The 72,089-nt window shown below is 47.9% G+C and overlaps 1 protein-coding gene, 2 long non-coding RNA genes and 1 pseudogene across 3 annotated transcripts; 3 read left to right on the top strand and 1 right to left on the bottom strand.

Annotated features, from left to right (window-relative positions):
* Positions 1-12,615: 12,615 nt before the first annotated feature.
* On the bottom strand, positions 12,616-17,238 carry LOC119967853. The gene is made up of 2 exons (XR_005461088.1): positions 17,154-17,238; positions 12,616-13,949 (listed from the first exon to the last, which is right to left on the bottom strand). It is a non-coding gene; the product is annotated as an uncharacterized LOC119967853 (long non-coding RNA).
* A 108-nt stretch (positions 17,239-17,346) lies between these two features.
* Positions 17,347-26,778, top strand: LOC119967852. Its single transcript, XR_005461087.1, has 3 exons — positions 17,347-17,544; positions 23,477-23,572; positions 26,246-26,778. It is a non-coding gene; the product is annotated as an uncharacterized LOC119967852 (long non-coding RNA).
* On the top strand, positions 24,907-25,113 carry LOC119968107 (annotated as a pseudogene).
* Positions 26,779-41,065: 14,287 nt separating the features above from the next.
* Positions 41,066-71,864, top strand: LOC119967999 (NACHT, LRR and PYD domains-containing protein 3-like). The gene is made up of 7 exons (XM_038801100.1): positions 41,066-41,132; positions 42,362-42,596; positions 42,731-42,901; positions 48,898-49,068; positions 63,589-63,759; positions 69,330-69,497; positions 69,658-71,864. The coding sequence occupies exons 1-7, from the start codon at positions 41,066-41,068 to the stop codon at positions 69,752-69,754; spliced, it is 1,080 nt and encodes a 359-aa protein (XP_038657028.1). The 3' UTR covers positions 69,755-71,864.
* The last annotated feature ends 225 nt before the right edge of the window (positions 71,865-72,089 follow it).

Here is a 72,089-nt window from a genome sequence, read left to right as displayed (position 1 = left end):
AAGCCTGTACCGGTCATAATACCATCCTTGGCGAGGCAGCAGGGTGGCGCAGTGGGTTAGCCCTGTTGCCTCACGGAGCCGAGGTCCCAGGTTCGATCCCAGCTCTGGGTCACTGCCCGTGTGAAGTTTGCACATTCTCCCCGTGTTTGCATGGGTTTCACCCCCACAAACTATTTAAAAAATAATAATACCATCCTTGGCCAAAACCCTCAGCACATCCTCGTGCCGTATCCCTCTATACCCATCCTGACCGTGTATTTGTCGAGATGCTTTTTGAACGCCATCAATGTATCTGCTGCCACAGCCTCCCCTGGCAACGCGTTCCAGGCACTCGCTACCCTCTGTGTAAAAAAAACCTGCCTCGCACATTCCTCTAAACTTTGCCTTACTGATGGTAATAACAGACCTAACTGAAAGCATTGGGAACTTAATATTTCTGGAACAAGATATTCAAAAAAGATAGTCAAAGAGAATGTGAGCGGCACTATTGATTTAAAAAAAAAAATATTTTATTGAGGTATTTTTTGAAACTATAAACATAGTGCAAAAGCCGTCTCCTTTCCTTACAGGTCCCATCTTTATTAATCCCCTACTCTAAGCTAAACTAACCCCCCCCCCCCCCCCCCCCCCCCCGCCTTCTACTGACTGGGGCTATATTTGCCACCCAGTAATAGTGACTAAAATGTGGCAGCGCCAGCCCGCCCTCGCCCCGACTCTGCTCAAGCATTTTTGGCTGGCTTAGCACACTGGGCTAAATCGCTGGCTTTTAAAGCAGACCAAGGCAGGCCAGCAGCACTGTTCAATTCCCGTACCAGCCTCCCCGAACAGGCGCCGAAATGTGGTGACTAGGGGCTTTTCACAGTAACTTCATTGAAGCTTACTGGTGACAATAAGCAATTTTCATTTCATTTCACCTTCCTTACTCGCGGGGTCTTGCCCGCCCAAACGAAGCCAGTGATCACTTTGTTAACCCGTTTAAAAAAGGACCACGGAATAAAGAAGGGGAGACACTGAAATACAAACAGGAATCTCGGGAGGACTGTCATCTTCACCGTCTGCACCCTCCCAGCCAGTGACAACAGAAACGCGTCCCATCTCTGAAAATCGTCCTTCATTTGGTCTACTAGTCGGGCCCAATTTAATTTATGCAGCCGGTCCCATTCCCGCGCCATTTGAATGCCGAGGTACCTAAAGCTTCCCCCTACTAATCTAAACGGCAGCTCCCCCAATCGCCTCTCCTGTCCCCTCGCCTGGACCGCAAACATCTCGCTTTTCCCCATATTTAGCTTATACCCCGAAAACCGGCCAAATTCCCCTAGAATCCTCATGATTTCATCCATCCCTGCCCTTCCCCCTGGACCAGCCCCTTGAGGCTCTCAGAGCACCAGACTGTCACCAGACTCCTAAATGACCCTCTTATGGACTGACCTCATTAACACTACACTACACCCATGTATGCTTCATCCAATGCCAATGCTTATGTAGTTACATTGTATATATTGTGTTGCCCTATTATGTATTCTCATGTATTTTCTTGAATTCTGTTTAATTCCCTTTTCTTCCATGTACTGAATGATCTGTTGAGCTGCTTGCAGAAAAATACTTTTCACTGTATCTCGGTACACGTGACAATAAACAAATCCAATCCAATCCAATCCAATTGCCAGCGGCTCTATAGCTAGTGCGATCAGCAGTGGGGAGAGTGGGCATCCCTGTCTCGTCCCCCAGTGCAGTCTAAAATAGTCCAATATTGTCCTATTCGTCCGTACGAATGCCACAGGAGCCTGACACAGCAACCTGACCCAGTCAATAAAGCCCCGCCCAAATCCGAACCGTCCCAGTACCTCCCATATATAATCCCATTCTACCTGATCAAAAGCCTTTTCTGCATCCATTGCAATCACTACCTCCACCTCCCTACCTTCCGGGGGCATCATGATCATGTTTAACAACCTTCTTACATTGGCCACCAACTGCCTACCCTTAACAAATCCCGTCTGGTCCTCCCTAATAACGTTAAGAACACAATCCTCAAGCCAGGAGGACAACATTTTGGCCAGCAATTTGGCATCCACATTCAACAGGGATATCAGCCTGTAGGACCCACACAGCTCCGGGTTCTTATCCCGCTTCAGAATCAGCAAAATCATGGCCTGTGACATCGTCGGGGGCAGCACCCCTCTTCCCCTTGCCTCATTGAACATCCTCATCAACATCACCCCAATATCTCAGAGAACGTTTTATAAAACTCCACTGGGTACCCGTCCGGCCCCCGGACTTTATCCGACTGCATGGCCTTCAGATCCTCCACTATCTCTTCCAACCCGATCGGGTCTCCCAGCCCTTCTACCAGCTCCCGTCCCCTTTGGGAAATTCAGCCCCTCCAAAAAGTGCCTCATCCCCTCCGGCCCCATAGTGGGTTCCGACCTGGACAGCCTACTGTAGAAATCCTGAAACGCCTTATTCACCCCTGCTGAATCTCCAACCAGGTTCCCATCGCCATCATTTACTTTCCCTATCTCCCTGGCTGCCTCCCTCTTTCTAAGCTGCTGTGTAAGAATTCTTCTATCCTTCTCTCCATGCTCATAGATCACCCCCCTCGCCTTTCTCAACTGCTCTACCACCCTCCCTGTGGTTAACAAGCCGAACTCCGCCTGTAGCCTCCGCCGTTCCCTCAGAAGCCCTGCCTCTGGTGTCTCCGCATATCTCCTATCGATCTGTAGTATCTCCTTTACCAGTCAGTCCGTCTCTGCCTTGCCCACCTTCTACCTATGGGCCCGTATCAAGATCAGCTCCCCTCTGACCACCGCCTTCAGTGCTTCCCAGACACCGCTGCTGAACTTTCCACCGTGTCGTTGCCCTGCAGGTAGTTCTGAATGCATTTTCTCAGCTGCTCGCACACCCCTTCGTCAGCCAAAAGTCCCACATCTAACCTCCATCGTGGGCGCTGGTTACTAGTAAAGATACTAACCTGCAGGTCAACCCAGTGCAGAGCATGGTCTGAGACTGTGATCGCTGAGTACCCCGTGTCCACCACCCCTACCAGTAAGGCCCTGCTCAAAATAAATCAATCCGGGAGTACACTTTATGCATGTGTGAGTAGAAGGAGTACTCCTTCACCCTCGGCTGCCCAAATCTCCATGGATCCACCTCCCCCTCCCCATCTGCTCCATGAACACTTATGGTTCCTTTGCCATTGCTGACACCCTGCCTGTTTTCGAGCTTGGTCGGTCCAAGCCAGGGTCAATAGCTGTGTTGCAGTCCCCTCCCATGACCAACCTGTGTTAGTCCAGGTCCGGTATCTTCCCCAGCATCCTCTTAGTAAACTCCACATCATCCCAATTTGGCACTTACACATTTACTAATACCATCTGCACCCCCTCCAGTTTCCCACTGACCATAATGTACCGACCTCCCACATCCAAAACTATTCTACCCGCCTCAAACACCACCCGCTTATTGATCAGGATCGCGGCCCCTCTAGTCTTTGAGTCTAGTCCCGAGTAAAAGACCTGACTGACCCAGCCTTTCCTCAATCTAATCTGGTCAGTTACTCTAAGGTGCATCTCCTGCAACATTACCACGTCCCCTTCAGTCCCCTAAGATGTGCCTTGACTGGCCCATTTAACCCTCGAACATTCCAGGTGGTCAGCCTAGTTGGTGGGCTCATTGCCCCCCCCCCACCCTTCGCCGATCAGCCATCCCCTTTTTTGGGCCCGCCTCCAGCCCATGTTCCACGCCTCAACCGGTACGCTCCCAGGCAGCCTCCGCCCCCAACCTCCTCCCTGTCCCTTCGCCCAAGTCCCTCCCTCGTCAGCAGAACATTTACCCCCCCCCCGCCTCCCCCCCTAGTAACAACACTCTGTAACCCAACCCCTCTAACAAACCGAACATATGCACACACCCCACTGCGCTTCCGTGAGCTAGCCCGTCCAGCTAGCTTGGTGGCCCCTATCCCCGACGACGGATAGACTCTCACTTATTGTTCCCTTCCCACCCTCCACCCCACTCATACAAATATACTCTAACATCAACACTCTCCACACAATTGCCCGACAGAAAAACACCAAGACCTAAACAAGCACACCTCCATCCCCCAACAGTGCAAATGAAACCCTTAACTCACTTAGCTCTACCGCTGGTCCCAAATCAATGCAAAAGGCTTTACAAACAGCTTCCACAAAATGAAAAACGAGACGCTTTTTTTAAGAAAAGAACAGAAAAACAAAAAAAAACAAGAATGTTGCAGCAAAGTTCAAAAGTTCTCAGTCCACCACCAGTCCTTTCCTTTTCGTGAAGTCCGGCGCGTCCTCAGGCGACTGGAAATAAAAGTGCTGTTCCTTGTGTGTGACCCAGAGACGGGCCGGATACAACAGTCCAAACTTCACCTTTTCTTAAAAAGGATCAACTTAATCTGGTTGAAGCCTGATCTTCTCCTGGCCACCTCCACACTCAGGACTTGGTAAACCCGCAGGATATTGTTGTCCCACGTACAGCTCCGTGTATGCTTGGCCCACTGTAGAATGCGCTCCGTGTCCAAGTACCTGTGGAATCTCACCACCATTGCCCTCGGGGGGGGGAGGGGGGGGGGGGCGTCTCCCATTTGCGGCTTCCTCGCGAGCGCTCTGTGAGCCCTGTCCACTTCCAAGGGTCGGGAGAATGCCCCATCCCCCAGCAGCTTCTCAAACATATCTGCAATGTGTGCCCCAGTGTCCAATCATTCAGACCCCTACGGGAGCCCAACGCTTCTCAAGTTCTGCCGGCGGGACCTATTCTCTAGGTCCTCCACCTTCTCCAGGAGCCTTTTCTGCTAGTCTCTCAGCATCCCCACCTCCAACTCCACCGCAATTTGATGTTCCTCCTGCCCAGCCAGTGCCTTCTCTCCTTTCTGTATCGCCCGATCTTGGGCGTCCAATCTGAGCTCCAGCCGCTCAATTGATTCTTTTATCGGGTCCAAGCAGTCCCGTTTCTACTTAGCAAAGCCTCCCTGAATAACTTGCATCAGCTACTCCGTTGACTGCTCGGTCCTCAAACCAGAGGTCCGGTCCTCCGCCATGCTGTCTCCTACTGTAGCTTCAGCCCAAGCCTTCTCTGTCTTTCTGTTTCTACCTTTATGAGCACTTCTAATCCTTCTCTCCATGCACCAATGTGGGAATTCAGTACACAATTTCCTCTGTCATCAGTTTTACAATTCAAAATTGGGGGAAAAGATCCAAAAGTCCGACCAGAGTGGGAGCCACCAAATGTGCGACTTACTCCTTCATAGCCGCCACCGGAAGTCGCGGCACTATTGATTAAATAACTATTTACAGCTACTAAGAGGGCTGATGTCATTGAGATGTAAAAGATTAAAGATGACTTGGTTAGAATTAAGGAACAATATGGAGCTGCTACACTAGACAGTGGGTATAATAGGTCACCAAATTGTGGGGAGGAGCAAAGTCAGTAAATATAAGCAGACACATAAACAGCAGAGTAGTGATCATGGTGGACTTCAATTATCCTAATGTGGAATGGAATAGCAACAATATAAAAGGCCAAAGAGCAAGAGGAATTCCTGATGAGCAAGAGAACCTTTTTGGTCAGTGTATTTCTGACCCAATGGTGAAGGAAGCTGTACTGGAACATGTTCTGGGCGTTGAAATAGCAGATGTTTCAGTGAGAACATTTGGGAAGAGTGATCAGAATATCATTAGGTTTGAATAGTTGTACTCAGTTTTGAATCTCACCAACACCTTTAAATTGAAACTCTAGTCAGATTTAAATCTTTTCTGAATACCATTCCTCCCGGTCTGAGTAATCGCTAGATTAACAATTTCCCAACTCCAAGCTATCTTTGTTCCACCAACACTGGCCTGATGTGCATTTCACTCTCCTTACCATTCTGGGTGCCCCTAATCCCTGCTCTGCAGTTCCCCAACCAATCCACCCCACACTCCCTCTTCCTTTCAGAACCTCCAAAGACATAGTTCTTTGACCTGCTTTTGGATCACCCTTCCTTCTTCCTGATCCTTTATTCAACACCAATCTTTACCTGATTCGGCTTCTCTGAAGCCCATTTGGCATCAAAGTGCTGTGGAAGTGCAAGTTGGATTATTTATTAAACCAGTGTCAGAGAGTTGAAACAGCAGGTAACCTAATTTTATATGTCTCAGATGTAGTTACAAATTAATGGAGGGGAAATACTTTAACCATGTCTTGCTGAAAAAAGAGATGCCGTTGAAGCTTTTCATCTTGCACTCATCAGGACAGATACAAGAGTGCCAAATTTCAATGGGAAGAACAATTTATACTGCATGAGGTTGGCAAATTGGCTCTGATTTGTTGAGGTGTTGCCAAGGAGAATGCACCAGGGAGCAATTGACCCGATGCTTTTGTTTATTTCAAAAAAGGCACAATGCCTGGACATTTTTCAGTTTCTTGACAGGGACATGTCCCTGCATATGAAAATATGTAGTTTATAGCAAGCTGAAGTGAGCCTCGCTGCAAGTTATTAAAGTAATTCTTAGGATATACAGAATTGTTCAGCAAGTGCTGCCCAGTCGTGGAATCACGTCTAATCTTGGACATTAAGCAAGGGCTAGTTGAGGGCAGTCAGTACTCTGTCGACTGTGAACAACTAGAGGGTTGTGCTCTTTGATGTGTGGTCTACTTGTCTGACATTGCACCGGCACTGAAATTTATGTACCATAATACTCATTTGTGTGTGAGGCAGAATGTCTTTTTTGCTTTGATGACAGCATCCCACAGTAAGTTGCAGCATGTAATGGCTAGCTTCAACCTTTCTCAAATGTTTGAGATGCCTCACTCGCGAGGTAGACTGTGCACTTCTCTGGTCTGAAACTGCTGGAACTCACCCGGCAGGGGCAGATTAATGGAGCCAGAAAATTTGTTCTGACCCACCTCAAAGTTTATCAGTTGAACAAGAACATTGTGGAATGAGAAAGATATAATTACCAGTCTAGTATCGTGAGGAGGCAGCTGGTCAGGATATTGTTTGGAATCATTGCTTTATTCATTGTGAGACATTGTGATTGAAAGGATTTCCTTCCGCCATTGAGGTGGTAGTGAAAGGAACTGCGAAAGTTGTGAATTTCATTGAATACTGCGCACTCAACACCAGGCTTTTTGAGGCTTTGTGTTCCGATATAGGAGCCGATACAATTATGTATTGTTCCATATAGAGGTACGTTGGCTGTCAAGAGGTTGAGTACTTGGCAGAATTTACAAACTGAGGTATGAAATTCACGCTTTCCCCCTTGAGAAATCGTTCCATCTGGCTGATTCGTTTGGTGATGTAATTTGGATGCTAACTATGTCTTACCTTGCAAGGATCTTTTCAATTCTAAACTAACTGAACCTCAAATTGCAAGAGAAGGATGATGATTGTTTTCGGCACTGTGATGAAATAGGTGCTTTTTGAAAGTCATTGAAAGTGAAATCAAATGAATGAAAATTGCTTATTGTCACGAGTAGACTTCAATGAAGTTACTGTGAAAAGCCCCTAGTCGCCACATTCCGGTGCCTGTTCGGGGAGGCTGTTACGGAAAGTTTGGCAAGTGCGAGTATAAAGCCAAACTATTACATGTTCTCCACACTGCTACGACATATCGAAAAAATATAAGGGAACTATCAATAGACTGGCAAGCCTTATTCATTCAAAACTGGATGCACTGATCAATAGTTTTTGTCACAAATTTCCAAGGAGAAGTTTCAGATTTTGAGGTGGGTAAAAATTAAGACTCCAAAGTCAATTATTAACTTACATCTGACTCCAAGTGAGGAGGCTGAACATCTGCGCCTGACCTGTGACAGCACATTAAAACCTGCCACAAGTCCATGAGGTTGTCAGCACTTTGGAGTAGCACCTCCAAGGAGTATCTAGTGCTGACTAAAACAAGCATTTTGTTGCTATTGCTGTTCACGTTCACGCCAACCTACATGTGCGAGGTTGGTTTTCCGTTCTCACAAAGATGAAGCACGCACAAAGGAACTGGCTGAACTCTGCACCTGATATGCACTTTGCCGTCTTCTGCTGTGAACCTGATTGACATAAGATCATGAGGATCAAGCAGGCTCACCTTTCATATTAAAAGATCAGCAAACATGGCATGTTTTGTGAAGGTTGGCCTTCGTGGGTAGCGAAGTCAGCTGGCGTGGGTTCTGAAGGTCAACTGGTTGGCAAAAGTGGGTCCCAGAGAAACGGTTGAAAAATATTGACTTAAAGGGATCGGCAATGGCAAACATTCAAAGAGACCATGGGTGAACTACAGAAATTGTTCATTCCTGACTGACGCAAAAGTAAAACGGAAAAAGTGGCCAAATCATGGCTCACAAGAGAAATTAGAAATAGTGTTACGACCAAGAAATAGGCATAAAAATTGGCCAGGAAAAACAACAGAGCTGAGGATTGGGAGCAGTTTAGAATTCAGCAAAGGAGTACCAAGGGATTAATTAAGAAAGGCAAAATAGAGTACAAGAGTAAACTTGTGGGGAACATGAAAACTGACTAAACGTTTCTATAGGTGAAGAGAAAAAGATTGGTGAAGACAAATGCTGGTTCCTTACAGTCAGAAACAGGGGAATGTATAATGGGGAACAAAGAAATAGCTGTGCACAGTTTACACATAAATTCACAGGGGCTGGTTTAGCTCAGTGGGCTACACAGCTGGTTTGTGATGCAGAGCAAGGCCAGCAGCGCGGGTTCAATTCCTGTACCAGCTGAGAATTCTCAATTCTCACTCCGTGGACAGGCACCGGAATGTGGCGACTAGGGGCTTTTCACAGTAACTTCATTGCAGTGTTAATGTAAGTCTACTTGTAACAATAAAAAGATTATTATCATTATACTTTGGTTCTGTCTTCAACAAATAAGAGACTAGAAATGTTGCAGAACACAAGATTTAGTGAAAGGGAGAAACTGAAGGAAATCAGTATTAGTAGAGAAATGGTGTTGGGGGAATAGATGGAATTGAAGGCCGATAAATACCAGCATTGATAATCTATATCCCAGAATACTTAAGTGACCCTTGAAATAGTGGATGAATTGGTGGTCAGTTTCCAAGACTGCTCAGCCTAATGTCGGTAGTGGGAAAAATTCTAGAGCCCATTATCAAATATTTTATCGCAGAGCACTTTGAAAACAATCGTAGAATTGGACAGGGTCGGGCAGCATACTGGCATAGTGGTTAGCACTGCTGTCTCATGGCACTGAGGACCCAGGTTGGATCCTGGCCCCGGGTCACTGTCCATGAGGAGTTTGCACATTGTCCCCGTGTCTGTGTGGGTCTCACCCCCACAACCCAAAGATGTGCAGTATATGTGGATTGGCCACACTAAAGTGCCCCTTAATTAGAAAAAAATAATTCGGCACTCTAAATTTATTCATTTTTTTAAATTCATTTTTTAAAAATGAAAGAATCGAACAGGGTCAGCATGGATTTATGAAAGGAAAATCAAGCATGAAAAATTGACTGGAATTCTTTGAGGATGTAACTGATAGAATTTATGAGAGGGAGCCAGTGGATATGGTATATTTGGACTTTCAGAAGCCTTTTGACAAAGTGCCACATAAGAGACTAGTGTGTAAAATTAAAGCACATGGAATTTGAGATGGATAGACAACTGGTTGGCAGACAAGAAGCAAAGAGTAGGAATAAATTGTCTTTTTCCGATTGGCAGGCAATGAATCTTGGAGTGCCACAGAGGTAGGTGCTGGGACCCCAGCTATTCACAAATATATATTCATGATTACAATGAGTGACGAAATGTAATATCTGCAATTTACAGATGACACAAAGCTGGGTGGGACGGTCAGCTGTGAGGGCGCTGCAGAGATCCTTCAGCGTGATATAGACAAGCTGAGTGTGTGGACAAATAAATGCAGTATAATGTGCATATATTTGAAGTTATCCACTTTGGGACCAAAACAGGAAGGCAGATTATTATCTAAATGGTTATAAAGTAGGAGAGGGGAATTTGCAACAAGACCTGGGTATCCTCGGACACTCGTCGCTGGAAGTAAGCATGCAGCTGCAGCATTTGGTAAAGAAGGCAAATGGTATGTTGGCCTTCATAGAGGAGAGGATTCGAGTACAAGAGCAGGATGTCTTGCTGCAATTATGCAGGACCTTGATGAGACCACTCCAGGAATACTGTGTGCAGTTTTGGTCTCTGTAGAAATGTAGATTTCTGGCTAACTATAACCCAGGCATGATGGGATACTTGGCAACAATTGTGGTGCACTGAAAATACTGCTGAGAGGGCAAGAATAGGTTGGAGGGTCCTCTTTCCTATTTGTAGTGTTACTTCCTTATCTATAGCTATCTGTTTCCACACATTGTCACACACACCCATAGGCATATATTGATACATTATCGAAACAGCTTGAGTGCATCCTGGCATTGTAGGGAGTCACGATTTGAAGTTAAACAAGGTCTTTTAGGATTTTAAGCTGAGTAAGGTTCTTTTTAAGGTGTCAAGATTCAAAGTCATGTGTTACTTGTTTATTCCAGGATAAAAATATGCCAGGAAGGACTGTTGTACTTTAGATTCTCGCCTTAACCCTTGCTTAGGCAGTCTTCTCTTGTGGCAAGTAAAATTAATTAACTGTTGATGTTAACCTGTATTTTGTTGTCTGAGTCTTACTCGAAGTCGAGTTTTCGACATCTCCTTATCTGAGGTAGGATTTTCTTGCTATAGAGGGAGTGCAGAGAAGGTTTACCAGACTGATTCCTGCAACGGCAGGACTGACGTATGAGGAGCGATTAAGTCGGTTAGGATTATATTCGCTGGAGTTCAGAAGAATGAGGAGGGATCTCATAGAAACCAATGAGACAGGGTAAATGCAGGAAGAATGTTCCCAATGGTGGGGGTGTCCAGAACGAGGGGTCTCTGAGGATTCTGGATAAATCTTTCAGGACTGAGCTGAGGAGAAATTTCTTCACCCAGAGAGTGATGATCCTGTGGAATTTGTTACTACAGAAAGCAGTTGAGGCCAAAACATTGTATGTTTTCAAGGAGGAGCTGGATGTCACTCTTGGGAGAAGGGGATTAATGGATATGGGGGAAAGGTGGCATCAGGCTATTGAGCTGGATGATCAGCCATGATCATAATGAGTGGCGGAACAGGAACGAATGGCCCCTCCCACTCCTATTTTCTATGTTTCTATTATTGTAAAAACTCCAGGGGACAGGTCAGGCTGAGGTATTTCCATTTTAGTGTCCTGGATACAAGCTATGAGATAAATCTGGGAGATTGCAGTTTCACAGATATTGCTGTTAAGATTTATTACCAGAGAACAGCTTGTACCCAACTTTAACCATCCCTGCAACCAAACCCCAATAAGGTTTGGGGCTCCATAACTTAATGTTGGATGGACACATGGTGAATGAATGGCTGTGTTTCCTGGTCTCCCGCACCAATTAATTGAACATTATTCCTCTCAAAGTTTATGACATTCACAACAACATCAATTAAAAATAGCCAATCAACTCCAATTAGAGGGGTCTTTCAAACCATCCAATATTGAAGTCTTGTCCAGATACTCTGGTTTAAATTTATTTGCCCCACTCTAAAATTGGTCATTCAGCAGATGATTAATGTCAGAAGACAGTGTTAAGAACCCTGCTGGTGTTACCTGCGAGTGTCTCAAACCCCGAAGGATAATTGAAATATTGGTCCAGAAAAAGTACACCACTAAGAAATGAAATGAAAATCGCTTATTGTCACGAGTAGGCTTCAATGAAGTTACTGTGAAAAGCCCCTAGTCGCCACATTCCGGCACCTCTCCGGGGAGGCTGTTACAGGAATCGAACCGTGCTGCTGGTCTGCTTTCAAAGCCAGCGATTTAGCCCTGTGCTAAACAGAACCAATGTGAGGAACAATGGGCGGGATTCGCAGCCCAGGCCAGGCCGGAGAATCACCGGGACGGGTGCGAAGTGCACGACGCCGGTCCACCGATTCTCTGGAGAGCGGAGAATCATCGCCATTGGCACCGGTCGGGGGCTGCTCTATGCGGGCCCCCCCCCCAGCGATTCTCTGCCCAGGAAGGGCCGAGCGGCCATGCAAAAAATCCGAGTCCCGCCGGCGCCGTTCACATCTGGTCTTACCCGGCGGGACCTCGGCGTGCATGCATCTGGAGGCGGCCTGGTGGGGAGGGGAGTCCGACCCTGGGGGGGCTTCTGCTGTGGCCTCGCCCGCAATCGGGGCCTATCGATCAGCGGGCCGGCCTCTCAGGCTCGGGGCCTATTTTTTCCACGCCGGCCCCTGTAGCCCTACGCCATTTTGCGTTTGGGGCAGGCGCGGAGAAGGGAGCCACTGCGCATGCGTGCATTGGCGCTGGTCCCACTGCACATGCACACATTGGCGGTAGTCCCACTGCGCATGTGCAGACCTGCACCGCCCATCTGACACTGGGATTAGCAGCTGAAGCAGCATGGGTCGCTCCAGTGCCATGCTGGCCCCCTGTAGAGATCAGAATCGGTGCTCCTGAGGCCATATTGACACCATTGAGAAACACGATGGCGTTTACGATGGAGTCAACACTTAGCCTCAGGATCAGAGAATCCTGCCCAATGTATAGCCCATTGAAGAACCAGTCCAGTCGTTGTGTCAACAATTGGTAAAGAATATTTATTAAAGTAGAAGAAAATTAAATAGCATGACATAAGACGAATATACACTATGACACTTAAGTATTTGAATAACTAAAGGCCATGTTATCTAAAGTTACCACTTGTTCCCAAAACATATCCAGGTTCCCTGAACTTACTGGGACACCCTTTTCCACAGCAACATCAATTTTAGTAACGACAGGTCAAATCCAGTCAATAGTTGTGACACAATACAATTTAGGTGACCAAGTTTGGGAAAACATCTCTTACGGGTTTAGCGAAGGTGCAGAACTGCGTCTTTTAGGAGGAAAATATCTGTAATCTGCCATGGCTTTAAATGTTAGCTGGAACAGGAATCTATGCTCAGATCGTAGATGGATTTTGCCTGTCAGGATGTTGGGTGGAGAACTATCCCCAATAAGAGCATTAGTAGTTATACTGTTCAGTCTCTTTGATATTCCATTCTATGGATTATGCTGGCTACTTCTCTCAAATTCCTTGCCATTAGAAGTTATTATGTGTATGGAACCACTGATCTCTGGTAAACAACGTTTCTGATATGGACATACACGCCTCAATGTCTCTAGATCCCTGCTAATCTTGATACTGGGTAAATTGCATCTGATTAATCTTCTAGGTGCTTGCTGGTTTTGTACCCTCAAACCTTCAGTTACAGGTTGAGCATCTCTTATCTGAAATGCTTGGAGCTGAGTGTACATCGGATTTTGGAATTTTTAGGATTTCAGAATATTATGTCCGAGTGGGCAAAATATGTTTTGTAGTTACCAAAAACATTTTCAATGCAATAATCACAGTGAGCAATATAATGTAATGCACTAAAGTCTAGCTATGATGAGGTTTTGGTGCCAAAACAGTTGACCTCGGGCTTATAACTGTCTGCGGCACATTAGGTTCTGCACAAAGCCCGCCAACTTTCCCAGAACCTTGTGGGATTTCCCATCATTACATCATGTCGGCGCTCAAAAAAAGTGCGGATTTCAGAGCTTTTTGAATTTCAGTAAGGGATGCTCAAACTGTATTTTATTTTCACTGTTAACAGTTCACCCTAAAAATGAGATAAACCTAACCATAATCACAACTAACACTCAGAAATTACCTTTTTAATATCTAACAATGCAACGAGTATATCTGAAGACACACCCTGTAAAATGTAACTTCACAAAAATATCAGAATTATTCTCCAAATTCCTGTACCTCGCAATAGCTGAAATGACTGCAGCTCAGTAATCGTTATTTACTGGTTAACGATTCATGTCCTCACACACAGAAACAGAAAACCCCTATGCTCAGCTTACTGACAAGATTTTAGGGCCCTGGAAAGTGCAAACATCAATTTGCCTGAATTACAGAACATATTTGGAATAAGAAGCAAAGAAGCTTTAAAGAATTACAGCAGAGGACAAGGGCATTCATCCTGCCTTGGGCATTCTTTTTTAATTTGTAAACTTGATTTTACCTTATACCTTTCTGTACAGGATGCAATTTCAAAATTTGCAGATCATAGATCATAGAATTTACAGTGTAGAAGGAGGCCACTCGGCCCATCGAGTCTGCACCGGCTCTTGGAAAGAGCACCCTACCCAAGGTCAACACCTCCCCCTATCCCAATAGCCCAGTAACCCCACCCAACACTAAGGGCAATTTTGCACACTAAGGGCAATTTATCATGGCCAATCCACCTAACCTGCACATCTTTGGACTGTGGGAGGAAACCGGAGCACCCGGAGGAAACCCACGCACATACGGGGAGGATGTGCAGACTCCGCACAGACAGTGACCCAAGCCGGAATCGAACCTGGGACCCTGGAGCTGTGAAGCCATTGTGCTATCCACAATGCTACCGTGCTGCCCTTTGATATAAAAAAGATGATATAAAACTTGGAAGTATTGTGACTTTTTGAGGAGGAAAGTGTAGAAAACTTGAAAAGAGCATAGATTGGCTGCAGAACAAATTTAATGCAGGGACGTTTGAAGTGATTCAGCTTGGTAGAGCAATGCACAAAGACATGGAAAATGAACGGAGGTGTAGGAGCAGAGGGATCTGGGTATATTTGTGCATAAATTATTAAAAGTGGAGAACAGGTTGAGAGAATGGTTAATAAAGCTCACAGTTTCTTCGACTTTATTAATAGGGACATTGAGAACAAGAGCAAAGATGTTATGTTAATATTTTTAGAACATTGGTTCAGCCTCAACTGGACTATTGTGTCCAATTCTAGGTGCCACACTAGGAAGGATGTGAAGGCATTAGAGAGAGAGTGCAGAATTGTTCCAAGAATGAGGAGCTTCAGTTACACAGATTGGAGAAGCTGGGACTGTTTTTCTTGGTGAAAAGAAGTTTGGAAGACGATTTGATGGAGGTATTCAAAATAATAAGGGATCTGTACAGAAAGGAGAGGGAAACTCTGTTCAATTGCCGGATGGATCAATGTAAGATCAATGTAATTGGCAAAAGAAGCATGGTGGTGTGAGGTAATACTCTTCATGCAGCGATTGGTTGGGATCTGAAATGCACTGCCGGAGGATGTAGTGCAGGCAGATTCAATTGATGCACACAAAAGGGAATTTGATTGTTATCAGAAAATGTGCAGGGTTGGGGGGGGGGGGGGAGAGGAAGGTGGATCTCTCCTTGAAAGATCCAACAGAGATAAGATGGCCCAAATGTTCTCCTTGCATGCTGTACCATTTTGGGATTTTGTCACACACAACAGGATTTTCCTGTACTGCCAATAGGAATCCCAGACCAGATCCAAACATGATGGTCCTGCCCATAGTGAGCATCAGCGATGAATTGCAATGTAATTATGGGACCCTGGTGGTCCTGCAAACTAGCTGCCAACAATCTGCTTCAGGGACGCATGCCTCCCATTAGTGAAGGTGAGACATGCTAATCTCCAAACAGATAACAGGTCACAGCTTGAACTAGTATTCTTGCCATACTCACACGGCACTCGTCATCACCCAGTTCCGACCTAAAATAACAACAAAGATTAGAAATACTCTAGGAAACTGCAGGTCAGGCAGCATCTGTGGAGTAAGAAACAGTTAATGTTTCATAGATCATAGAAAATCATAGGATCCCAATAGTTCAGAAGGAGGCCATTTGGCTCATTGAGTTTGCACCAACCCTCTGAAAGAGCACTCCACCTAAGCCACATCCCCGTCCTATTTGTACATCCTTAACATAACCTACACATCCCTGGAGACTTGAGGGACAATTTAGCATGGCTAATCCACTGAAGCTGCACATCTTTGGAGTGTGGGAGGAAAACGGGACACCCGAAGAAACTCACACAGACACGGGGGAATATGCAAAATCCACAGACAGAAAGTCACCCGAGGCCGGAATTGAACCCAGGTCCCTGGTGCTGTGAGGCAGCAGTGATCACCACTTTGCCAGGTCTGATCTTTCATCCGAACCCAGCAACATGTAGCCCTCAGAGAGGATCCATGTCTGAATTTTGTCATTGAAAGGTGTGGCACACAGCGTGCTATCTTCCAGGAACATTTTGTCCCAAAAATATAGTTTGTGCAATTAGAATTTCAATACATTGTAAAACATTGACTTGAGAATTACAGAAAATGCAACAGAATTCAACTTCATACAACATGTCCCACTATGAGGTGCCTCAATATTATTCTGATATTGATATTTGCAATATATATTCCTTGTCAGACATGCAGCCCAAGGAGTTCTATCCAGTTTCTAGCTTCTCGGTGTACTATGACTTAAAGGCCATTGCCCACGTTCATGCCACTGTGGCTGCAAGTTTAATAATGTCCCTCAGCACATATTCCTGGACCTTGGGAAATGCCAGTTTGCAACATTCAGTCAAGGGGAATTAGTTGCACTGGAAGACCAGGAGGTTTTGGACAGATCAAAGAGCATCTTTCACCAAGTTGAAGGTCCTCCAGCTTCAGTTAATGAATTTTTTTAAGCGAAGTGGGAATCAGACAAGGCCAGCATTTGCCAACCTTGAGCTAGGCCATTTCAGAGGGTCGTTAAGTGTGAACCATGTTTGCAGTGGTCTGGAATCACTTGAACCAGACGAAGGACAGCAGCTTTCCTTCCCGAAATAACATTCATGAACCAGATAGTTTTATGTCAGTATTACCGAGACTAGCTTTATAATTCCAGATTTTTTTAATTGAATTTAAATTCCATCGTGCAGGATTTGAACCCATGTCCCCATGGGCATTAGCCTGGGTCTCCAGATCATTAGTCCAGTGCCATTGCCACTACACCATCATCTCAGTGTCTCTCCCTGGAAACATCCTGGTGAGTGGAGTCCCCACCACCACCCTCTGACAACATGTGAGAGATTCACACAAAGTGGAGGAGGGATAAAATAAAAACAAAGTTCTGGAAAAACTCAGCAGGTTGGCTGCATCTGCGAAGAGACAAACAGTTAACGCCACAAACCCAAATTGACTCTTCTTTGGAAGAGAGATAAAATAACAACCAGCTTTGTTCACACAAAGGCGAGGAATGGTCAAATGGTTTGATTTCGTATTACCAGCCAGTTCCCTTTTCTAAGCAGATGAGGAGTGTCTGCGGTGGAATTCCTCCGAAGGAATGACAGCAGCTTTCACACCGACGGCAGGACTGAGTCTCAGAACAAGAAGCAGCTCAAGTTGCGATTTGCTGAGATCAAACCAGGAACTGTTTTCTAATTGGCTGCAGCGTAAACTACGGAAGTAAATGGAAAAAGTTTGCGGGGTCAAAGTAGCGGTTAAGATTCGTTTCTGGGGTTTTTCCGTTTCGTTTTCCATTGCTCTGATATCTTTCCCCGCACCGAGAATGCAATAAAATCAAAATGCTGGAAAAATCCAACGTCGGCTCCAACCGGGATTGAGAACCGGGAATTTGATCCATTCCTGGTCTGCAGCAGTCTCTCCACAGACACGGTAAGTGGTTCTGGGATAAACACCAGGAACGGCTGCTCCTGTCTTTGAGAATTCACACTTCAGACATTATCAATGCGCCATTTTAATGCGGTGTCAGTTTTTAATTCCAGCTCTCACTAAACTGTTTGTTACCCAGTACAGTTTAAACTGTTCAGTGTGGGCTCAGCAATTCAGACCTCACACAGTGCTGGCTACCGGAGGTTTACCTAACCCAAAATCCAGTCAAAACGAAAAGCAGAAAATTACCACATTCAAAAATATCTTGCACATAAATTAGCTACTCAAATGAACAACAGGAAGGTGGCGCCATTGCAAATCTTGTACAAAAAGTAATTACGTAATTGAGGAAGTGAATGAATGTGTGTTTTACTCAACTTCCCGGAATCAGAGAAAATAAAATGGTACAACTGGCTTTGTTCAGTTGATGTGATAGGAAAGATCAAACCGGTCGGCTTGGGTTTCAGCAGAAAGGCCGCTTCCCTGTTCTGATGCAATTGAATGTTTGAGACCCACCCGGAGCCCTGGGGCAACTTTTACACAGAATCCAGCTCTGACTCAGAACACATTCCCCGTTTCTAACTTGCAAACAATCAAACATCTTTTACCTGCTTGGTCCCAATGAACTAACAGTGAAGGTAAAGTAGTCGTTTCGTTTATCATTACCATTTTTTCCTTCCCCTTCCTGTTTCCCGGCCATGTTCTCAGATATGTTCCGCAGTGCCAGGTGCTCTCTGTTTCTTGTTTACTGTAACAAGAAAATGAAAGACTTGCCTTCCTGTACTGATTTTCGTGACAACCGACCTCGAAGCGCTTAAAGCTAATGTAGCCACTGTTGTGATGTGGGAAACACACCGAGCTAACTTAGACACGGCAAAGCCCCCAAAAAACAGCAGTGTGACAATGACCAGCTGATGTGTTTTTGTGAGGCTGGTGAAGGGACAATTTGACATGAAATTACTTTTTCAAAAATTCAATAAGCACATAGCTTTTGGCACGTGAAGAAAAACTGAGCACAAAGTGTCAATTTACACATTCACTTCTTCACGGATAAGAAATTTCTTCCTGACACAATCAAAAGAACAATAATAATATTTTATTAGTGTCACAAGTAGGCTTACATTAACACTGCAATTAAGTTACTGTGGAAAGCCCCTAGTTGCCACACTCTGGCGTCTGTTCGGGTTCACAAAGCAAGAATTCAGGATATCCAATTCACCTAACAGCATCTCTTTCTGGACTTAGAACATAGAAAAATACAGCACAGAACAGGCCCTTTGGCCCACGATATTGTGCCGAACTTTTGTCCCAGATTAAAAACACATTAATCTACACCCCATCATTGTACCGTAATCCATGTACCTATCCAATAGCCGCTTGAAGGTCCCTAATGTTTCCGACTCAACTACTTCCACAGGCAGTGCATTCCATGCCCCCATTACTCTCTAGGTAATGAACCTACCTCTGACATTCCCCGCTATATCTTCCACCATTCACCTCAAATTTATGTCCCCTTGTAATGGTTTGTTCCACCCGGGGAAAAAGTCTCTGAGTGTCTACTCTATCTATTCCCTGGGAGGAAACCGGAGCAGCTGGAGGAAACCAATGCAGACACTGGGAGGACATGTAGAGTCTGCTCGGACAGTGACCCAAGCCGGGAATCAAACCTTGGTACCTGACGCTGTGAAGCAACAGTGCTAACCATTGTGCTACCAAGACAAATATATTCTAGGAAAGAGCTGTGGAATGGATGGCTCGTCCAAAATACATTATCTACCTCCGGGATTACAGAGCTGAACCTATTCTTCCACCAATATCCCATTGCCACTTTTTATATGGTTGCAGAACAGAAAGTAGGAACAAGAACGTTGGAATTTATTCTGGTGAAATGGCATCAATTTTCCATTTGAGAAATTACTATTCAGTAAACCAGGTGAAAACCTGGTCCTTTCTCACTCCATATACTTATATTTTAACTGAATGTTTTAACTTATTGAACCATTTGGTGTCCAAATATTCTTTTACCAAATTTAGTTCAGATTAAACATAGTTTTACTCAGTAAATGAAAACATATTCACACTGTCTGATTATCGTTCTTTGCCGAGAATCTGGAAATCAGCATTTTGTCATAGACAAAACTCAAACCTAGTCATAGGATTAGAGCAACGTCTGAGGTAAATATGACCCGGAAGGAATTATTATTCTGGAACATGATACTGTAAATTTAACCAAAACAGATGTGAATTAGTTGGGTGAATGGAACAGGAACGGCTCTTTTTGCTATTTTAAACTCGTGACAATGAAAGATCTTGATCACTCCATTTTCTATCCTTACTTATTCAAAATACCAACATGTAGGAGGGCACCGCAATAAATGTTAATATAAAAAGCAACTGCTAAAATAGATGTCCAGAAGCATGGTACATTGGTGAGATCAGACAGATGCTCCGACAATGGATGAACGGACATCACGCGACAATCGGCAGGCAGGAATGTTCCCTTCCAGTCGGGGAACACTTCAGCAGTCAAGGACATTCAGCCTCTGATCTTCGGCTAAGCGTTCTCCAAGGCCGCCTTCAGGACACGCGACAACGCAGAATCGGCAAGCAGAAACTTATATCCATGTTCCGCACACCTGAGTGTGGCCTCAACCGGGACATTAGATTCATGTCGCATTACATTCACCTCCCACTATCTGGCCTGGGCTTGCAAAACCCTACCAACTGTCCTGGTTTGAGACAATTCACACCTCTAACCTGTGATTATCCCTCTCTCCAGTTGCTCCGTCTGGACCTGTAAAGACTTACTTTGAATGCGAGTCTTTACAGGTAATTATCGTCTTGCATCATTGACTTTGTCTATATATATTTCTGGAACCCACCTCTTCATTCATCTGAGGAAGGAGCCGAAAGCTAGTGATTCAAAACAAACCTGTTGGACTTTAACCTGATGTTGTCTGACTTCTTACTGTGCCCACCCCAGTCCAACGCCGGCATCTTCACATCATGGCTAAAATGGTTAACACAGATTATCGACTCAGAGAATGCTTACAGCACAGCTTACTGCCCTTCCAAACTGACTGTCTTTGGTAAATACAGATTTAAAACTCTCCATGTCGTATTAAATTTGGTGAAAAGTTAACACGTTGTGCTGCCATATAAGAGCAAGTAGCTCCCGCCAGGGTTCAGGGTTTTCAATCTTTTTGCCTGATATTCAGGGGATTTATGTGGTCAAACCCAGCCTGCCAAACTGTAAAGAACTGCTGACGGAATTATGATGAAAATTTTGTTGAAACTTGCTGGAAAGAAGCATCAGGTAATAGTCCGGTGAGGGCGGCTAATGCAGAGAAGCTTTGGAATGGTGTGGGGACCCGGGGTTTACCTGGGTGCAGATGGAGTCTGGGTCTTGCAGGTTGTTGAGTCTGGGTGCACTGGTGATGGCTTCTCTTCCTTTGTACCGGCAAAGTACTCATCAAACCCGGTGAGTGTCTCCACTTTAAAAATATGGAGACAACTCCATCAACATTTTAAACTGGGATCAGTATCGAGGCTGGCTCCATTTGTGCTAACCACCTGTTTGAACAAGCGAGACTGGATGCCACATTTGGGGTCTAGAAAGGGAAGGGGCTGGAGAGATTGTGAGATCTATTCCTGGAGAGGGGGAGGTGATGGGGGGGTTGCCAGCCTGGAGGAATTGAAAGAGAAGTTTGGGCTCGGATTCGTTTAGATTCTTTCAGCGATTAAATTTTGTTGATGAACGCTCCCGGCATTCCCACTTCCTTGGTCAGACGATCCTTTCATGGGTGGAGTCGGAAGAGGGTAGTACATCCGGTGTCTATATGGGCAGATTCTGGTGGAAGACTCCGTCTCGATGGAGGGGGTGAAAGCCAAGTGGGAAGAGGACCTGGGGGCCGTGTTGGAGGATGAGGTATGGAGTGATCGCCATGCCCATGTGTGCGAGGCTGAGCTTGATCGAGCTTAAGGTAGTGTTTAGGGTGCACCTGACCAGAGGTAGAATGAGTCGCTTCTTTGTGGGGTTGAGGACTGGTGTGAGCGCTGTTCGAGTGGGCCACAGGTTTTGGTTCTGTCCTGTCCCAAGCTTGTGGGCTTTTGGGTTTCCTTTTTCAACACCATTTTGCCGATCCTCAGCATCGAGTTGGATCCCTGTCCCTTACTAGTTATATTCGGGTATCGGACTGCTGTGGCTGGAGCTGCAGGGGCAGATGACTTGGTCTTCACCTTGCAGATTGCTCAGAGGCGTGTCCTGCTGGGATCAAGGTTGGCAACTCCACCCAATCTCTCGGCTTGGCTCATTGGAGTTTCTACCCCTGGAAAAGGGGGTCAGTTTAAAAAAAAAAACATTTGTGGGATGTGGGCGTCGCTGGTTAGGCCAGCATTTATTGACCATCCCAAGTTGCCCTTCAGAAGTTGGTGTGGAGTTGCCTTCTTGAACCGCTGCCGTCCTTGATGTGTTGATACACCCACTGTGCTGTTAGGGAGGGAGTTCCAAGATTTTGCCCCAGCGACAGTGAAGGAGCGGCCATATATTTCCAAGTCAGGGTGGTGAGTGACTTGGAAGGGCTGCCAGGTATCTGCTGCTCTTGTCCTTCCAGATGGTAGTGGTCGTGGGTTTGGAAGGTGCTGACTAAGGACCCTTGGTGAGTTACTGCAATGCATCTTGTCGATGGTATACATGGCTTCCACTGTTTGTCAGTGGTGGAGGGTTTGAACGTTTGTGAAGGGGGAGCAATCAGGCAGGTCTGCTTTGTCTTTGATGGTGTCAAGTTTCTTGAATATTGTTGGAGCTGCACTCATCCAGGTAAGTGGAGAGTATTCTATTTACACTCCTGACAGGTGCCTTGTAGATGGTGGACAGGCTGGAGGGGGGAGGGTGGGGGGGGGGGCGGTCAGGAGGTGAGTTACTCGCCGTAGGATTCCTAGCCTTTGACCTGCTATGGTAGCCATAGTATTAATCAGTTCATTTTCTGATCAATGGTAACCCCCAGGATGTTGATGGGGGATTCAGCGATGGTAATGCCATTGAATGTCAAGGGGCGATGGTTAGACCCTCTCTTGTAGAATGGTCATTGATTAGCACTTGTGTGGCACAAATGTAATTTGCCACTTGCCAGCCCAAACCTGGATATTGTCCAGGTCTTGATGCATTTGGACATGGACTGCTTCATTATCTGAGGAGTCGTGAACGGTGCGGAATATTGCGCAGTCATCCGCAAACATCCCCACTCATGACCATATGATGGAAGGGAGGTTATTGATGAAGAAGCTGAAGATGGTTGGGCTCAGGACACTACCCTGAGGAACTCCTGCAGTGATGACCTGGAGTTGATATTACTGACCTCCAACCACTACAAGGCTGTGGGGGCAGAGAATCTCGCCAATAATCTGAATGTAGATAGATGTGTTAATTAAGTACCAGAATTTAATGTATAATCAACAAATCAAAAATATTAAAACACAAATTTGCAACTAGACAACATAATACTGTCAGACTATAAAATGGAGTGAAGGATCCCTAAATGATGGGCAGGATTCTCCAGTCCCCCAGCCCCGTGAAACCACCCCATGCCGCCGTGAAACCCTGCTGGCGGGGGTGCGCTTCGAGCAGGAAAAGTGAATCATGTCGATCGGATAATTCCGGCTGATTACCCCGCTCTATAAGTCTGGTTGCACCCTGCCCTCTGTCAGTAAATCTGATCAATTATTATTCTCAATGCACAGTCTCAGCTAATGTGGAGATCAGTGGGTTTCACTGTGTCACACCTGATGGTGAGGGGTGAGAGTAACACTTTAGGAATGCTCGATCTCAGAGCTAACAGCTGTTGTACTGATGGGTGAGGACTGATAATCATGTTTAACATAGCAACATTCTCCTTTTGTTATGTCTAATCCTCCCATTAATGTTCCATTATAACAGAGCATCAGAATCTGGGATATCCTGTCACCACCATGGCTGAAGGTTTAAACATGGGAGAAAATCCAACAACTCCAACAAGAATGAGAATGAACACGGGTAGGTTCACAAAGTCAAATAATCTGCAGCTCACACAGGAAGAGGGGAGAGGTCAGAGGGTCAGTAGAAAGTGAGTGACTATCTAGAGGGACATAACAGTTACAGGTGAAGGAAGTCCCTCAGTTTGGAACTGTCCAAACTGCTATTGGGGACTGCAAGGTATATAGAGATTGTGATTCAGAGTGGTGTCTTTCTGAACAACCGTGTGTCATCAGAGAGCAGACCACAAATAGGTAAAAAAAAAAAAACAGGTAAGGAATATGTATCTGGAAAGATGGAAAAACTTCCTGGAATTGATGTTTATTTATTTATTTTTTAATAAATTTAGAGTACCCAATTATTTTTTCCACGTAAGGGGCAATTTAGCGTGGCCAATCCACCTATCCTACACATCTTTGGGTTGTGGGGGTGAAACCCACGCAGACACGGGGAGAATGTGCAAACTCCACACGGACAGTGACCCAGGGCCGGGATTCGAACCCGGGTCCTCAGTGCCGTAGGCAGCGATGCTAACGACTGTGCCACCGTGCTGCCCTGAATTGATGTTTATTAAGGGAATATTATGAATTAAGCATGTAACTAATAACCAAGGCTTCAAGGTGGTGATCTCTGCGTGGAACACTTGAGGTTTAGCGCATGAGTCAAGTCAGTATATAGCTACAGCGCTGGAGCAGGAGGGAAGGGTTCATGTTTTTGTGATGCTACGGAGATAGGGACACCAGGTTAACAGTTAATATTCATGTATGCCTGGTGCTGGTCCTTGCCATGTCATCTGAATGTCTGAATTGAACCAGGTTTGATCCCCTGGCTTGATGGCAATGTTAGAGTGGGCAATATGCCAGGCCATCTGCTGGAGATGACAGTTCTATATGATTCTGCTGCTGCTGATGGCCCACAGTGCCTGTAGGAGGCCCAGTTCTGCCTCTGCCCCACTGTGCGATGTTTCTCGGTGATGGGCGTTCACCCGCCGTTGGCCATTCACCCCACCTGGCCTGAATTACTATACTGGCAAGAGTGAGGGGTGTGAGTGGTACTAAAGTACCACTTCTGACCACTGCAGGGCTCTGCCTGGCCCGGTTGAAGAGATTGTTGAGGCAGAGAAATGGCTAACATTGTGCCGTGAGGCATGATGGTGAAATAGGCTGACAGACTTGTGTATGAAAAGCCCCAGCTCAGCAAAATGGGTTTTGTGGGAAAATTAGGAAGGACAATTGTACATCTGAACTCTTCACTGATAAAAGGGAAAATTAGACTATCCAAGAACAATGATGACAATGAGGTAAAGGATTGTTTATAGGGGGAAAAAAACTAAAACCAACTAAAAAGAAGAAGCTGTCGCTTCTCGGCCTTTTGGCTAAGATCAAGTGCAGTATCTGCTCGGCCTTTTGGCTCGGATCTGGTATGTCTCTCTTGTGGGGACCATCAATTGGGTTCAATTTGAATTCAAATTGGTTTTTGGAGCAGGCAAGGAGCTGGATTATGGGTTCGCCCCAGTCCACGCTCTGAGCTCTGGCTTCGTAACTCAGAAAAAGTCATTTTTTAAAAAAGAAGCTTCGGAGATTTCAGCAGCAATAACCCTGAGGATAAATATTCACGGAGTAGGGATCCTGAGTTTGAAACTCGGAGAAGAAGAATGAATCTTCCAGACCGAGCCTGACCAGTCCTCTCTATCGGGTAGTATTTTGAGTTCAAGTCGTGAGTCTTGAAACTTATGTAACTGTTCAAATAAGTGCATAACTAACGTCTTATTCAGTTAAATAAAGTTGTATTAAATAAAGTTTGTTTTGAGTGGGATCCAAATTATGACTGATTTTTCTGTTTTGTCAGTTGATGCCAGTAGAGGGCGACAATAAGCTGTTGAGAAATCTGATTGGCCGACAGCTCTCAAAGCGGGACTTCCTTCCAATGCTGGGTGAAAGTTCCACCCACTGCCAATCGGAGCTCAATTGAGCATGAAATGGCAGTCGGAGTGTGAGAGTCGGCGGCTGCATGTTAGGCATTGTCTCTTGGTCTGGTGAGCTATCCTGAAAATTCTAGGATTCTGCAGTACTTGTACCAAACTGAACCTGGGCATAACATTTTAAGGAGAATAAAATGAATTGCTCGTTTCCAGTATTAAGTGATTTCTAAGAACACAAAGATGTTTCCGGAAGCTGTTATGATATAAACTTTATGCCCAGAATTAAGGAGCAGGAAGGGAAACTGACCATTTTTTGCTGCATTTTGGAGATGTGTGTTGCAGACAAACTTTTATATCTATATTTTGTGGTCAAATTATTACTCAACATTTTAGATACAAATGATGGTCAGGTGAGCTTGGAGCAGATAAGCTGTGTTGAGTATTTTTGGCCATATTTTAACAATAATGAGAAGTGGTTTGTCGGGGCTGGGTTTTCCAGTCCCCCAGCCTTGTGTTTCTCAGTGGCGCCCATTTACTGACAGCGGAATTCTCTTTTCCTGTCGCTTGTCAATGGGATTTTCCATTGAAACCGCCCCACACTACTGGAAAAGCCGAGGACTGGAGTGCGCTGCCAGCAGGAAAAGAGAATCCCAATAGCCCAGGTTTTCTTGATAATGTGGTTCACAGGGGGATTCAGTTGCTCAATCTAAGAGGAAACATAGAGTTCTGAGATTAAATTGGACAATGTGTTTCATCTTCATTTGTGTTCACAGATCCAAACTCCTCAGTCACTGAGTTTTTGACAAAGTGTGATGATTATCAGCTATTCCAGCTGACAAAATTCTTCAGGGACAGACTAGAACAGGCGATTGAAGAAGGGGTGGATGGAGTCAGCTCATTGTTAACCTACGAGAGGATTTTCAGTGGACAAGAACATGGGGTAAGTGAGAGGGACATGGAGTGAGTTTGGATTATTTACATATCACAATATTGTCAGAATGACAAATTATTTAAAATATGTTGTGACGGATGGGGAGAGACAGCTTTACTGTACTTATTTCCACTTACCAACTATCTGGATTCAGAAGATATTTTGAATACTTTAAAAACTTGCAGCGGGATTTTTTTCCCAATCCTTCAGTTTGCTTTGTGATTGAATTTACTAATAATCTACTGCAAACCCCCATAATAATGAGCTCAGACGGTTGGTTTATTTTATATTCAATAAATGCAGAGAAGCAATGTCTGCATCTTCCCACACTCTGCTGCAATCACACACACGGAAGAAGGGAGTAGCAAAAAAAAAGGAGTTTGACATTATAAGAACTGCAGAAAACACGGAATCATACAAAGGCGGCCATTCGGCCCATTGAGTCTGCACCGACCCTGTGAAAGAACACCCTTCCTAAGCCCACTCCCCTGCCCTATCCCCATAAACCCACCTAACCTGCACATCTTTGGACACAAATGGTGCAGTGTTATTAGCACAGCCAATCCACCTAACCTTGCACATCCTTAGACACAAATGGTGCAGTGTTATTAGCATGGCCAATCCACCTAACCTTGCACATCCTTAGACACAAATGGTGCAGTGTTATTAGCACAGCCAATCCACTTAACCTTGCACATCTTTGGACACAAATGGTGCAGTGTTATTAGCACAGCCAATCCACCTAACCTTGCACATCCTTAGACACAAATGGTGCAGTGTTATTAGCATGGCCAATCCACCTAACCTTGCACATCTTTAGATGAATAATATTTCATTTGATTTCCAGATCCTGACATGTCAAAGTCCAAAGTCTGGTTTGTTAAATAATCCAAAAATCTTTGAAATGAGTGATGCTGCAGCTTTCTCAGATTACCTGACAGACGTTTTCAGACACTTAAAATCAGGTAGATTTTGCAGATTTGAGAGGTGGTAACCAATTGCATATCCAGCCCGGCTGCTGGAATTCTGTGCAGTTAGTGTTAAAAACATCAGTCTGGCAGTTCAGCTCTTTTTTTCCGTGTTTGGATCTAGACTGGAATGAGGTCAAGTGCTGAGTGGCCCTTGTGGAACCCAAACTGACCATCAGTGAGCAGATTACTGCTGAGCACCGTCAACATCTCCATCCATCACTTTGCTGATGATCAAGCGGAGATTGATGTGGTGGTTATTGGCCAGGTTAGATTTGTCCTGCTTTTGATGGACAGACATACCTGGATAATTTTCCACATTGCAGGGTAGATACCAATGTTGTAGCTGCACAGCATTGCTCAGGCACAGCAAGTTCGAGAGCACAAGGTTTCAGTACTATTGTTGGAATATTTTCAGGCTATAGCCTTTGCAGTATCCAGTGCCTTCATCCGTTTCTTGGCATCATGTGGAGTCGTGGAATTGTATTGGATAAAGACTGGCATCTGTGATGGTGGGGACCTCAAAAGGAGGCCAAAATGGATCAAACACTCGGCGACAGATTCTTGCAAGTGCTTCAGGCTTGTCATTTGCACTGATGTAAAGGAATTTTCCATCACTTGAGGATAATATTTGTGGAACATAGAACATAGAACGATACAGCTCAGTACAGGCCCTTCGGCCCTCGATGTTGCACCGACATGGAAAAAAAAAAACTAAAGCCCATCTAACCTACACTATGCCCTTATCATCCATATGCTTATCCAATAAACTTTTAAATGCCCTCAATGTTGGCGAGTTCACTACTGTTGCAGGTAGGGCATTCCACGGCCTCACCACTCTTTGCGTAAAAAACCCACCTCTGACCTCTGTCCTATATCTATTACCCCTCAATTTAAGGCTATGTCCCCTCATGCTAGCCACCCCCATCCGCGGGAGAAGGCTCTCGCTGTCCACCCTATCTAACCCTCTGATCATTTTGTATGCCTCTATTAAGTCACCTCTTAACCTTCTTCTCTCTAACGAAAACAACCTCAAGTCCATCAGCCTTTCCTCATAAGATTTTCCCTCCATACCAGGCAGCATCCTGGTAAATCTCCTCTGCACCCGTTCCAAAGCTTCCACGTCCTTCCTATAATGAGGCGACCAGAACTGTACGCAATACTCCAAATGCGGCCGTACTAGAGTTTTGTACAACTGCAACATAACCTCATGGCTCCGGAACTCAATCCCTCTACCAATAAAGGCCAACACACCATAGGCCTTCTTCACAACCCTATCAACCTGGGTGGAAACTTTCAGGGATCTATGTACATGGACACCGAGATCCCTCTGCTCATCCACACTACCAAGAATTTTACCATTAGCCAAATATTCCGCATTCCTGTTATTCTTTCCAAAGTGAATCCCTCACACTTCTCCACATTAAACTCCATTTGCCACCTCTCAGCCCAGCTCTGCAGCTTATCTATGTCCCTCTGTAACCTGCAACAACGGCCGCAGAACAGATCCTTGTGGTACGCCACTCGTAACTGAACTCCATTCTGAACATTTCCCATCAACTACCACTCTGTCTTCTTTCAACTAGCCAATTTCTGATCCACATCTCTAAATCACCCTCAATCCCCAGCCTCCGTATTTTCTGCAATAGCCGACCGTGGGAAACCTTATCAAACGCTTTACTGAAATCCATATACACCACATCAACTGCACTACCCTCGTCTACCTGTTCAGTCACCTTCTCAAAGAACTCGATAAGGCTTGTGAGGCATGACCTATCTTCTTCTAGTTAGTTTTCTGTCCAGCACCCATATCGTTCGACTGAATGTAGCATGTCTGCACAATGGGGAGGTGGTGGCAATCCAGAGGCTCAGGGTAATGCTCTGGAGAACCGGGCTTGAATCCTCCCATGGCAGATGGTGAAATTTGAATTTGAGTTTTAAGAAATTTGGAATTAAAAGTATAAAGATGACCATGAAAACAAAGTTCACTGTCGTGAAACCCATCTGGTTCACTGATAGACTAATGTCCTTCAGGGAAGGAAATCTGCTGTCCTTGCCTGGTCTGGCCTACATGTTACTCGAGATGCACAGCAATGTGATTGGCTCTTATATCCTGTCTGGAATGATCAGGCAGTTGGAATGGGCACTAAAAATGGCCCAGCCAGCGATGCCCACATCTCATGAAAAGAAAATCTGATCCAGTCGTTGTCAGGTCGCTGAGCTCTGTATATCACAGACTTCGGCTCCACCAGCAGTGTGATGGTCACTCTTACCTGTACTGTCATGGATGAATACATTTGTGACCGTTAAATTGGTGAGGATAAGGTCAAGTGGGTTGTTGATTCATTCACTACCTGTCGTAGACCCAGATGAATCTGTGATAGCCACTGTGCGTCTTGAATGTACAGATGTGGACCTAGTGCCAGGGAACAGAGTATCTTGGGGCTAGTGAATAAAGAGTCAGAATATGCCACAGGAACAAAGAAGTGAACCAGAAGTTGTGGTAAATGTTACTACCCATGACCTTGGAAGCATTTGTATTGAAGACCTGTGATCAGTGTCATGTGCGAGTACCTTTACGAAATGAGTATTTATCGAATAGCTGTAGTGGGTGTACCTTTAGGAAATGGGTGTTTATCGAATAGCTGCAGTGATGCCAGAGTGTGGGTGGAGTTGGGCTGTCTGTCTTTCATTTTCGTATTTGAGCAGGCAGCTACAGGGTGTTTTTAGTTTTGTTTTGAGAGCTGGGTAGCTGCAGAAAAAACAAGCAGCTGAATAAGGATCTCTGCAATCTAAAGACTGTCCCCAGATCATTTGGGTGATTTCAAAGTTTTAACTGCTCTCAGTAGAGAATTTAAACCTGATCTCTGTGTTAAAAAGGGTCTTTTGTCTTGTGGATGTTGCAGGGAAAGATTCAGGTTACTTATAGAATATTGTATCTGTGAGGATGATTGGTGTTGATACTTGTTAAGATATTTACTGTGGATTTATAAAGTGTGAACTGGTTTCATAAATAAAAATTGTTTTAATTCAAAAGTACTTTAGCTCTCTGTTTGCATCACACCATAAAGTAGGCCCGTGTGTTCCCCATAACCACAATCTATTAAAAGTTGTGGGTCAGGTGGACTCCATGATACACTTTGGGGTTCTCTAAATCCTGGCCCATAACATTAGCCACCGCCCTTGACAGTCAATGGCATTACCATGACTGAATCCCCCATAATCAACAACCTGGGAGTTACCATTGATCAGAAACTGAACTGCCAAGCCATATTAGTACTATGGTTACCAGGGCAGGTCAAAGGCTAGGAATCCTACGGTGAGTAACTCGCATCCTGACGCCCCCCCAAAGCCTGTCCACCATCTACACGTCAGGAGTGTCATAATGCTCTTCATTTGCCTGGATGAATGCAGCTCCAACAACACTCAGGACAAAGCAGTCCATTTGATTCTTCCCCCTTCCCACAAACATTCAAACCGTCCACCATCAACGAACAGTGGCAGCCGTGTGTACCATCTACAAGATGCTCTGCAGTAACTTAGCAAGGTTCCTCAGACAGCACCTTCCAAACCCACGGCCACAACCATTTAGAAGGACAAAAGCAACAGATACCCGTGAACCCCACCACCTGGAGGTTACTCTCCAAGTCACTCACTACCCTGACTTGGAAATATGTTGCTGGGGCGATATCATGGAACTCCCTCCCTAACAGCACAGTCGGTGTACCTGCACCTCAAGGACTGCAATAGTTCATGAAGGCAATTCACGACCACCTTCTGAAGGGCAACTAGGCCTGGGCAATAAATGCTGGCCTGACCAGCAATGCCCACATCCCTTAAATTAATTTTTTAAATTATAACTTTCAGAAGTACCCTGAGCCTCCAATGCTGAGTAAGCCGTTTGATTGATTTGTTTTAATTTTTCTGAACAGGATATTGGCAGCACCGTCATCTTCAGTATCTGCACTGTCCTGCCAACGACAGTGGCAGCATGTCCCACCTTTAAAAATGCCCTGTCATCTGCTCCACCAACCGAGTCAAATTTAACATATGCAACTGCGCCCAACGTCGCGTCACCTGGATTCTCAAATACCTGAAACGCACCCCCTCCATCTTAAATAGCAGCTCCCCCAACCTCTCCTCCTGGCCTCTGGTCTCAATGGGGAACATCTCGCTCTATCCCACGTTCAGCTTGTAACCGGAGAATTGACCAAATTCCTCCAAAATCCCTATAATGTCAATGTCCCCCCCAGTGGGTCCGAGAATGCTCGACTTCACCCCCCCCCCCGGCAAAATCCCTTTCCATTCTCTCGATGTGCTAATCGCCATGGCCAATGGCTCTATAGCCTACCCAAACCATCCTAGAACCTCCCACAGGTATTCCCACTCCACCCAGTCAAAAGCCTTCTCCGCATCTGTTGCCACTTCCTGCCCCTCCAGGGCAGCCTCCTCACATTTGCCAACAACTGTTTCCCATTCAAAAACCCCATTTGGCCCTCGCCTGTCACCCCCGGGACACATTTCTCGATTCGTGAAGCCAACCCCTTCGCCAACAACTTCGCATCCACATTCAGCAACAATGTTGGACGGTACGATCCACACTGCTCCAGATGCTGCTTTTTTCAGTATCAGGGAGATGGATGCCAGCGATTGGTGTTGAGGGGGAAGTTTCCTCCTCTCCGTAGCCTCATTATGTGCCCTCACTAGATGTGTGCCTTCCCTGCCTGCAGCGCTCTCCCCCCCCCCCCCCCCCCCCCTTTCCATCACGCCCTTCAGCACAGTAGGGGTCCCCAAACCTTGCACCAACTCCTCATCCACCCTGAGAAACCCCAACCCTTCCAGGAACCATCATATTCTCCCCCCCACCATCCCCCTCCTCCCCTGCTGCATGTGGCTCCGGCTCCCATAACCTCCTATAAATCCCTCACCGCCTCCTGTTTCCTAAGCTGGTGGGCCAACATTCTGCTTACCTTAAGGGCAGCACGGTAGCACAGTGGTTAACACAATTTCTTCACAGCTCCAGGGTCCCAGGTTCGACTCCTGGCTTGGCTCGCTGTCTGTGCGGAGTCTGCACGTTCTCCCCGTGTGTGCATGGGTTTCCTCCGGGTGCTCCGGTTTCCTCCCACAGTCCAAAGATGTGCACATTAGGTGGATCGGCCATGATAAATTGCCCTTAGTGTCCAAAACTTCCCTTTAGTGTTGGGTGGGGTTACTGGGTTATGGGGATAAGAACAAAGAAAATGACAGCACTGGAACAGACCCTTCGGCCCTCCCAGCCTGCGCGGATCCAGATCCTTTATCTAAACCTGTCCCCTATTTTCCAAGGATCTACTTCCCTCTGTTCCCCGTCCGTTCATATATCTGTCCAGATGCCTCTTAAATGATGCTATCGTGCCCGCCTCTTACCACCTCCGCTGGCAAAGCGTTTCAGTCACCCACCACCCTCTGTGTAAAAAAACTTTCCACGCACATCTCCCTTAAACTTTCCCCCTCTCACCTTGAAATCGCGACCCTTGTAATCATGACCCCTTGTAATTGACACCCCCACTCTTGGAAAAAGCTTGTTGCTATCCACCCTGTCCATACCTCTCATGATTTTGTAGACCTCAATCAGGTCCCCCCCTCAAACTCCGTCTTTCCAACGAAACAATCCTAATCTACTCAACCTTTCTTCATAGCTAGCACTCTCCATACCAGGCAACATCCTGGTGAACCTCCTCTGCACCCTCTCCAAAGCATCCACATCCTTCTGGTAATGTGGCGACCAGAACTGCACGCAGTATTCCAAATGTGGCCGAACCAAAGTCCTATACAACTGTAACATGAACTGTTGACTCTTGTACTCAATACCCCGTCCGATGAAGGCAATCATGCTGTATGCCTTCTTGACCACTCTATCGACCTACATTGCCACCTTCAGGGTACAATGGACCTGAACTCCCAGATCTCTCTGTACATCAATTTTCCCCAGGATTCTTCCATTGACCGTATAGTCCGCTCTTGAATTGGATCTTCCAAAATGCATCACCTCGCATTTGACTGGATTGATCTCCATCTGCCATTTCTCTGCCGAACTCTCCAATCTATCTATATTTTGCTGTATTCTCTGACAGTCCTCCTCGCTATCTGCAACTCCACCAATCTTAGTATCATCTGCAAACTTGCTCATCAGACCACCTATACCTTCGTCCAGATCATTTCACAAACAACAGTGGTCCGATCACGGACCCCTGTGGAACACCACTAGTCACCTTTCTCCATTTTGAGACACTCCCTTCTACCACTACTCTCTGTCTCCTGTTGCCAAGCCAGTTCTTTATCCATCTAGCTAGTACACCCTGAACCCCATGCGACTTCACTTTTTCCATCAACGTGCCATGGGAAACTTTATCAAACGCCTTACTGAAGTCCATGTATATGACATATTCAGCCCTTCCCTCATCAATGAACTGTCACTTCCTCAAAGAATTCTATTCGGTTTGTAAGACATGACCTTACCTGCACAAAACCATGCTGCCTATCACTGATAAGTCTATTTTCTTCCAAATGTGAATAGATCCTATCCCTCAGTATCTTCTCCAACAGTTTGCCTACCACTGACGTCAAGCTCACAGGTCTATAATTCCCTAGATTATCCCTGCTACCCTTCTTAAACAAAGGGACAACATTAGCAATTCTCCAGTTTTCTGGGACCTCACCCGTGCTCAAGGATGCTGCAAAGGTATCTGTTAAGGCCCCAGCTATTTCGTCCCTCGCTTCCCTCAGTAACCTGGGATAGATCCCATCCGGACCTGGGGACTTGTCCACCTTAATGCCTTTTAGTATACCCAAGACCTCCCCCTTCCTTATGCTGACTTGACCTAGAGTATTTAAACATCCCTAACCTCAACATCCGTCATGTCCCTCTCCTTGGTGAATACCGATGCAAAGTACTCATTAAGAATCTCACCCATTTCCTCTGACTCCACGCATAAATTCCCTCTTTTGTCTTTGAGTGGGCCAATCCTTTCCCTAGTTACTCGCTTGCTCCTTATATACAAATGGAAGGCTTTGGGGTTTTCCTTAACCCTGTTAGCCAAAGATATTTCATGATCCCTTTTAGCCCTCTTTATTGCGTGTTTGAGATTTGTCCTACTTTCCCGATTTCCTCCAAAACTTCATCAGTTTTAAGTCGCCTCGATCCTATGTATGCTTCCTTTTTCATCTTAGTTAGTCTCACAATTCCACCCGTCATGCATGGTTCCCTAATCTTGCCATTTCTATCTCTCATTTTCACAGGGACATGTCTGTCCTGCACTCTAATCAACCTTTCCTTAAAAGACTCCCACATTTCAACTGTGGATTTACCCTTAAACAGCTGCTCCCAATCCACATTCCCTAGCTCCTGCCAAATTTAGTTAAACTTGACCTTTCCCCAATTTAGCACTCTTCCTTTAGGACCACTCTTGTCCTTGTCCATGAGTATTCTAAAACTTAAAGAATTGTGATCGCTTTTTCCCAAAGTGATCACCGACTGAAACTTCAACCACCAGGCCGAGATCATTCCCCAATGCCAGGTCCAATATGGCCCCTTGCCGAGTTGGACTATTTACATACTGCTCTAAAAATCTCTCCTGGATGCTTCTTACAAATTCTGCTCCATCTACGCCTCTAACAACTCATGAGTCCCACTCAATGTTGGGGAAGTTAAAATCTCCCATCACGACCACCCTGTTGATCCTACATTGTTCTATAATCTGTCTACATATTTGTACCTCTACTTCACGCTCGCTTTTGGGATGCCTGTAGTAAAGCCCCAACAATGTTACTGCACCCTTCCTATTTCTTAGCTCTACCCATATTGCCTCAGTGCTCGAATCCTCCATAGTGCCCTCCTTAATCACAGCTGTGATATAATCTCTGACCAGTAATGCAACTCCTCCACACCTTCTACCACCATCTCTATCCCGCCTGAAGCATCAATATGCTGGGATATTTAGTTGCCAATCTTACCTTTCCCTCAACCAAGTCTCAGTAATACCAATAGCATCATATTCCCAGATACTAATCCAAGCCCTAAATTCATCTGCCTTACCTGCTACACTTCTCGCATTAAAACAAATGCACCTCAGACCACCTGTCCTTTGTGTTCTTCATCTCTTCCCTGTCTACTCTTCCCCTTAGTCACAATGAGTTTGTTATCTAGTACCTTACTGGCTTTAGTTGCTGCCTCTTTACTGACCTCTAACTTCCTAATCTGGTTCCCATCCCCCGCCACATTAGTTTAAAACTTCGGCAACAGTGTTAGCAAAAGCACCCCCTAGGACATTGGTTCTAGTCCTGCCCAGGTGTAGACCATCCGATTTGTAATGGTCCCACTGCCCCCAGAACCGGTTCCAATGTCCCAAAATTCTGAACCACTCCCTCCTGTATCGTGGCACTGGTAGCAATCCTGAGATTACTACCTTTGAGGTCTTACATTCTAACTTATTTCCTAACTTCCTAAATTCTGATTGTAGGACCTCATCCCGTTTTTCTACCTATATCGTTGGTACCTATATTCACCACGACAACTGGCTGTTCACCCTCCCCCTTCAGTATGTCCTGCAGCCGATCTGAGACATCGCTGACCCGTGCACCCAGGAGGCAACATACCATTCGGGAGTCTCGTTTTCGACCACAGAAACGCCTGTCTACTCCCCTATGACTGTAGCCCTGCCAGTCTTTTTCCCGCCCTTCTGTGCAGCAGAGCCAGCCACGGTGCCATGAGCCTGGCTATTACTACCTTCCCCTGGTGAGTCATCTCCCCAACAGTATCGAAAATGGTATACCTTTTTTGGAGGGAGATGACCGCAGGGGAGACCTGCACTGCCTTCCTGCTCTTTCTCTGCCTTTTGGTCACCCATTCCCTTTCTCCTCACCAATCCTAATCTGCGGTGTGACCAACTTACTGAACGTGCTGTCCACGACCTCCTAACATCGCGGATGCTCCAAAGTGAGTCCATCCGCAGCTCCAGAGCTGTCATGCGGTCTAACAGGAGTTGCAGCTGGACACATTTCCCGCACATGAAGGAGTCAGGGGCATCGGCCGCGTCCCTGAACTCCTACATTGAGCACGAGCAGCATAACACGGGTCTGGGATCTCCTGCCCTTTTTACCCTTTACCTTAACTGATTACAAATATAATATCAAATAAAGAATAAGTGAAAGGAATAAGGATTTTACTTACCAATCACAATACTTACCAACACACAAAGAGTTAAATTTCTCCCAGCTACTGCTAATTGGAGCACTTTCCTTACCTTGATTCCCTTGTGCAGCAAGAATCTATTTACATATACCTTAAAAATATTCAGTGATCCCACTTCCACCGACTTCTGAGGCAGAGAGTTCAGAAGTCGCACAGCTACACTGGTCAGAATCCTCTATACTTCAATTAAATCACCCATCGTACTTCTAAACTCGAGTGGACAAAAACCCAGCCTTTCCTACCTCTCCTTGTAAGACAACCTGCCCATTTCAGGTATCAATCTCATAAATCGCCACTGAGCCATTTCCAAAGCATTTACATCCTTACAAGGAGATCCAATACTGCTCACAGTATTTGAGATGCGGTCTCCCCAATGCCCTGTATGACCAAAGCATAACATCCTTACCTTTAATGTTCAATTCCTCTCAATAAAGGATGGTATTCCATTACGAAAGAGAAATTGCTGGAAAATCTCAGCAAGTCTGGCAGCATCTGTAGGGAGAGAAAAGAGCTAACGTTTCGAGTCCAATGACTCTTTGTCAAAGCTAACAGACAGAGAGAGTGGGAAATATTTATACTGTGGAGTGAGAATGAAAGATGAGTCATAGCCACAGAAACCCAGGGAAACTGGGTGCTAATGGACACAGATACCAAGGGGAAAGAGTGTTAATGGCAGTCCCCAGAGAGGACAAAAGATTACCAAAGTAATGGTATTCCATTAGTCTTTTTGATTATAAGCTACACCTGCATACTAATGTTTGGTGACTCTTGCATGAGAACACCTAAATCCGTCTGCACTTTGGTGTTCTGCAGTCAGTTTCCATTTAAGTAATGCTCTGCATTTATTTTATCATCATGTCAAAGTGAACTACTTCACACCATCCCACATTATGCTCTATCTGCCAGATTTGTGCCCACTCACTCAACCTATCAATATCCACCTGCAAACTCTTCGCAACATACTCTCCCACCTATCTTTGTGTCTTCTGCAAATTGAGCTACCATGCCTTCGCTCCTCTCATCTCAGTCATTGATGTAGGTTGTAAAAAGTTGAGACCCCAGCAAAGACCATTGTGGGACTTGACTTGTCAAATCAGACAAAGCACCATTTATGCATACTGTCTGTTTTCTGCCAATCCAGGCTAATATACCCTCTACGCCAAGAGCTTTTATTGTTTGCAATAACTTTTGATGTAGCACCTTTATCAAATGCTTTCTGGAAATTTAAGTACAGTACATCTACAGGCTCCCCTCTATCCACAGCAGATGTGGCTTCAAAGAAGTCTAGTAATTTAGTTAACATGGGGTGGGATTCTCTGGCTGTTTGCTGGCGGTGGGATTCACTCGCCCAGCCACTGGTTTCCTGGTGCCTTAGGGTGGCTTCAATGGGAAATTCCATTGACAAATAGCGGGAGTTGTGAATTCTGTCATCAGCGAACAGTATGCAAAATTCTCCATCCTGACGAGCAGTGGGGTGGACTCCCGACGGAGATTCACGGCTAGGATTGCCCTTTCAAATAAAACCATGCTGACTCTTCCCAATTACCGCGAGCTTGTCTAAGTGCTTTGCTAAAACATTTTTAACGATCAATTCTAACACCTTCCCCATGACACATGTCCAGCTAACTGGCCTATAATTTCCTGTACGTGAATACTCTCACTATGAAGACCAGCAGAGAATTTGCCTTCTTTCTTAGGAACATAGGAATTAGGAGCAGGAGTGGGAAATTCAGCCCTTCAAGCCTGCTCCGCCATTCGATCAGATCATGGCTGATCTCTTCCTGGTCTCGGATCCACCTCCTGACCTCTTTCCCCATAATCCCTTGTTTTAAACATCAGAAATATATATCTCTCTCTCTTGAAACCATTTAATGATTTGGACTCACCGCACTATGGGACAGCGAGTTCCACAAATTCACCACCCTCTGGGAGAAGTAGTCCTAATCTCAGTTTTAAATGTACTGCCTCTCAACCTGTATAGATTTTATAGAACATACAGTGCTGAAGGAGGGCATTCGGCCCATCGGGTCTGCACCGACCCACTCAAGCACTCACTTCCACCCTATTCCCCCTAACCCAATAACCTCTCCTAACCTTCTTGGTCACTAAGGGCAATTTATCTGTGACCTCTCGTTCTAGATTGGCCCACAAGGGGCAACATTTGGTCTACATTTACACTATCAATCCCTTTTAGTGTTTTATACACCTCGATCAGATCCCCTCTCATCCTTCTAAACTCCAGCGAGTATAACACCAAACTGTTTAATCTCTTGTACGTCAACCCTTTCATCCCTCGGATCAATCTGGTGATCCTCCTCTGAACTGCTTCCAATACCACCACATCCTTCCTTAAATAAGAGAGCAAAACTGGACACAATACTCCAGATGTGGTGTCACCAACACGTTATACAAATGCAACAACACCTCTATTTTTATACTCCAGTCGTTTTGCAATAAACACTAACATTCCATTTGCTTTTTTTATTACATTTGTACCTGCATACAGACTTTCTCTGATTCATGAACAAAGACACCCAGATCCCTCTGCCCAGACACATTTTAAATCTGCTTTCCATTTCGATAATTAAAAAAAAAATTTAGAGTACCCAATTAATTTTTTTCCAATTAAGGGCAATTTAGCCTGGCCAAACCACCTACCCTGGACATCTTTGGGTTTTGGGAGTGAAACCCACGCAAACACGGGGAGAATGAGCAAACTCCACAGGGACAGTGACCCAGAACCGGGATCGAACCTGGGACCTCGGCACCGTGAGGCAGCAATGCTAACCACTGCACCATCGTGCTGCCCTGCATTTCGATAATTTGCCTGACTTTCTTTTGGCCAAAATGGATATCCTCACACTTAATCACATTAAACTCCATCTGCCAAATTTTGGCCCAATCTCCTGGCTATCTATATCCGTCTGTGAAATCTGTATCTTATCTTCACTGCCTGCTTTCCCACTTACTTTAGTATCCTCTGCAAATTTTGCTTTGTTATACTCTGTCCCTGCTTGCAGATCATTCAGATAGATTGTGTACAGTTGAGGTCCGAGGACTGAACCCTGCGGCACCCCGTTAGTTACAGTTCGCCAGCCAGAGAAGGAGCCATTTAACCCAACCCGCTGCTTTCTGTCAGTAAGGCAATGCTCAATCCAATCTCTTATTCTACCCCCAATCTCCTGCAATCTCACCTTCTGGATCAATCTTTAATGTGGCACCTTGTCAAAGGCCTTCTGGCCTGCTGCTGCACCTGAATGCTTACCTTCAGCGACTGGTGTATGAGGACACTGGTCTCGTTGCACATTCCCCTCTCCTAATTTATGGCCATTTAGGTAATTTGCCTTCCTGCTACCAAAATGAATATCCTCACATTTATCCAAATTATACTGTTTCTGCCATTCATTTGCCCACTTACTCGACTTGTTTAAATCACACTGAAAGATCTCTGCATCCTCCTCAAAGCTCACCCTCACATTCAGCTTTGTGTCATCTGCAAATTTGGAGATGTTACATTTATTTCCCTTATCTAAATCGTTGATATATAATGTGAATAACTGGACTTCCAGCACCAATCCCTGCGGTATCCCACCCGTCACTGCTTGCCATTTATAAAAAGACCTTTTAATTCCCAATCTCCCAGTCTTTGTTTCCTGTCTGCCAACCAGTTTTCTGTCAATCTCAATATACTACTCTTAATACCATTACACGCTAATCTCTTACGTGGGGCTTGACGAAAGCCTTCTGAAAATCCATATAAACCACACCCACTGGCTCCCCTTCATCAACTGTCCTGGTGACATCCTCGAAGAATTCCAGTAGATTTGTCAAGCATGATTTTCCTTTCATAAATCCATGCTGACTCTGTCCGATCCTACCACCGTTTTCCAAGTGCTCTGCTGTAAAATCTTTGCTAATGGTTCTAGAATGTCCCCACTACCGACATCAGGCTGACTGGTCTATGAGTCCCTGCTTTCTCTCTATCTCCCTTTTTAAATAGTGGGGCTACACTAGTTACTCTCCAATCTGTAGGAACTGTTCCAGAGTCTATAGAATCTTGGAAGATGACCACCGATGCATTAACTATTTCTCGGGTTCTTCCTTAAGTAGATATAGATTATCAGGCCTTCTATCCCATCAATTCTGCCAATACCATTTCTCTACTAATACTGATATCCTTCAGTCCCTCCCTCTCACTAAACCCTGTATTCCCCAACATTTCTGGTGTGTTATTTGTGTCCTCCTTTGTGAAGACAGAATAAAGAAAGGTATTTAATTGGTCAGCCATTTCTTTGTCCCCATTATAAATTCCCCTGTTTCTGACTGTAAGGGACCTACATTTGCCTTCACCAATCTTTTTCTCTTCACAACCTATGGAAAATCTAAGACTAGTATTTTAAACTTAAATACAAAGAACAACACAGCACAGGAATAGGCCCTTCGGCCTTCCAAGCCTGTACTGGTCATGATACCACCCTTGGTCAAAACCCTAAAGAACAAGGGCAACTCTGTGGGCATGAAAGCCGAGCAAGGTGAACTGAACAAGGATATTAGGCTATGGGATAGATCAATAGAGAAATAGCGGAAGACATTTAAAGGGATATTTCTATCTCCAGTTTTTAAGTTCCCTGCAAGCTTGCTTTCATACTCTATTTTCCTCTTCTTAATCAACCTCTCGGTCCTCTTTTGCTGAATTCTAAACTGCCCCCAATCCTCAGGTCTGTTGTTTCCTTGACCAATTTGTATGCTTCTTCCTTGGATATAATATTATTTCTAATTTCTCATGTAAGCCATTGTTTGGTCACCTTTGGCCACTGCTTCCCCAGTGATTATAACTTCACCAAATTCCTCTCTCCCCTTCACCTCCCAATTTACAGATATTACGGGAATGTTTCTTGTCCTCTATGGTGAATACAGAAACAAAATATCCGTTTATTTCTTCCACCATTTGCTTATTACCTACTATTAACTCCCCGTCCTCACTCTCCAGAAGACCAACACTCACTTTTTACTTGCTTTTTCTGTTTAAATACTTGTAGAAACACTTGCATTCTGTTTTTACATTTCTAGCTCGCTTTCTCTTGCTAATTTCTTTCTCCTGATTAACCTACTCTTTATATTCTCACCAATCACCAGACCTGCCACTCACCTTTACGCAGTTGTACGTTTTTTTCTTTAAGGTTAATGCTGTCCTTAACTTTTTTAGTTAACTATGGATGATGGCTCTTCCCTTTGGAGGAGATAGATATATCCCTTTAACTCTCTCCCACTGTTTCTCTATTGATCTACCCCTAGCCTAGTATCCCAGTTCACTTCACGTTGCTCGGCTTTCATTACCACATGGTTGCCCTTATTTAAGTTTAAAAGACTGTCTTAGATCCACTCTTCTGCCTTTCAAACTGGATGTAAAGTTCACTCCTGGTGTGGTCGCTGTCACCTGGGAGTGCTTTAACTCTGCAGTCAGTAATTAATCTTGTCACGTTACACACTGCGAAGTCTAAAATAACCTGCTGTCTGGTTGGTTCCAGACGTGTTGCACTAAGAAACTATCTTGAAATCATTCTGACAACTCCTCAGCCAGGTTACTACTGCCGAACTGGTTTTTCCAATTTACGTGAGATTAAAGTCATCCATCCATGATTATTGCCATTGCTTTATCACAAACACACAATATTTATTGTATATTTTGCCTTGCATTGTGGTTACTGTTAGGGAGCCTGTAGACCACTCCCAACTCGTGACTTTTTTCCCCTTCTGTTAGCCTGGTTGATATTGTTTCTTCTCCACCAACCCATCCCGAACCATCCATCTCTCTCTATCTTCAGGCTGGAGGAAAATAGATTGTCAGATTCTTGTACTGAGGATCTCGCCTTCGCTGTCAATACTAAATGGTCACTGAAGGATCTGAACCTGAGTAATAATAAACTGGGAGATACTGCAGTGAGACTATTGTCTGTGGCTCTAAGGAATCAGGAATGCAAAATCCAGAAACTGGGGTAGGTAACGACCTGTGTAAGATTGTGTTTACAATAACACAATGCCTGACACTGTACATTAACATTACAACCAATAAGAGCATTGGTAATAAGCACTGGGATTCATCCAGATATATATTGTCTCTGATTTCCAGACTGGCTGACGCCTGTCTCACAGGTTCTTGTGCAGAGGTTCTCGTGTCCATTCTCGATACAAACCAGTCACTGACGGATCTCAACCTAAGTAGTAATAAACTGGGAGATTCAGGAGTGAAACTATTGTGTGGGGCTCTGAGGAAACCGGACTGTAAAATACAGAAACTGGGGTAAGTACCAGATTGTGTAAGATTGTGTTTATAATAACTGGATGTCTGACATTATGTTGTTATTAAGACCATAAGACATTGGAGCAGAATTAGACCACACTGCCCATCAAGTCTCTTCCGCCTTCAATCATGGCTGATATTTTTCTCATCCCCATTCTCCTCCCTTCTCACCATAACCCCTGATCTCCTTATTAATCAAGAACCTATCTATCTCTGTCTTAAAGACACTCAGTGATTTGGCCTCCACAGCCTTCTGCGGAAAAGAGTTCCACAGATTCACCACCCACTGGCTGAAGAAATTCATCCTCTGTTGTCTGAGATTTTGTCCTCTGGTTCTAGTTTTTCCTCCAAGTGGAAACATCACCTCCATGTCCACTCTATCCAGGTCTCAGAGAATCCTGTAAGTTTCAATAAGATCCCCCCTTCATCCTTCTAAACTCCAGCGAGTACAGACCCAGAGTCCTGAACCGTTCCTTATATGACAAGTTCTTCAATCCAGGGTTCATTCTTGTGAAACTCCTCTGGACCCTTTCCAAGGCCATCATCTCCTTCCTTCGATACGGGACCCGAAACTGCTCACAATACTCCAAATGGGGTCTGACCATAGCCTAATACAGCCTCAGGAGTCCATCCCTGGCCTTGTATTCTAGCCCTCTGGACATGAATGCTAACATTGCATTTGCCTTCCTAGCTGCCGACTGAACCTGCACGTTAACCTTAAGAGAATCTTGAATAAGGACTCCCAAGTCCCTTTGTACTTCTGATTTCCTAAGCATTTCCCCATTTAGAAAATAGTCTATGCCTCCATTCCTCCTTCCAAAGTGCATCACCTCACACTTTTCCACATTGTATTTCATCTGCCACTATTTTTTTAATAAACATTTCATTGAGGTATTTTTGGTATAGTAACAACAGCAAAATAAACAATATACATGAAACCATAAACATAGTGCAAAAGCCATTTACATTTAGTACAGGTCCCACCCTTATTACCCCCCTACACTAACCTAAACCCCCCCCCCCCCCCCCCCCCTGTCTTCTGACGATTAATTTTCAGCAAGGAAGTCAACGAACGGTTGTTGCCACCTCCGGGTGCACCCTCACAGAGAACCTCTCAAGGCAAACTTAATTTTCACCACACAAAGAAAGCTGTCCGATAGGCAGGTCTCCGACTTTGGGGGCTTTGAGTCCCTCCATGCCATTAATATCCATCTCCGGGCTACCAGTGAAGCAAAGGCCAGAACATCTGCCTCTTTCTCTTCCTAGATTCCCAGATCTTCCGACACCCCGAAAATCGCCACCTCTGGACTCAGCGCCACCCTTGTTTTTAAAACCGTGGACATGACATCTGCAAACCCCTGCCAAAATCCCCTAAGCTTTGAACATGCATCTGCCACTACTTTGCCCACTCTCCTGGCCTGTCCAAGTCCTTCTGCAAACCCCCTACTTCCACAGTATTACCAGTCCCTCTACAGATCTTTGTATCATCTGCAAACCTAGCAACAGTGCCTTCAGTTCCTTTTTCCAGATCATTAATGTATATTGTGAAAAGTTGTGGTCCCAGCACAGACCCCTGAGGCACACCACTAGTCATCATCGGCTGCCATCCTGAAAAAGACCCCTTTATCCCCACTCTCTGCCTTCTGCCAGTCAGCCAATCCTCTATCCATGCCAGGATCTTACCTTTAACACCATGGGCTCTTAACTTATTTAACAGTCTCCTATGCGGCATCTTGTCAAAGGCCTTCTGAAAATCTAAATAAATCATGTCCACTGGTTCTCCTTTGTCTAACTTACTTATTACCTGCTCAAAGAACTCTAACAGATTTGTCAGGCATGACCTACCCTTGACAAAGCTGTGCTGACTCAGTCCTATTTTATCATGCACTTCCAAGTACTCCGCGGTCTCAACTTTAATAATGGAATCTAAAATCTTACCAATGACCGAAGTCATGCTGACAATAATTTCCCATCTTCTGCCTCCCTCCCTTCTTAAACAGCGGTTTGACATTAGCCACTTTCCATTCTTCTGGGACCCTTCTCTGCCATTTCTTTGTTTCCTATTATTACTTCTCCAGCCACATTTTCCAGTGGTCGAATGTCTATTTTTGCCTCTCTCTTACCTTTTATATATTGAAAAAGACTCTACCTATCTTCTTTTATATTACTAGCTAGCTTGCACTCATATTTCATCTTCTCCTCCCCCCCCCCCCCCCCCCCCCCCCCCCCCCCTTATTGCTTTTTTGATTGTCCTCTGCTTGCTTTTAAAAGCTTCCCAATCCTCTGGTTTCCCACTAGCCCTCAACTTTGCATGCTTTTTCTTTAGCTTTCATGCTGTCCTTGACTTCCCTCGTCAGCCATGGATGTCTTGTCCCCACTTCGGGATGAATTTCTGTTGTGCCTCCCAAATAACCCAAGAAAACTCCTGCCATTGCTGTTCCACTGTCTTAACCTGCTCGGCTCCTTTTGGCCAGCTCCTCCCTCATGTCTTTGTAGTTACCCTTATTTAATTGTAATACATCTGATTGCTGCTTCTCCCTCTCAAACTGCAGGGTAAATTCTGCCATATTGCGGTCACTGCTCCTTCACCTTATGACACATCACCAAATCCAGAATTGCCTGTTCCCTAGTAGGCTCTGTTACAACCTGCTCCAAGAAAACAACTCTTAGACATTCCACAAATTCCCTTTCTTGGGACCCGCTACCAACCTGATTTTCCCAGTCCACCTGCATATTGAAGTCCCCCATGATTATTGTAATATTGCCTTTTTTACATGCCTTTTCTATCTCCTGATTTATTTTCTGCCCTACATCCTGACTACTGCGCGGGGGCTTGTCCATAACTCCCATCAGGGTCTTTTTACCTTTGCGATTCCACAACTCTACCCAGAGAGATTCTATGCCTTCTGATCCTACATCGCTCCTTGCTATTGACTTAACTTCATTCCTTACTCACAATGCAACCCCGCCCCCTTCGCCCATCTGCCTGTCCTTTCGATAGGACATATATCCTTGGATATTTAGATCCCAGCCCTGATCCCCTTGCAGCCACGTCTCTGTGATGCCCACAGCATTGTACCGGCCAATTTCAATGTACGCAACAAGCTCATTTACCTTATTTCATACATCACGCACATGGGTACAACACCCTCAGTCCTGCATTGACCACCTCCCTTCTCACACTCGTCACCTTTCTTGCTCTGCCTGATGGTGATGTTGTTCCCTTATTTTTGTTCTCTATTTCCCCTTCAGTTATGACAACTTCTAAGCTAGAGCTCTGGTTCCCATCCCCCTGCCATACTAGTTTAAATCTTCCCGAGTGACTCGAGCAAACCCCTCAGCCAGGTTATTGGTGCCCCTCCAGTTTACATGCAACCCGTCCTTCTTGTACAGATCCCACCTGCCCTGGAAGAGATCCCAATGATCCCGATATCTGAAACCCACCCTCCTACACTACCAGTTTAGCCATGTCTTTAGCTGCACTATCCTCCTATTTCTAGCCTCAATGGCATGTGGCACAGGGAGTAATCCTGAGATTACAACCCGAGAGGTCCTGTTTTTTAGCTTACTGCCTAACTCCCTGAACTCCTTCTGCATCACTCTTCCTGCCCATGTCGTTAAAACCTATGTGTACTATGACCTCTGGCTGTTCACTCTCCCGCTTCAGGATGTCCTGTGTTCGTTCAGAAATATCCTTGACCCAGGCACCAGGGAGGCAACGTACCATCCTGGAGTCTCTTTCACAACCATAGAAGCGCCCCTTCCTCGAGAGTCCCCTATAACTATCGCTCTTCTGCAATTTGTCCTCCCCTGCTGAGCAACAGAGCCAGTTGTGGTGCCACTGTTCTGGCTGCTGTTGTTTTCTCCTGATTGGCTATCCCCCCCAACAGTATCCAAAACGGTATACCTTTTTGAGAGGGGGAACAGCCACAGGGGATTCCTGCACTGACTGCCTGCCCTTTCTAGCGGTCACCCATCTGTCTGCATGCACCTTGGGTATGACCACATCTCTATAACTCTTATCTATAATGCTTCCCGCCACCTCCATTCTCCTAGGTGCACACAACTGGTGCTCCAACCGAATCATGTGGTCTGTGAGGAGCTGTCACTGATTACACTTCCTGCAGACGTAGTCGACCGGAACGTTGGAAGCGTCACGGATTTCCCACACCTCACAGTTAGAGCACTGCACTCCGCTGAGTTACATTTACGTACAAGTTAATTAATTCAAAATAAATACTTAAATTGTTATTAGATTAAGTTACAATTGACTTTATGGCTCTGCCGCTAGATTTTTACCGTAAAATTAAATGCTAAATACTAATCCCTGCCCTCAGGTTTAGTTATTCCTGCACCTAGTTAATTAATTTGTTTTTTCAATGTTATTTTTTTTTCAAATTTAACAGATTCCCCACCAACCAATCAGGGCACAGCTTTAGTGTGTTTTCCTTCCACAATTTGAAAAGCTCTTTATATCACTTACCTTCCCGGGATGCTCTCTGGATCTCTCCCTGCAGATTGCCAGTTCCAAAGCCAGAAGAAAAAAAACAAAATAATAGGGAAAAAGCACCTCCTCCTACACTGCACCAAATTTCAACCCTCACTCAGGCTTTCTCACTCGGGCTGTCTCTACTGCATATGTGCAAAGCTAGCTTGTTATTAAATCATTATTAATATTTATAAATACAACATTATTATCAGAGTGCTATTAATAAACATATAGTAGCTTGGTTATGAAGAATTTGAGTATTGCTGAAAAAGACATGCTGATGTCGCTTTCCATCTTGCACTCATCAGAAAGATAAGAATGCCAGATTTCCAAGGGACTATAAATATACTGCATGATAAACAAGGTGCTGATAGGTTGACAAGTGGATTTTGGCAAAGACATGGACATGGAGAACACACCAGGAACAGTTAGCCCAAAATATTTGTTTAAATTTAATGAGGACAAGTTGACTTTTGTTGACATATTCCATAGAGAATGTACCAAGGGTCAGCGACCCCAAACTTTCGTTTAATTGGAAAGGTTGAATGCTTGGACAAATTCCTATTGCCTCCAGAGAACTGGGCTCTGCCTATGAATGTATGTGGCTTCTAGCAAGCATAAGTGAGCCTGACTGATCATCTTAAATTTGTTGTTGGTGTAATCCCAAGTGTGCCAAGACTTACATTAACAACCAATTTAAAATTATTAGTCTGGTTCGCAATGTGGTTTACTTAGACTTGTCCGAAGCTCCTTATCTTCAGAGGCAGGGCCCAGTCCAGTTCTCTGTAGGCAAAATAAAATTGTCTCGCCAATTTTGTCTTTTCAGTTGAACAAAAGCTTGGGGTGACTGCCCTTTTGTGTATTTTCCATGGCAACACCTTGACCAATCGGAGTCAAATTACCATTTGATCAACGTCCTGTTTCTCATGCAGTATAAATTGTACGCTTTGAAATTCAGGGTGGGATTTCCCAGCCATTCACTGGCAGTGGGATTCTCTAATCCCACCGGCAGCCCACCCCTGCCCATGGATTTCCCAGCGGTGTAGGGTGGCTTCAGTAATAATAATAATCGCTTATTGTCACTTCAATGAAGTTACTGTGAAAAGCCCCTAGTCGCCACATTCCGGCGCCTGTTCGGGGAGGCCGAAAGGGAATTGAACCCGTGCTGCTGCCTTGTTCTGTATTACAAGCCAGCTATTTAGCCCACTGTGCTAAACCAGCCCCAATAGGAAAGCAGCAGTAGCAGGGCGGACTCGCAACGGAGAACCCCGGCCTTTGTATTCTTCCGTCTGTCCTGATGAGTGTCAGACAAAAAGCTTTGACAGCATGCCTCTTTTTCAGCAGTATTAATAACCACTACATTATCACTAATATTGCAATGATGTGAATAAAGACTGTACATTCTTATTAGTGTTTATCAATATTATTACTGATAAGTATCAATGATAGTATTATTATGCACTGGGATTTCTCCTTATTTAAATTATCTCTGTGTTCTGATCTCCAGGCTGAGTGCAGTGAGTCTCACAGCCTCTTGTGCTGAGGATCTAGCTTCCACTCTCCATGCAAACTCAGCCCTGACGGTTCTAAATCTGAGTTATAATAAACTGGGAGATTCAGGAATGAAACTATTATCGAAAGCCCTGAGGAATCCAGACTGTAAAATACAGAGACTGCAGTAAGTGGCATAATGTGTGAGATTGTGTATAATAACGGAATGTGTGACACTGAACATTATTATTAACGTCGGTAAGAGTGCTAATGATAAGTATGGTGTTTTGTTCGTATTGTTACAATCCTCTGGCTGGATCCTGGGTTATGGGGAAGATCTGGTTAGGGACCGATCAGATTTTCACTAAAGTAGTTAAAGACAGGGTTTTCCAGCTCTTGCTGCCAGCGGGAACTTCTGTTCCTCCGAAGGTGATGCCCTGCGGTGGATACTCTTGACAGCCGGACAGGCAAGGCACGCAAAACACCGTGGACTATTGCGGAACTGGAAGATCCCACCGGTGGCCTGCCGATCCATCTTTGCCACCTGAAAACATGCCACAGAGGGGAAGCCGGAAAATTCCACCTAGGATTTAAGATTTAAGACTCCTGCAAAGGAATAAAGTCACAAGATTCTGTGGGTTTGTAGAAAACAAATATAAAGTTACTGTAAAAGTTCAGAAGATAAAACAATTCCCAACATCTATCTTATAATCTGGGTAAGTATGAGTTACATTTGAATTAACAGGAAAATTGGTCAAATGCACCACAACTACATAATGAACGACAGGTACAACCAAAAATGTATTCCAGGGATTTCTCAACAACCCATCCAGATGTTAGACATACTGTGAGCTAATCAATCTCACTGAAACACCATCTATCTCTCAATGTTTTCATCTTTACCTTCGGAAATCCTGCCTTAGAATTATCTCCAAAAGTCACTCCAATTCGGAGAACTTCAACAGCGGCCCACCTCACAGGGCTTCAAGCTCACTCTCCCAGATTGTGTTCCCTAGATTGCAAAATACACTCTGGTATTGTGGTGAGCCACGTGTGGCTATTGTATATATTATTGTTTTTAATCATGGCTGTTGTATATATTATTGTATTTACTCACTGTTACTGTTGTTGTGTTGATGTTGTTGTTGGCCCTGCCTGTGGCTCCGCCCCTCAGAGAAGGTATATAACCCATCGATCCGGGACAGCCTCTCAGTGCGGGAGAAGCTGCTGGTGGGCACATTCTAGCTGATTAAAACCACAGTTCCTGTTAACTACCATTTCAACTGGATTGATTGGTATCAATTTAATCAGCTCGAATTTTTTTAACATGGAAGCAGTTTTGAAACCAGAACGTCTCGACCTTGACCCGCAGGCACCGGAGGCTGCGGCAATATTTGAGCATTGGCTCAATTGCTTTGAGGCCTACCTCAGCTCCTTCGCCGCCGAGGTCTCCCCGGAAATTAATCAGCGTCTCCTCAACGTCCGGGTGAGCCACAGGATTTTCCAGTTCATCAGAGACGCGGCCTCATACACAGAGGCAGTGGAACTGCTCAAACGACAGTTCGTGAGGCCGGTGAATGAGGTACTCGCTCGACACCACCTGACCACGCGGTGTCAGCGCCAGGGTGAGTCACTGGCTGAATACCTACATGAACTGAGAGTACTCGTCCGCAGTTGTAACTGCAGGACTGACACAGCGGTCGAGCACGCGGAGCTGATGGTCCGGGACACCTATGTGGCACGTGTCCGGTCCAGCTACATCTGGCAGCGGCTTCTAGAAAAGGGGGCCCTCGACCTTGAGGAGACTGTGAAGCTGGCTACCTCGCTGGAAGTGGCCTTCCAGAGCCTGGATGCCTTCCCATCCGACCACGCGGCATCCTGAGGCACAGCCATCACCCGACCCAGGCGTGCCTCATTCCTGTGCCGCGCGGCAGCCATCCAGCTCCGGAGGACCATGCTGTTACTTCTGCGGTCAGGGCCAGCACCCCTGGCAGCGTTGCCCGCCTCGCAACTCCACATGTAACGAGTGTGGCAAGAAAGGGCACTGCGCTAAAGTATACCTAGCTAAGCCTAAAAATCAAAGCCTGTCAAGCCCAGTCTGAGACTCACAGACGCCGCAGCGTGGCATGGTGCCTGCCCGGAGTGTCCTCTGCTGACGCGTCACTCGCCATGTGCAATCCATGGGGGCAGCCATTTTGTCCGACTTCGTCGACGCCGCCATTTTGTGACCAGAACTACACTCATCACCATCAACTCCGCTCCATTCAACTTGACCAGTCCCGGCCTTGCCATCTTCAAAGCTCGATAATGGCCGTCAGCCTCAACGGGCAGGAGACGTCCTGCCTCTTCGACTCCGGGAGCACGGATAGCTTCATCCACCCGGACCTGGTAAGGCGCTGTTTCCTCTGGGTCCTCCCCGTCTCATAAGTCATATCCCTAGCTTCCAGATGACACTCCGTGCAGATCCAGGGGTACTGCACCGCCAACCTGGCAATACAGGGCGTCGAATACGGCAATTTAAAACTCTATATCCTCCCCCATCTCTGCGACCTTCTCCTGCTGGGTTTAGACTTTCAGTGCAACCTCCGTAGTCTAACCCTAAAGTTCGGGGAACCCCTGCCCTCTCTCACCGTCTGTAGCCTCGCAACCCTGAAGGTCGCTTCGCTCTTCGTGAACCTCACCCCAGACTGTAAGCCTGTCGCCACCCGGAGCAGACGGTACAGTGCTCTTGACAAGGCCTTCGTCAGGTCAGAGGTCCAGCGACTCCTGAGGGAAGGGATCATTGAGGCCAGTAATAGCCCCTAGAGAGCACAAGTGGTGGTCGTCAGGACCGGGGAGAAACACCGAAATACAGTCAGACGATCAACACAGCTCGATGCGTACCCACTCCCGTGCATATCTGACCAGGTCAATCAGATTGTGCAGTATCGAGTCTTCTCTACGGTGGACTTGAAGTCCATGTACCACCAGCTCCCTATCTGGCGGGAGGACCGCCAGTACACTGCCTTTGAGGCAGACGGCCGTCTCTTCCATTTCCTCAGGGTTCCCTTCGGCGTCACCAATGGGGTTTCGGTCTTCCAACGAACGATGGCCACGTTCCCGTACTTGGATAATGTCACCATCTGCGGCCATGGCCTGCAGGACCACGACGCCAACCTTGAAAAATTCCTCCGCACCGGCCGACTCCTTAATTTGACATATAATATGGAGAAATGCATTTTCCGATCAACCTGGCTAGCCATCCTCGGCTATGTCATGGAAAACGGAGTCCTAGGGCCTGACCCTGAACGCATGTGCCCCCTCCTGCAATTCTCCCTCCCCACTGCCCCAAGGACTTGAAAAGGTGCTTGGGGCTCTTCTCCTACTATACCCTGTAGGTCCCCAACTACGCGGACAAAGCCCGTCCACTCATTAAGTCCACCACTTTTCCCCTGACAGCTGAGGCCCACCTGGCCTTCAATTGCATCAGATCCGAAATTGCCACGGCCACGATGCACGCCGTGGACGAATCCATCCCGTTCCAGGTGGAAAGCGATGCGTCTGACTTTGCCCTGGCAGCCACTCTTAACCAGGCAGGGAGGCCTGTCGCCTTTTTTTCCCGTACCCTCCATACCTCTGAAATTTGACACTCCTCTGTTGAAAAGGAGGCGCAAGCCATTGTGGAAGCTGTGCGGCACTGGAGGCATTGCCTGGCCAGCAGGGGATTTACTCCCCTCACAGACCAACAGTCGGTTGCCTTCATGTTCAACAACACGCAACGGGGCAAAATTAGGAACAAGAAGATTTTGTGGTGGAAGATCGAGCTCTCCACCTAGAACTACGACACCTTGTATCGTCTTGGGAAGCTCAATGAGCCCCCAGATGCCCTGTCCCGTGGCACCTGCGCCAACGCGCAGGCTGATCGGTTATGTGCTATCCACAACGACCTCTGTCACCCGGGGCTCACCCAGCTTCTCCACTTTGTCGAGGCCTGCAACCTGCCCTACGCCACAGAGGAGGTCAAGGCCATGACCAGGGACTGCCAAGTCTGGGTGGAGTGCAAGCCGCACTTCTATCGGCCTGACAAGGCCCACCTGGCGAAGGCTTCCCGCCCTTTTGAACGCCTCAATATGGATTTCAAAGGGCCACTCCCCTCCACTGATCATAACGTCTACTTTCTCAACATTGTTGATGAGTACTCACGTTTTCCTTTCGCCATCCCATGCCCTGACATGACCTCTGCCACAGTCATCAAGGCCTGCGCAGCATATTCATCCTGTTTGGTTTGGTTTCCCCTCATGAGCAATGAGCTGCGTCAGTACCTGCTCTGTAAGGACATCGCCTTGAGCAGGACTACCAGCTACAACCCCAGGGGAAACGGGCAAGTGGAGAGGGAGAATGCTACGGTCTGGAAGGCCGTCCTTCTGGCCCTACGGTCTAGAAGTCTCCCAGTCACCCGCTGGCAGGAGGTTCTTCATCCCGTCACTGTTGTGTACTGCCACTAGCGAGACCCATCACGACCGTCTATTTATCTTTCCTAGGACGTCAATCTCCGGGGTCTCGCTTCCTACCTGTCTCACGACTCCTGGGCTGGTACACCTCCGGAAGCACGTGAGGAGCCATAAGGCCGACCCCTTGGTCGAGAGGGTTCACCTCCTCCATGCGAACCCTCAATACGCATACATGACACACCGCGACAGGCGGCAGGACACAGTCTCCCTCAGGGACCTGGCCCCCGCAGGTACCACTGCGCCCACCATCACCTCACCGCTTCCTTCTACCTCCCCATCTACCCCATCAACTCATCCGGGGTCCATTAGCACTGCCCCTTGCGCCGTCACCCTGTCCGGAACCCTGTTGTGAGGACGATGTGCTCACGGAGTCGAAGGTCTCGACACCAGCGCCTACACTGCGGCATTCACAGCGGACAATACACCCTCCTGTGATACTGAACCGGTGAGTCCACTTCACCCCCGCCGGATATTTCTTTAACAGGGGCTGAATGTGGTCAGCCACATATGGCTGTTGTATATATTATTGTATTTACTCACTGTTACTGTTGTTGTGTTGATGTGTTGGCTCTGCCTGTGGCTCCGCCCCTCAGAGAAGGTATATAACCCATCGATGCAGGACAGCCTCTCAGTGCGGGAGGAGGTACTGGTGGGCACATTCTAGCTGATTAAAACCACAGTTCCTGTTAACTACTGTTTTGACTCAATTGATTGGTATCACGAGTACAATTTCAGATCGTTGGACGTTCCCAAGCAGCGCACTACTGCTCCAAAGGGGTTCTTTTGCCCCAGCGGTCCACAGCACAATGTCACCAACCTTCAGTTGCATTCGAGCAGCTTCCAGGCTCCGCTCCAGTCACCTTGAAGTCTACTAACTGCAGCTCTTCTTGTGCTAAATTAGGACTTCTTGGGCGGGATTCTCCGATAATCGGCATGATGGCCGGGACCCGGTGCCAAAAACGGCACGGATCAATCTGGCATCGGGCCCCCCAAACGTCGCAGATTCTCCGGGCCAGAATGGGCTAGCAGCGGCGTGACGCCATTCGCGACGGCATCACTTGACGCTGGGCGGCGTAATCAACGCCACTCGGCATCACAGCACAAAAGAAGCCCCCCCTCCAGAAGATCTCCAAACATGGCCGTCCGCCGTGCAGCCCCAGGGTTCCAGGAGCGCGACATCGAGGCGCTTTTGGAAGCTGTTCAAGAGAGGAGGGAGGCCCTGTACATGGCCGCAGCATTGCCCCACGCCTCAGCTGGCGTGTGTGGAGGGAGGTGGCAAAGGCCATCAGCGCTGTGGCTGTGACACCGAGGACAGGCACCCAGTGCCACAAGAAGGTCAACAACCTCGTCAGGGCAGCCAGGGTGAGTCGTGTCCGATGAGCGGCACACCCCCACGTGCAACTAACCCTGACTCTACCCCTGACCCTAATGTGCTGCGACCTCTGCCAATATACGTGCAACCGCTGGTGTGCATTCATATACCTGTCTGACACTGTTGCCCTTTACCCCTGCCACCCACCCACCCGCCCCCCCTCAGGTGAAGCGTGCACACAGCAACAGGGAGCGTCAGAGGACTGGAGGGGGCACAGCTGATGAGAGACAGCTGTCCGTCCATGAGGAAAGGGCCCTGGAACTGGCAGGCGGACCTGAGGACCGGGAGGTTGCTGATGCAGAGGTCGGGGGCCCGCCAGCAAGTGAGCCACCCACGGCCCTTCCCCCTCCCCCATATATCCCCTCCCACATATCCCCTCTCCCCCATATATCCCCTCGCACATATCCCCTCTCCCCTATATCCCCCCTCCCCCATATCACCCAATCACCATGTCTAACCATGCTGCTGTATTGTATATTGCAGGGCAAAACGTCGAGGCACCCGTCCCCGCGGATGCCGACTTCCCGCAGGATGCCCCAGGGCAGCCACGGGAGAGGGAGAGACATGGAGCACCATGGAGACGTCGCTCGTGCGGGTGCGGCGACACAAGCGTGTGACACCCAGCGACGAGGGGAGCAGCCAAGGGCCCCCGTCGCAGCTGAGCCAGGACAGCCCTACCCAGGACAGCCCTACCCAGGACACCCCTACCCAGGACAGCCCTACCCAGGACAGCCATACCCAGGACGGCCCTACCCAGGACGGCCCTACCCAGGACAGCCCTACCCAGGACGGCCCTACCCAGGACACCCCTACCCAAGACACTCCTACCCAGGACAGCCCTACCCAGGACAGCCCTCCCAGGACACCCCTCCCCAGGACACCCCTCCCCAGGACACCCCTCCCCAGGACAGCCCTACCCAGGACAGCCCTCCCCAGGACACTCCTACCCAGGACAGCCCTCCCCAGGACACTCCTACCCAGGACAGCCCTACCCAGGACAGCCCTCCCCAGGACGGCCCTACCCAGGACAGCCCTACCCAGGACAGCCCTACCCATGACAGCCCTACCCAGGACGGCCCTCCCCAGGACGGCCCTACCCAGGACACTCCTACCCAGGACAGCCCTACCCAGGACAGCCCTCCCCAGGACAGCCCTCCCCAGGACACCCCTCCCCAGGACAGCCCTACCCATGACAGCCCTACCCAGGACAGCCCTACCCAGGACAGCCCTCCCCAGGACACCCCTCCCCAGGACAGCCCTACCCAGGACAGCCCTCCCCAGGACACCCCTACCCAGGACACCCCTACCCAGGACAGCCCTACCCAGGACAGCCCTACCCACGACAGCCCTACCCAGGACACCCCTACCCAGGACACCCCTACCCAGGACACCCCTACCCAGGACAGCCCTACCCAAGACAGCCCTACCCAGGACAGCCATACCCAGGACGGCCCTACCCAGGACGGCCCTACCCAGGACAGCCCTACCCAGGACGGCCCTACCCAGGACACCCCTACCCAGGACTCTCCTACCCAAGACACTCCTACACAGGACAGCCCTACCCAGGACAGCCCTACCCAGGACACCCCTACCCAGGACAGCCCTACCCAGGACACCCCTACCCAGGACAGCCCTACCCAGGACTCTCCTACCCAAGACACTCCTACCCAGGACACCCCTCCCCAGGACACCCCTCCCCAGGACACCCCTCCCCAGGACAGCCCTACCCAGGACAGCCCTACCCAGGACAGCCCTCCCCAGGACACTCCTACCCAGGACAGCCCTACCCAGGACAGCCCTCCCCAGGACACTCCTACCCAGGACAGCCCTACCCAGGACAGCCCTCCTCAGGACACCCCTCCCCAGGACAGCCCTACCCATGACAGCCCTACCCAGGACAGCCCTCCCCAGGACACGCCTCCCCAGGACAGCCCTACCCAGGACAGCCCTACCCAGGACAGCCCTACCCAGGACACTCCTACCCAGGACAGCCCTACCCAGGACAGCCCTCCCCAGGACACCCTTCCCCAGGACAGCCCTACCCACGACAGCCCTACCCAGGACACCCCTCCCCAGGACACCCCTCCCCAGGACAGCCCTACCCATGACAGCCCTACCCAGGACAGCCCTACCCAGGACAGCCCTACCCAGGACACTCCTACCCAGGACAGCCCTACCCAGGACCGCACTACCCAGGACACCCCTCCCCAGGACGGCCCTCCCCAGGACGGCCCTCCCCAGGACGGCCCTCCCCAGAACACCCCTACCCAGGACACCCCTACCCAGGACACCCCTACCCAGGACACCCCCTACCCAGGACGGCCCTACCCAGGACACTGCCACACATGAGACTGGACACAGGACAGTGACACACAGCGGACGGGTGGAGATGAGGCGCCACCCCAGGGGACCATGGACTCGCAGTCTGACGATGCGCACGACACAACACCACTGCTTTCTCCAAAACCCTCCACCATCGCAAAGACACTCGCCTCGGTTGGGCACTTCAGTGATGAGGCTTCTGGTACACTAACTGGTGCGCACAACACGGCCGTACCGGCACAGCAGGTGGAGGTAGGAGCAGCAGAGGGGCCGGGAGGTCAGAGGGCATCCTGGCGCAAGCGAACATCTGCCGCCCAGACGGGACCCGGGTTCCTGGAGTTACCACACCCACCCATAGACCTGATGCAACCAGCAAACCTGGGGCGAAGGAAGAGGATGGTGGCTGGCCTGCGGCAGCTGCAGACGCAGGTGGAGGAGTCGACCCGGGTCCAGGAGCTGGGAGTGGTGCCGGTCATGCGTGCCACCCAGGCCGAAACCGCACTGGTGGCGTCCACGGTGGAGGTAATGGGTGCAACGGTGTCAGATGTGCGGAGCAGGGTGCGAGGCCTGGGGCTCTCCGAGAAGGCGGCGTGTGTGGCCCAGGACTTGGCTTCCCTTGCACAGGAAGCCATGAGCCAGCGACAGATGGCAGAGGCGCTCAACGCCGTGGCCCAGTTTCAGCAGGCCATTGCCCAGTTTCAGCAGGCCATGGCTCAGTCCCAGCAGGCTGTGGCTCAGACCCAGCAGGCCATGGCTCAGTCCCAGCAGGCCGTGGCTCAGTCCCAGCAGGCCATGGCCCAGTCTCAGCAGGCCATGTCCCAGCCGGCCAGGGCCCAGTCTCAGCAGGCCATGGCCCAGTCTCAGCAGGCAATGGCGCAGTCTCAGCAGGCAATGGCGCAGTCTCAGCAGGCCATGGCCCAGTCTCAGCAGGCCATGGTCCAGTCTCAGCAGGCCATGGGGCAGTCTCAGCAGGCCATGGCCCAGTCTCAGCAGGCCATGGCCCAGTCTAAGCAGGCCATGGCGCAGTCTCAGAAGGCCATGGCCCAGTCTCTGCAGGCCATGGCCCAGTCTCTGCAGGCCATGGCCCAGTCTCAGCAGGCCATGGCCCAGTCTCTGCAGGCCATGGTCCAGTCTCAGCAGGCATGGGGCAGTCTCAGCAGGCCATGGCCCAGTCTCAGCAGGCCATGGCCCAGTCTAAGCAGGCCATGGCGCAGCCTCAGCAGGCCATGGCGCAGTCTCAGCAGGCCATGGCCCAGTCTCAGCAGGCCATGGGGCAGTCCCAGCAGGCCATGGCCCAGTCTCTGCAGGCCATGGCCCAGTCTCTGCAGGCCATGGCCCAGTCTCAGCAGGCCATGGCCCAGTCTCAGCAGGTCATGGCCCAGTCTCAGCAGGTCATGGCCCAGTCTCTGCAGGCCATGGCCCAGTGTCAGCAGGCCATGGCCCAGTCTCAGCAGGCCATGGGGCAGTCCCAGCAGGCCATGGCCCTGTCTCTGCACGCCATGGTCCAGTCTCAGCAGGCCATGGGGCAGTCCCAGCAGGCCATGGCCCAGTCTCAGCAGGCCATTGCCCAGTCTCAACAGGTCATTGCCCAGTCTCAACAGGTCATTGCCCAGTCTCAGCAGGCCCTGGCCCAGTCTCGGCAGGCCATGGCCCAGTCTCAGCAGGCCATGGCCCAGTCTCAGCAGGCCATTTCCCAGTCTCAGCAGGCCATTGCCCAGTCTCAACAGGTCATTGCCCAGTCTCAGCAGGCCCTGGCCCAGTCTCGGCAGGCCATGGCCCAGTCTCAGCAGGCCATGGCCCAGTCCCAGCAGGCCATGGCCCAGTCTCTGCAGGCCATGGTCCAGTCTCAGCAGGCCATGGCCCAGTCTCAGCAGGCCATGGCCCAGTCTCTGCAGGCCATGGTCCAGTCTCAGCAGGCCATGGTCCAATCTCTGCAGGCCATGGCCCAGCCTCAGCAGGCAATGGCCCAGTCTCAACAGGCCATGGCCCAGTCCCAGCAGGCCATGGCCCAGTCTCTGCAGGCCATGGTCCAGTCTCAGCAGGCCATGGCCCAGTCCCAGCAGGCCATGGCCCAGTCTCTGCAGGCCATGGTCCAGTCTCAGCAGGCCATGGTCCAATCTCTGCAGGCCATGGCCCAGCCTCAGCAGGCAATGGCCCAGTCTCAACAGGCCATGGCCCAGTCCCAGCAGGCCATGGCCCAGTCTCTGCAGGCCATGGTCCAGTCTCAGCAGGCCATGGCCCAGTCTCAGCAGGCCATGGCCCAGTCCCAGCAGGCCATGGCCCAGTCCCAGCAGGCCATTGCCCAGTCTCAGCAGGCCATGGCCCAGTCCCAGCAGGCCATGGCCCAGTCTCTGCAGGCCATGGCCCAGTCCCAGCAGGCCATGGTCCAATCTCTGCAGGCCATGGCCCAGCCTCAGCAGGCAATGGCCCAGTCTCAACAGGCCATGGCCCAGTCCCAGCAGGCCATGGCCCAGTCTCTGCAGGCCATGGTCCAGTCTCAGCAGGCCATGGTCCAGTCTCAGCAGGCCATGGTCCAGTCTCTGCAGGCCATGGCTGAGGGCATCGGCGCCATTGCCCAGGTGATGGCCGGCGTCGCCCAGACACAGACAGGGATGGCCAACTCCCTGAGCTCCATGGCTGCAAACCTACCGACCCTTGTCGATACCAGCACGGGCCTCCAGGACTGGCAGCGCCAGGTGTCGGGGGAGGGGGGCGTCGGATGGCCGGTCCGTTCGCACCCCCGACCCATGTCGAGGTTTGGGGGCCATCGGGCACCCCGAGGGAAGAGGAGGTGCTGGGACCCGTCCCGGGTCCCCCTCTAGGGGAGGCCCCGGAGCACCGCGACACCTCGGGCTCTTCCCCCCCCCCCCCCCCCCCCCCCCCCCCCCCTCCGTCCCAGCTGCATCTGGTGGGCAGTGGGCAGGACAGGCTGGCAGCTCGCCATCCCAGACGCCCGAGCCGCAGCCTGGCCCATCCAGGCCGGGCCGCCCCAGGAAACAGCCGCCAAAGGGATCCCGAGTCACAGGGCAGAAATCACAGGAATCCACCTCCAGTTTTGCTGTACCGTCTGGGGAACCACCTAGACGTAGTCAAATGGCCTGTAAGGCCACACAATTAGGCAATGAGTAAGTTGGCATGGGTGTGAAGGGCACGGACGGGTTTTAGGGGCGAGGGCACGTGTATGTAAGTTTGTAATTAAAATCACTTTCACACCTACAGAAGCTGCCGTTGTGTTCTGTCCGAAGCGTGCGGGGGTGTCATGTACGTTGAGCGCCAATGTGTGTGTGTGAGGGGGGGGGGAGTCTGACATCGCCCCTAGGTGAGTGTGCCCCCCCCTCCACCTGGGCCACCCTCTACATCCCCCCGGCAGAGGATGGGACCGTGCACTGCAGTGTCACAGCCACATGCAGGGATGGTCCGGGTGGAGAGTGGTACTCTGGCCATGGGTCAGACATTGTCCAACGATGTGGTGCCAGGAGCTCATCGCAGAGCGGGTCGTCATCATCCTCCATGGCCTGCAATAGACACGCTTCCACTGGCGACCGTGTGAGCCCCGCCCATCGTGCCGCAGCTGGATGTGCAATGGAGGGATGGTGTGCATGCGGGTGGGGTGGGGGTTAGGGTGTTGATGCTGGGTGGGTGAGGGGGGTGAGGGTAGACGGATGTTGCCATGGTGTGCGGTATGTGGCCATACTCGCCGATTCGTACGCCCCCTAGTGAGTGAAGCGGCAGCTATCAGACTGTCCCGTGCCCGCTGGCCCAGCCGGTAACAGTGGGCAACCACCCGCCCATGTCCAGCCTGTCTGCCCTGACCATTGCCCCCATCTCCCTCATCTGGGGAGGTCTGCGCCTCTTCCTCCTGCTCCTCCACTCCCTCCTCCTCCGGCTGCGGCACATCACCCCTCTGCTGGGCGATGGTGTGCAGGACACAGCAGACCACAATGATGTGGCCGACCCTATCTGGCGGGTACTGGAGGGCCCCCCCAGAGATGTGCAGGCACCTGAATCGCATCTTCAGCAGCCCAAAGCACCTCTCGACCACACCCCTGGTCGCTGCATGGGCATCGTGAGAGCGAGTCTCCGCATCACTCTGTGGCCTCCGTATAGGCGTCATCAGCCACGACCGCAACGGGTAACCCCTGTCGCCCAGCATCCAGCCCCTCAGCTGGGGGTGGCGTCCCTTGAACATGCCCGGGATGTTAGACCGTGACAACATGTATGAGCCATGAACACTGCCCGGGTACCGGGCGCAGGATCATCATGCGGTGGTCGCAGACCACCTGGACGTTCATGGAATACGTGCCCATCCTATTGTTGCACATAGCCCTGTTGTCTGCAGGTGGCCGCACGGCGACGTGCATCCCATCGATCGCCCCCTGGACAATGGGAAAACCGGCCACGGCAGCGAAGCCCACTGCCCGGGCATCCTGGCTTGCCCGGTCCACAGGGAACCGGATGTAGTGGACCGCAATTGCATAAAGGGCGTCTCTCACTGCCCGGATGCACCGGTGCACCGATGTCTGCGAGATGCCGGACAGGTCCCCACTCGGCGCCTGGAATGACCCTGTGGCATAAAAGGTCAGGGCCACAGTAACCTTGACGGACACAGGAGAGGGTGTCCTCCCCCAGTGCCACGCGGTGCCAGGTGTGCCAGCAGGTGGCAGATGTGTGCGAGCAGGTGGCAGATGTGTGCCACGGTTTCACGGCTCATCCGGAGTCTCCTCCTGCATTCCTGGTTCGTGAGGTCCTGATAAGACGAACGGGGCCGCTACACACGGGGCCTCCTCGGGTGTCTCCGTCGCTGTGGTGCCATGACATCCTCCACCCTCTCCTCGTGCTCCTCCTCTTCGTGCTGCCCTTCCTCCTCCTCCTCCTTATCCTGTCGGCTGGGTGGCCCTCCAGCCTGGGCACCTGCTGCCTGCCCCTCTGCGGCAGCCTGCGCCGCATCTCTACCACGCTCCTCCTCCTCCAGGGCAACATGTACAATAGTGGCTGCCACCACGGTGGCCAATATCGCTGGCTGATCAGAAAACATGACGGGGTGGGGGAGGGGGGGGGGTGAACGACAACATGTCATCATTGCCCGTAGCGCCCCTCCCCCCCCCCCTCACACCCCGGGCAGCCAGGTGCCATGGGCTGCATGGGCGTGACTATGGGAGGATGGCACCTGGCCAGGCAGACGATCTCTCTTTCCCGCCCGCCTTCCCCGGCACTCTTTTCTCTCCGCCCCCCCCCCCCCCCCCCCCTCCCCCCCAGCACTCGCTCTCGCCACCCCTTCCTGGCACTCGCACTCTTACGGCTCTCACCCTCACCAACCCCCCACCCACAGACTGCGGCCACTCCGTCTCTCCTGCAGCCACCCCACACCTACGTCCGCGCTGAACGGCGTCAACCATCAGCACTGATTGACGCCGTTAAATACCTGTCTTGATTTACGTCGAAGTGACCCATGGTCACGTCGGCAGGATTCCGACCGGGAGAATACGGGCAGCACCGGGACCCATAGCCTCCCGCCGGCCCCCGCCATTCTCTGAGGCGGGCGGCGGGATTGGCGCCACATAGATCTTTTGCCGGTCGGAGAATTCGGGACACGGCGGGGGCGGGATTGACGCCGGCCCCGCCGATTCTCCGACCCGGCGAGGGGTTACAGAATCCCGCCCATTATCTTTATCCCTTACACTGGGACATTTCTTGACTAACAGATTGACTCACCCAAACTGACTACCAATGAAGTGGTGGCATTTAAACTGATTCGGTGATGTATCCCAACAATACAAGCCCTTTTTACTGGCAAGAAACTAACAGGTCGTGGAACATCCTGTACCTGGATGTTACAATCTCCATGTGCCTCATAACAGTATAAATTGTGTTTAATATTTCTTTTACTAATAACACTTTTTAGAGCTAGATTTTCCTTCCAGGATCCTTATCCCAACACGGGACTGAATTCCAGGTTGGAAATATTGAACTTCTGGTTGTGGGACAGGAAAAACTGTTTGAAGTGGCTACCATTTAAGTGGGTGTGTCTTAGAGCCCCAATGTATTAATGATGATGGTCAAACAATTGAGCTCCAATTGATCACTTTCCAGTGCTGACGGATCAGCCTCACGATCAGAGGTGTGAACTTGTGATGCACGTAGGAGAGAAAAAGCTGCCCTCTGAACATTTTCCAAAGTTTAAAAAGAAAAAGAGACCCTAGCTGCCATTGTGCCAGTCAGCAGCAGGAGAAGAACCTTAATGTTCACTTCTAGAGGTTTCATTGGCTACTTGCCATTTGTAGACACGTAGCCGTCACCTCCTCTAACTTAGCTGCATCCAGAATGGCCTGGCAATGGAGCGTAATGGTAAATCGGCACGCTGACAGGTAACAGAAATTTGGGGTCCTACCCTCTCTGATCCCATTACTGTGGGTGTTTCAAAATTCAGCCCTAAATGCACACTGTATCATCAGTAAGCTTTATATTGCTAAGTACATCATTTTAGTATATCTCTCCATTTTATATTTATTTCTCTTGTCCACAGGTTGTGCGATACTGGTTTCTCAGCTTTGAGTATCCAGCATCTTGCCTCTGCTCTCAGTACAAACGAGTCACTGATAGAGTTGGACCTGGGTCATAATAAAGTGTGTGACGCAGGAGTGAAGCACCTGTCTGAAGCTCTGAAAGATCAGGACTGGAAAATACAGAAACTGCGGTGAGCATCTTACTGTGCGGAATCTCGCTGTGCGGAATCTCGCTGTGCGGAATCTCGCTGTGCGGAATCTCACTGTGCGCTATCTCACTGCGGAATCTTACTGTGCGCTATCTCACTGTGCGGAATCTTACTGTGCGCTATCTCACTGTGCTGAATCTCACTGTGCTGAATTCTGAGTTCAATAACTGTCCGGCACCGTACACCATCAGTCAAAATCGAAGTGTGAGCTGTGGACCTTGATGCTGAGTCAGAACATTGTGGGTTGAAGTGTAACTCCAGATACGTAAGCAGAAATGTCTCGGCTGATACTCCAGCGCAGTATTGAGAGAGTGCTGCATGGTCACAGCTGTTATCTTTTGGATGACACTTTACATCAGAACATTGGAGCAGGAGTAGGCCATTTGGCCCTTTGAGCCTGCTCCACTATTCAGAAGATCACAGCTGATCTGCTGGTGGTCTAAGCTCCATGTTCCTGTCTGCCCTTCAGAACCCTCGACTCCCTTGTCTAAAAACGATCTGTCTAACTCTGCCTTGAATAAATTCAATGATCCAGCTTCTACTGCTGTCTGCAGAGAATAATTCCACATATAGTGACCTTGGGAGAAATAAATTCTCCTCATATCTGTCTTAAAAGGAAGACCTCTTAGTATAAAGCAATGTCCCCTAGTTTTAGTCTCCCCACAAACGGAAACAGCTCCAGGTAGCAGCATGGTAGCACAGTGGTTAGCACTGTTGCTTCACAGCTCCAGGGTCCCAGGTTCGATTCCCGGCTTGGGTCATTGTCTGTGCGGAGTCTTCACATTCTCCTCGTCTATGTGGATTTCCTCCGGGTGCTTTGGTTTCCTCCCACAGTCCTGAAAGACGTGCTGTTAGGTGAATTAGACATTCTGAATTCTCCCTCAGTGTACCCGAACAGGCACCGGAATGTGGGGACTAGGGGGTTTTCACAGTAACTTCATTGCAGTGTTAATGTAAGCCTACTTGTGACAATACTAAAGATTATTAGGTAAACGACCAAGGAATAGGCCATTCAACCCATTGAGCCTGGTCTGCCATTTCATAAGATAATGGCTAATCTGATAATAACCTCAAATCTGCATCCTTCCTACCTCCAATAACACATCACCCCCCCCCCCCCTCCTTGCTTAACCCTGTTCGGGTACATTGAGGGCGAATTCAGAACATCCAAATTACCTTAAACATATTCAAAGACTCTGCTTCCACCATCTTTTCGGGAAGGGAGTTCCAAAGATTCATCAAGTATCCACCCTATCAAGTCACCCCAGGATCTTGCATGTTTCAATAATGTCCCCCCTCATTTTTCTGAGCTCCAGTGGGTTTCGGCCTAATCTGTTGAATCTTTCTTCATACGACACCCTCTTCATCCCAGAAATTCTGAACTGAAAGCAGGGATTGCAATTCTGCAATTTGCTTCCGGTACTTTGCGTGGTCTACGGAGCTCTGCCTTTGTTCCGTTGTGGAAGCATGGAGTGCTCGTAGGGCTGCCTTTAAATCATTGCACTGTTTCTGCAATGTTTCCACCTGCTGCTCAGTTTCCTGTCTTACCAAGACCGCACGTTGTGTGTCCTGGTAGGCCTTATCATACTGGGTCTGGAAACTACTTAAGTGTGCAAGACAAGACTGGTGTGCCCTCTTGGCATCATCCACCTCTCTCCTTTGCTGCTAGCTTCTCTCTCAAATCTCTATTCTCCTTCTCTATCTCACTCACGTCTACCTTACTGGTTCTATCTCTCTCCTCTATCTCTCTACGGAGCTTCCGAACAACCTCCTCTGTGCCTCGCAATTGTGCCAGACAGGACACGGCTTGCGAGCTTTTCCCAAGCTCTTCTTGTGGATCTCTGTCAGGTTCTCCCAACAAGTATGTCCTATATTCCCGGGACCTGTTTCCTCATTAGGGCAGAATTCACTCCAAATGGGCCATCCTTTCCCTTTGAGGTATTTCCTAATTTCTTCTTCCCAAACGGGACACTGTTCTACTCTACTAGTTGCTACAACCTCGAATTCCTGTGGATTCATAAGGCGTTCCATTGCCTTCATTGCCATCTTTCCTATGTCTGGGTTCTCTACTGAATTTGGAACAGGGTGTGATAAAGCGGTGATGTAAACAGGGGTACGGCTTGCTCTAATTTCCGGCCTACAAAACCCCTGACAGTTTTACGCAACAAAATCTCTCAGGTTTACCGTATATCCCTGTTAGTACGCATGCATTAACACACTTCCGAATCTTGGAGTCTTGATCAGTATTGCTCAAACACTTGTGGTGTTTCTGTTTCCAATTGCATTTCTAATTCAAATTTTGGGTTCTCTCTGAGTGGTGGGGCCACTTCTAAGTCGGGTCCCGTCAGATGTCGCCAGTAAATGTTGCTCGTTATGCTCTCCTTAATTTGCTCTGCTTTAATTACGTTTGCTCAAGAGTCGCCAGGTATCTTTTCGATACAAGGTTCAAAACCGAATACTGATCAAAGGCTCGATACACCAGTTAGTAAGTTTGAAATCAATGCACATTTATTTACACACACAGTCAATTAATACTCATGCACAAACTCTACTCACTAAACTACAACTACTACTAAAAGCCTATACTTAGCTTCGGATGCCCACTCAGTCAGAGGAACAATGGTCGTTGTCCGGTTCTGATACTGCTGGCTTCGAACTGGTATAGAATAGTAGCTAGGAGCGTCTATCTCGTAGCTTGCGTTGACTTTAGACTTACTTGGGTAGTGCTTGGCGGGTCTGTTGTCGCTGAGAGCCAAGGTGAAGAAGAAGAGAGCACTCTGACCTTGGGGACTCCTCTTTATACCCCAAAGGGGCTTCGCGCCCTTTTGGGCGGGCCCTGTACTTGGCCCCAATTAATTGGACCATGTCCTAATCATTTGTATTGATTTCTCCAATAAAGGGGTCGTTGCTTGATCACTGAGCGGGTCCTAGGTAACCGTTGGCCTGCCTTTGTTTTAGTCTCCACTGGCACCGGGGAGTCTGCCCTGGTACCGATTGTTTAAATGTTTCTCTTTTGTCCCCGGAGATAGCTCATTACTTTGCTAATGGCTTGTAATATCGGTTTTGTCTGGGAGCTGCAAACTCCAATCCACAGGCAAACCTTGCAGCTGCTTGTTTCCTTAGCACTGTCCAATTTTCCCTTTACTCTTTGCAAGTGTCCATTTTGAAATCGGGACGTGGCCACTCTAGGTGGTGACACTGGATGTAAATGATACTGTGGCACTCGAGAGCAGGAGAGTTCGTTCCTGTGGCCTGGCCAACGTTTCTGCCAAAGTCAACATCACTTCAACAAAAAGATGTAGTGACTGTCCTCCAATTAAATATTTAAGGACTCCCCAAAACATCCAAGAGATTGTTTTGTGAGACACGTTGGTCTCCATGGTAATATGTAATGTTGAGAGGACAACATCAACTGATAATATAGCACCATTAACATCTTGAAACTTCTGAAGATGTTTCAGAATAAGATCAATGTGATACTGAACCACAGAAAGAGATATTACATCAGATGACCAAAAGCTTGGTGTAAGAGGTCAGTTTTAAAGTAGGTTTTAAAGAAGGAAAGTGAGATGGAGAGCTGTAGGGAGGCTACAGAGCAAGTGCTGGAAAACGGGAGTGGACTAGATCGGTGCTTGATGGCCAACGCAGATGCTATGGGCCGAAGGGCCTTTCTCTGTGCTGTAAATGTCTGAGGGTGTTTCAAAGCTTGGAGCCAAGGTGACGGAAGACATGGGGCCATAATGCCTGGCTCCCCAGTGTCGCATTTGGAAAGTAAATCAATGAAGTGCTGGGGAATCTCTCTCTCAGGCTCCCAGGTAAGGGTTAACCCACCAATGGTTCAAATGGACTAACTTCCTTCTCCCTCTTCTGGTCCATTTAAACTCACCTGCTTTACAGCAGCTCGTGCTGTTAAAGGGAGTGGGTGTCTTCCTTCCCTGTACTCTATTTACACCTTGCTGATGGAGCCCCAGAGCCGCTTCACTGTTCCTTTCTTACCTGGCCTGAGTGAGGAAGGTGAGGCGAGTCGGGGTTTGGAAATACAGCAAAGGTAACCCAGTGATCTCCACTCTGAGGAAGCCACGGGTCTACAAAGCCACCAATGGTGTAGCAATTAACCATTGGGGGTGGGTCAGAATTAGAGGAGTGCAGATATCCCAGAGGGTACATGTACTGGACAGGATTACAGAGAAAGAGGAAAGGCAATGATGGGGTTTGAAAATAAATGAGAATTTTAAAGTCAAGAGGTTGTTTGACCAGTAGTCACATTCCCAGGATGAGGGTATTATCTTGTGAGGATAGATTTGGAGGGTTGGGCCTGTATTCATTGGAGTTCAGAAAAATGAAAGGTCAATCTTATTGAAACACATATTGGATCCAGGTGGACTGAGGTGAATGCTAAAGGATTTTCTCCTAATGGGTGAGATATGAACGAGGACACAGTTTAAGAATAAAGATAATCCCATTTAAGATGGAAATGAGGAGTACTTTTACTCGGAGATTGAGAGTCTTGAATTTTCTTCCCCAGAGAGCCGTGGAGACAGGGTCATTGAATATTTTAAGGCTGAGTTAGATTATTTCTTAATTGACTAGTGAGTTAAAGGATGTAGAAGGTGGACAGGAAAGTGTACTTGAGGCCACACTCAGACCCGTCATGATCCTATTGAATGGTGGAGCAGGCTCAAGGGACTTGGCTTACTCCGGGTGTTAACTGGCAGGTTCCTGAGAGTCTGTGTCAGTCAGCAAACACAGGGGTAAAAGGGAAATGGGACTTGCTGTGATTTAAGGCACAGCAGTAGAGTTCAGAATGACCTCTAGTTTAGAGGGTAGAATGTGGGAGACTAACAAGGAGTGCATGGGAATGATTGAGCCTTGAGATAATTAAAGCATGAGCAAGGATTTCAATAGCAGATAAGCTGAGGCAGAGTGAAGTTGGTTATGTTGTGGAGATGAAAATAAACAGCTCTGCATGGCAATATTATGATGCCAGAAGCTCATCTCTGGATCAAATGTGATACTCGGCTTGCAAAATCTCAGACATTTTCCAGAGAGAGGAATAGAGTCGGTAGCCAGGGAAAAGGGTTTGGAGCAGGAATTGAAAAATGAAATAGTTGAAGACTTCCTCAATATTTAATTGGATGACATTTCTGCTCATTCAGTACTGAATGTGAAATAATCATTTATCAACAGGTTTGGTGAGGTAGAGCTGAGTCAAGACAGCTTATATGTGAAAACAAACACTGTGATCATAAAACAAGAGGAGGAAAATGCCATTCGACCCCTCGAATCTGCTTCGCCAATCAGTAATATCATGATTGATGTGACTGTGGCCTTCAAACTGTGTTTTCCTGCCTGCTGCCACTCCCCCATCCCCATGAACCCTTAACTCCCTTCAGATCGTGAAAGATAATTATAAATCTGCCTGCCTGTCTTTTCGTGTCAGTGTTCACGTTACTTATAAAAACTACATTATTAGTTAGTAAGACTTATAGTGATGTCAATTAGAAGTTTGGGATTTACCTCCATTCCCATTATTTCTCGTTTCTGATCCGCAGACTGGATGATACTTGTCTCACAGACTCGTGTATCAATGATCTCGTCTCTGCTCTTGGTACAAACCGATCAGTGACAGAGCTGAACCTAGAGTCAAACTCCTTCACAGACCAATCCATCCCTAAGCTGCAAAAACTCATAATAAACTGTAGCAGTCTGGACCGGATCGAGTGAGTAGCTTTTATTAAATGAATAAATTAATAATTAAAATATTAATTAGATTCAATCACTTCTTTGAGAAATATTTGTCTGTAATTGTTATTAAGATATTGCAGTATCCCTGTTATTTTTACTGTTGTTCAATCTTGTTCAATCTAAAATTTATTTCAGGCTGTGGAAGAATCGGTTCAGTTCAACTGGAGAAAATCGACTGAAGTCACTCCAGGGTATAAGAAGAGGACTGAGTGTGGTGTTGACATCATGTTAAATTACAGACATCATCACTCTGATTCTCTGAACATTTTTCTCTGATTTCCTGTCTGTCCCCTTTAACCGGCCGGGCTCCAATTGAAATCCTATTGGCCGTTTCCCAGTTTCCAGCTGGAGCTGAGTGAGTGTCATCTCCCATTGTGACATCAGAGGCCCAGCAATAGGGTCACCAGACTCCGCCTCCCGACCCCACCAGACTCCGCCTCCTGGCCCCACCAGACTCCGCCTCCCAGCCCCACCAGACCGACCCCACCAGACTCCGCCTCCCGGCCCCACAGCGCTGCTAACTCTAACCCTGCACCCTCGTATTCTCTCATATTTGTCATTCTTTACTGTCAGAAGATACCGAATACTCGTCTGAAATAGCAGAGGCGGAAGTTGTTCAGCCGCTTTTCTTGGCTAGTATAAATGGTCTATGCTTCGCTCCTGTAAAGGAAGATGCTGGCAATATAAACCTTGTACATGTACAGCTTTGTATTTTCAGTTAGTGGTTGTTGGTCCACATTCCACTTATCAACTTTGTCTTGATACCTGCTGTCTTGACAAACCTGGGGTTGATTTCAGCATCAAGGGCTAAATTGCTGGTAGTTGTTGATCGAAGGTATGTGAAGTTTTGACATTCTCCAGAGTTATTGATGGAAGGTGGAGCCCTGGCCCATAACTTAGATCTTCCTGAGGATTAATTTCAACCCAAATCTCTTATGTACAAACACACAGATTAGGAGTAGGATACTCGAGCCTGCGCCACCATTCAATAAGATCATGGCCCGTCTGATTGGAACTTCAACCCCACATTCTTGCCTTCTCCTGATAACCTTTCACCCCCTTGATAATGAAGAATCTCTCTATCTCTGTCTTAAAAACATTCAAAGACTCTGCTTCCACTGCCTTTTGATGAAGGGGGTTCCAGAGACTCTCAACCCTCTGATGGAAACTATTTCCCCTTTCTCTGTCTTAAATCAGCAACCCTTTAATTTTTAACAGTGACCCTTAGTTCTAGATTCTCTGACAAGAGGAAACCTCCTCTCCACATTCACCTTGTCAGTACCCCCCAAGGATCTTAAACATTTTGATCATTTCACCACCCACTCTTCTAAACTCTAGTGGATACAAACCTAATCTCGCCAACCTTTCCTCATAAGACATCCTGCCCATTCCTGGTATTGGTCCAGTAAACCTTGGGACTGCTTCTAACACATTTACGTATTTTCTTTAATAAGGAGACCAATCCTGTACACAGTACTCCAGATGTAGTGTCACCCAGCCCTGTACAAGTGAAGGTAACTTCCCTCCTTTTGTAGTCAATTCCCCTCATAATAAATAACCCAACTCCTTAGCTGAAGCTTGACCACACACATCAGGCTCTGATCAGCGTCACAGTCAGTGCTCTGATTGCTACAGGTAATAATGACACTGTTGAGGGTGAATCCCAGCTTATGTCCTCTACAGCAAACCCGTCTCCCATGTCTCCCCAACAACAAGTGCATAGAACTTGTGTACCACTTTGTCACTAAGATTGTGACAATTTGATTAACTGCCTCTGTTGTGTCATCCGCCTCCCAGCCCACCAGATCAAACTTATTTTAATGTTCCAACCCACTCTAAATCTGAACTTTCCAACATCACTCCTGTTAAAAATGACCAAAGGTAAGACTTCATTTTTAAATCATAGGAAGTTTTAGATTACCCACTCATGCAGTGGGTACTACTTCCAGGGGTAAATGTTATTGGGTCATGGGAGGGTGTCTTCGCCAGGGGTTTATATGAGGGGGCTTTGTAGCTGTGCTGTGTGCTTCTTCCTAATTCCTAATATATGCATAGATAAAGCAAGAAAAACCTAACACAGCTAAGAGTGGTACATAGAGCCCATTTGACCAGAACCTGAATGAGTAGGTTCTTCCCAGAGGTGGAGGACAGATGTGAACGGTGCCAAGGAGGCCCGGCCAACCACGCCCACATGTTCTGGTCTTGCCCCAGACTTGCTGGGTTCTGGACAGATTTCTTTGAGCCAATGTCCAAAGTGGCGGGGATAAGGGTGGAGCCATGCCCGAACGTGACGGTCTTCGGGGTATCAGACCAGCCAGATCTATTCCTGAGGAGGAAGGCGGATGCCTTTGCTTCTGCCTCCCTGATCGCCCACTATAGAATTCTGCTCAGCTGACGGTCAGCAGCACCACCTAAAGCTGTAGACTGGCTGTCCGACCGATCAGAATTTCTCCAAATGGAGAAAATCAAATTCGCCATCCGTGGGTCGGAAAATGGCTTCCACAAAACATGGGAGCCATTCACCTGGTTGTTCCGGGACCTGTTTGTGACCAGCAACTAAGTAGCCA

The sequence above is a fragment of the Scyliorhinus canicula genome, chromosome 6 (genome assembly GCF_902713615.1).
Source record: "Scyliorhinus canicula chromosome 6, sScyCan1.1, whole genome shotgun sequence".
In the NCBI taxonomy this organism is placed as follows: domain Eukaryota; kingdom Metazoa; phylum Chordata; class Chondrichthyes; order Carcharhiniformes; family Scyliorhinidae; genus Scyliorhinus; species Scyliorhinus canicula.
The sequence above is the reverse complement of the archived record's forward strand: the minus strand, read 5'-3'. Positions and strand labels throughout refer to the sequence as shown.

Bases quoted from the DNA above. Each gene is read 5' to 3' on its own strand.
- LOC119967999 (XM_038801100.1), top strand. From the start codon at position 41,066: ATGATACCACCCTTGGTCAAAACCCTAAAGAACAAGGGCAACTCTGTG. The intron at 42,597-42,730 runs GTAGGTAACGAC...TCTGATTTCCAG, and splicing joins TGCAAAATCCAGAAACTGGG to ACTGGCTGACGCCTGTCTCA. The intron at 42,902-48,897 runs GTAAGTACCAGA...TCTGATCTCCAG, and splicing joins TGTAAAATACAGAAACTGGG to GCTGAGTGCAGTGAGTCTCA.